Source organism: Salvelinus fontinalis, chromosome 18 (assembly GCF_029448725.1).
Source record: "Salvelinus fontinalis isolate EN_2023a chromosome 18, ASM2944872v1, whole genome shotgun sequence".
Lineage (NCBI taxonomy): Eukaryota > Metazoa > Chordata > Actinopteri > Salmoniformes > Salmonidae > Salvelinus > Salvelinus fontinalis.
The window spans coordinates 33,722,403-33,786,334 of NC_074682.1; the positions used below are offsets into that span (position 1 = coordinate 33,722,403).

Here is a 63,932-nt window from a genome sequence, read left to right on the forward strand (position 1 = left end):
CAAATCCCAAAAGAAAGAAATGATCTCACTCCAAAATTTTTTATAGAAAGTTAGCAAAAATAGATAAGATCTTGCTACCATGGAAAGGAAAATACGTGTCTATTTGTGGAAAAATCACCCTGATTAACTCTTTAGTCATATCCCAGTTTACCTATTTGCTTATGGGTTTGCCTACGCCTAGCGACCTGCTTTTTAAATTATATGAGCAAAAAATATTCAATTTTATTTGGAATGGCAAGACAAAATTTAAAAGGCCTATTTATATAATGAACATGAATTCGGGGGGCAGAAATTATTAAATATTAAAGCATTAGACCTCTCACTAAAGGTGTCAGTCATAAAAAAAGTTATACTTAAAACCCGAACTGGTTCTCTATCAAATTAGTAAGAATGTCTCACCCAATGTTCAAGAATTGCCTTTTTCCTATTGAGATTACAACCTCTCACTTTTGTTCATTTGAAAATTAAATAATCTCCAAAATATTGCTATTTCTAAAACAAGCCATAAAGTTGGTTGCAATTTCCATTTAATCCACCAGATTAACCAAAATATTTGTTGTACTATTTATGTTTTAACTCAAATATACTAATTAATAAAAAATTATATATAAAAAAAGGTGTCATCTTTATTTACATTTTTGTCATTTAGCAGACGCTCTTATCCAGAGCGACTTACAGTAGAGTGCATACATTTTACATACTGAGACAAGGATATCCCTACCAGCCAAACCCTCCTTAACCCGGACGACGCTCTGCCAATTGTGCGTCGCCCCACGGACCTCCCGGTTGCGACAGAGCCTGGGCGCGAACCCAGCCCAGCCTGGGCGCGAACCCAGAGACTCTGGTGGCGCAGCTAGCACTGCGATGCAGTGCCCTAGACCACTGTGCCACCCGGGAGGCCATACATATACATGATATCATAAATAGTACAGATGCAGCTAACAAAAATATGGAAATGTCTACTCTACTCAAAATTACAATGAAGTAATTGCAGCATCTGTAACGGCGTTCCTCTCTCTCTTCATAAGAAGAGGAGGAGTAGTGATCGAGCCAAGGCGCAGCGGGTTGTGAATACATGATGAATTTTATTTATAAGACAAAACGAAACAAACTATACTTGAATAAACTAACAAAATAACAAAACGAAAATAGACAGACTTAGTACGACGAACTGACATAACACACGCAGAGCGAACGAACAAGTACTTACTACAAAAACGCACGAACAAACCGAAACAATCCCGTATGGTGTAACATCAACACAGACACAGGAGACAATCACCCACAAACAAACAGTGAGAACACCCTACCTAAATATGACTCTTAATTAGAGGAGAACGCAAAACACCTGCCTCTAATTAAGAGCCATACCAGGCAACCAAAACCAACATAGAAACAGATAACATAGACTGCCCACCCAAAACACATGCCCTGACCTAAACACATACAAAAAACAACATAAAACAGGTCAGGACAGTTACAGAACCCCCCCCTCAAGGTGCGAACGCCGGGCGCACCAGCACAAAGTCCAGGGGAGGGTCTGGGTGGGCAGTTGACCACGGTGGTGGCTCCGGCTCTGGACGCTGTCCCCACATCACCATAGTCACCCCCCGCTTCTGTCTACCCCTCCCAATGACCACCCTAAAACTCACATCCCCTAAATAAACGGCCAGCACCAGGAGAAGGGGCAGCACCGGGACAAGGGGCAGCACCGGGACAAGGGGCGGCACCGGGACAAGGGGCGGCACCGGGACAAGGGGCGGCACCGGGACAAGGGGCGGCACCGGGACAAGGGGCGGCACCGGGACAAGGGGCGGCACCGGGACAAGGGGCGGCACCGGGACAAGGGGCGGCACCGGGACAAGGGGCGGCACCGGGACAAAGGGCGGCACCGGGACAAGGGGCGGCACCGGGACAAGGGGCGGCACCGGGACAAGGGGCGGCACCGGGACAAGGGGCAGGTCCCGGCTGATATACTCTGGCAGGTCCCGGCTGAGGGACTCTGGCAGGTCTATGCAGGCTGACGGCTCTCGACGCTCATGGCGGGCTGACGGCTCTCGACGCTCATGGCGGGCTGACGGCTCTCGACGCTCATGGCGGGCTGACGGCTCTCGACGCTCATGGCGGGCTGACGGCTCTCGACGCTCATGGCGGGCTGACGGCTCTCGACGCTCATGGCGGGCTGACGGCTCTCGACGCTCATGGCGGGCTGACGGCTCTCGACGCTCATGGCGGGCTGACGGCTCTCGACGCTCATGGCGGGCTGACGGCTCTCGACGCTCATGGCGGGCTGACGGCTCTCGACGCTCATGGCGGGCTGACGGCTCTCGACGCTCATGGCGGGCTGACGGCTCTCGACGCTCATGGCGGGCTGACGGCTCTCGACGCTCATGGCGGGCTGACGGCTCTCGACGCTCATGGCGGACTGACGGCTCTCGACGCTCATGGCGGGCTGACGGCTCTCGACGCTCATGGCTCTCTGACGGCTCTCGACGCTCATGGCTCTCTGACGGCTCTCGACGCTCATGGCTCTCTGACGGCTCTCGACGCTCATGGCTCTCTGACGGCTCTCGACGCTCATGGCTCTCTGACGGCTCTCGACGCTCATGGCTCTCTGACGGCTCTCGACGCTCATGGCTCTCTGACGGCTCTGGCTGCTCATGGCTCGCTGGCGGCTCTGGCAGATCCTGTCTGGTTGGCGGCTCTGGCAGATCCTGTCTGGTTGGCGGCTCTGGCAGATCCTGTCTGGTTGGCGGCTCTGGCAGATCCTGTCTGGCGGGCGGCTCTGGCAGATCCTGTCTGGCGGGCGGCTCTGGCAGATCCTGTCTGGCGGGCGGCTCTGGCAGATCCTGTCTGGCGGGCGGCTCTAGCGGATCCTGTCTGGCGGGCGGCTCTAGCGGCTCCTGTCTGGCGGGCGGCTCTAGCGGCTCCTGTCTGGCGGGCGGCTCTAGCGGCTCCTGTCTGGCGGGCGGCTCTAGCGGCTCCTGTCTGGCGGACGGCTCTAGCGGCTCCTGTCTGGCGGACGGCTCTGTAGGCTCATGGCAGACGGGCGGCTTTGCAGGCTCATGGCAGACGGGCGGCTTTGCAGGCTCATGGCAGACGGGCGGCTTTGCAGGCTCATGGCAGACGGATGGCTCAGACGGCGCTGGGGAGACGGATGGCTCAGATGGCGCTGGGGAGACGGATGGCTCAGGTGGCGCTGGGGAGACGGATGGCTCTGGCCGGATACGGCGCACTGTAGACCTGGTGCGTGGTGCCGGAACTGGAGGCACCGGGCTAAGGATAAGCACCTTCCTACTAGTGCGGGGAGCAGGGACAGGGCACACAGTACTCTCAAAGCCCACTCTATAACTGATGCGAGGTACCGGCACTGGTGACACCGGGCTGAGGACAAGCACATCAGGATTAGTAGGGGGAGAAGATACAGTGTGTACAGGGCTCTGGAGACGCACAGGAGGCTTTGTGCGTGGTGCCGGAACTGGAGGCACCGAACTGGATACACGCACTACAGAGAGAGTGCGTGGAGGAGGAACTGGGCTCAGGAGACGCACTGGTAGCCTAGTGCGTAGTGTAGGCACTGTAGGTACTAGGCTGGGGCGGGGAGGTGGCGCCGGAAATACCGGACCGTGGAGGCGTACTGGCACTCTTGAGCATTGAGCCTGCCCAACCTTACCTGGTTGAATGCTCCCGGTCGCCCGACCAGTGCTGGGAGGTGGAATAACCCGCACCGGCCTATGTAGGCGAACCGGGGAAACCATGCGTAAGGCCGGTGCCATGTATGCCGGCCCGAGGAGACGCACTGGAGACCAGACGCGTTGAGCCGGCCTCATGACACCTGGCTCAATACCCAATCTAGCCCTACCAGTGCGGGGAGGTGGAATAACCCGCACTGGGCTATGCACTCGTACAGGAGACACCGTGCGCTCTACTGCGTAACACGGCGCCTGCCCGTACTCCCGCTCTCCACGGTAAGCCTGGGAAGTGGGCGCAGGTCTCCTACCTGCCCTTGGCCCCCTACCTCTTAGCCCCCCCCAAGAAATTTTTGGGTGTTACTTACGGGCTTTTTAGGCTTCCGTGCCAGACACATTCCCTCATAGCTCCGGTTCCTCTCTCCGGTAGCCTCTGCTCTCCTCAGTGCCTCCAGCTGTTCCCATGGGAGGCGATCCCTACCAGCCAGGATCTCCTCCCATGTGTAGCAACCCTTTCCGTCCAATATATCGTCCCATGTCCATTGCTCCTTCTTTTCCTGTCCCTTACTCCATTTACTCCGCTGCTTGGCTCTGGAATGGTGGGTGATTCTGTAACGGCGTTCCTCTCTCTCTTCATAAGAAGAGGAGGAGTAGTGATCGAGCCAAGGCGCAGCGGGTTGTGAATACATGATGAATTTTATTTATAAGACAAAACGAAACAAACTATACTTGAATAAACTAACAAAATAACAAAACGAAAATAGACAGACTTAGTACGACGAACTGACATAACACACGCAGAGCGAACGAACAAGTACTTACTACAAAAACGCACGAACAAACCGAAACAATCCCGTATGGTGTAACATCGACACAGACACAGGAGACAATCACCCACAAACAAACAGTGAGAACACCCTACCTAAATATGACTCTTAATTAGAGGAGAACGCAAAACACCTGCCTCTAATTAAGAGCCATACCAGGCAACCAAAACCAACATAGAAACAGATAACATAGACTGCCCACCCAAAACACATGCCCTGACCTAAACACATACAAAAACAACATAAAACAGGTCAGGACCGTTACAGCATCACCGCAAAAATGGAAGAGGCAAGTGGAAGGGGGAAAAAGTAAGGAACTTGTCTGTCGGCCCTGTATTAAATATTGGTTAACGTAAATTGTGATAAATAAAAAAGTATACCAGTTTCATTTAAGGACCAAAAACTTGACAGCTGTGCCATATAGATTGCAAAATAGTTGGGAAGAGATTTGATGTACTGATTCCATGGCACATGATAAATGAACTGATATGCAAAAGGATGCCGGATTCAAAACGTGACATTTTTTTATTTGGATTATTATGCAAAATTCTTTCATGTTATATTTATGGGGGATATAACCTTCCCAGCTCTGCAGATTTTGCTGTGAAGAGACAGAGTCATTAGATTGTTTATTTTGGTACTGTCCATATGTAGCTTTTTTTTGGTTACAGGTCCAGGAATGGCTGAAGAATAGAAACATTACCTGGAGCTAACTCTGCAGATAGCATTACTGGGAGATTTGAAAAGTCATAGTCAATCGATCAATAATATAATACTTTTAGTAAAAAAATGTATCTTCAATTTACAATCTGTAGAAACTATGAGAATAGAAAGGTTCAGAACTTTTGTGAAACATCACAGCACAGTTGAAAAATATATGGCAAATAGAAATCCAATATGGATGGTGCTAAAAGATAAATGGGAGGGGTTGAATGGAGCTGAAGGGTGGTACTAATAACAAGATAACTAATGTAAACTATACTGTGTCCGTAAAATGTATATAGGTTCAGAACTTTTGTGAAATAGCACAGTTAAAAATATATGGCAAATCGAACTGGATGAACATCAGAAATGATCGAGTCTTGGGTACGACGCTACAAGCTTGGCACACCTGTATTTGGGGAGTTTCTCCCATTCTTCTCTGCAGATTCTCTCAAGCTCTGTCAGGTTGGATGGGGGGCGTTGCTGCACAGCTATTTTCAGGTATCTCCAGAGATGTTTGATCGGGTTCAAGTCCAGGCTCTTGCTGGGCCGCTAAAGGACATTCCCGAAGCTACTCCTGCATTGTCTTGGCTGTGTGCTTCGGGTCATTGTCCTGTGGAAGGTGAACCTTCACCCCAGTCTGAGGTCCTGAGTGCTCCGGAGCAGGTTTTCATCAAGGATCTCTCTGTACTTTGCTCCATTTATCTTTGCCTCCATCCTGACTCGTCTCCCTGCTGCTGAAAAACATCCCACAGCCTGATGCTTCCACCACCATGCTTCACCGTAGGGATGGTGCCAAGTTTTATCTAGATTTGACACTTGGCATTCAGGCCAAAGAATTAATTCTTGGTTCCATCAGACCAGAGAATCTTGTAAGCCTTTAGGTGCCTTTAGGTGCCTTTAGGCAAACTCCAAGTGGGCTGTCATGTGCCTTTTACTGAGGAGTGGCTTCCGCTGGCCCCTCTACCATAAAGGCTTGATTGGTGTTCTGCAGAGATGGTTGTCCTTCTGCAAGGTTCTCCCATCTCCACAAACTCTGTCAGAGTGACCATCAGGTTCTTGGTCACCTCCCTGACCAAGGCCCTTCTCCCACGATTACTCAGTTTGGCTGGGCAGCCAGCTCTAGGAAGAGTCTTGGTGGTTCCAAACATCTTCCATTTAAGAATGATGGAGGCCACTGTGTTCTTGGGGACCTTCAATACCCCAGATCTGTGCCTTGACACAATCCTGTCTCTGAGCTCTACGGACAATTCCTTCGACCTTATGGCTTGGTTTTTGCTCTGACATGCACTGTCAACTTTGGGATTTTTTATAGACAGGTGTGTGCCTTTCCAAATCACGTCCAATCAATTGAATTTACCACAGGTGGACTTCAATCAAGTTGTAGAGATATCTCAAGGATGATCAGTGGAAAAAGGATGCACGTGAGCTCAATTTCGAGTCTCATAGCAAAGGGGCTGAATACTTATGTAAATAAGGTATTTTTACTTTTTATTTGTAATACATTTGCAAAAAAACTAAAAACCTGTTTTTGCTTTGTCATTACGGGGTATTGTGTATAGATTGCTGAGGATTATTTTTTTTTATTTTTTTTAGGTTAAGGCTGTAATGTAACTAAATGTGTAAAAAGTCAAAGGGTCTGAATACTCCTCCTGAAGGCACTGCACCGAATTAGCCTCACACTTAGCATACTCCTAACAGCTATTCTTAGCCCCACAAACACTGTTAACACTTGAGCACACAAAACAAAATATATATAAAAATATTTAATGCACTACTTTTGGTCAAAAGTGGTGCACTATAGAGGGAACAGGGTGCCATGGCTTGCTGTTGATTCAATACACAGGAGTCTCCTGGGTAAAGTAGTGCTTGCTAAAAGTTTTTTTTTGAGTGCTCAATTATTAACAGTGTTTGTGGGGCTTAGAGTATCTGTTAGGAGTAGGCTAAGTGTGGGGCTAATTAGGTGCAGTGTGTTTTTTTCTTAAGTAACTGTTAAGAGTAGGGTAAGAGTGGTGCTAAGAGTTGCCATCACAGCTCCAGTGCTGCTGGGCTCCTAAGGCTCTTACTTTGTGTTTCTTGAGCAGGAGAGCCGAGAGCTTGAGGCTAGTGATGTAGCCTCGGTTGTCTCCCACGATGATGGGTAGAGACAGGGTTAAACTCAACATGAGTCAGCTTGGCCTTCTTCTCTGCCACCACCGGCTGCTGACAGATGGCCTCATATTTGTTGACACTAAGGTCAAATGTGGACCTGATAAAAAGCAAAGGATTGATAGAAATAGTCAGGGAATTGTCATCTTATACAAATGCAAGGGGAATTCATCGGTCAAATCTCGAAAGCAATACAATGTGGGATGATGGAAATCAAAGCCGACACATGATTGACCCTGCTGCTGTTTGGAATGAGTGTTGTAGCTGACAGTTCATACAGTTGTTTATAGAAAAATGAGATATTCTCTTAATAAATGGAGTTGAGCATGTTGTTCGACCCTTACCTACTCCAGCTGGTAACCTCAGTGACAAACCAATTCAGCAAGGCAAGAGAGAGAGAGAGAGAGAAAGATTATCAGTGGGAATGCAACTCGGACCATCTGGTGTGTGTTCCAGTCAGAGTCTACACAACTCTGAGGGTGTGTGCGTGCCTTATTATTCAAGTGACCCTGACAGGAAGAGCTTGCCTTTTCAGTCGATACCCTAGGATCCTGGCATTTAGTATCGCTGCAGATTATTAGGCCAATTACACATACACTCACACACACCCCTTGCGCTTAGTCACCAGAGCCTCGTCAGCCCAGCCGGGCAGCTGCACTATTCCCGGTAGGTTATGCAAAAAACAACAACAACAGCAAACACCATGTCAGTGTAGTGATCATTTTGGTCATTAGCAGCAGTGACAAAGCAAGCAGCCCACACAGCCAGCGGTGACATTCTAAAGGAGGGATGTGGCTGACCTCATGGCTTGCCGTCACTCATGCAAGGAATTGGTCATCTCAATTAGATAATATTGAATTTGTATTTTCTAGATAAATGTGTTGAGAATTAGTCCAGATCTTCTACTGCATCCTGTCATTTTCAGTGAACCATGTCATACCCGGTCCTGGAGGACTGGAGTAAAAGACCCAGTGTTCAGCCATATCAGACAGCACCAGTGTTTTCTCAGTCTGTGTGCAAAGTGAGGGAGCAGATGTTTCATAGCGCTTCGTCACATATACATTGGCTGTCACCTCTTAGCCATATGAAAGTAATTGTTTTAGACATATTTTCGGAATAAATTAAGACAGACAGAAAGAGGACATGCCTTGATCTCTCTGCCTAAATTTGGTGACTTACCTTGCCACCAGTGGTAACTGCAGTGGAGATAGTGGAGGAGCAAAGAGACCATCTCCCACGTCCGCATTCAGGTCAAAAGTGAACTTTGGGGTCCTACAGAGACAGCGTCACTGAAGTAAAAGGACTCGGTAATGGATACAAACACTAACACTATAAAACCAAGATTGCCAGAGAATTTAATGTTAATTTCTCTACCATAAAACGCCTGCAGAATTTGGCAGTAAGTCCAACCGGCCTCACAACTGCAGACTCCCAGTTGGTGGGCCTATGCCCTCTCAGGCCCATCCATGGCTGCACCCCTGCCCAGTCAGGTAAAATCCATAGATTAGGGCCTATTAATTTATTTCAATTGACTGATTTCCTTCTATGAACTGTAACTCAGTAACATCTTTTAAATTGTTGCATTTTGAGTTTTTTTCCCTTCAGTATAAAGTGGATAGACAAATAGCACATGCAGCCAATGAAAGACGTGTGGATTCAAGGGGGTGTGGAGGCAGCTGACAGATTTCAGTAGTTTCTCACAGGCCGCCAGGCTTCAGCCCTGATTATGTAACCTACTTCTGACATTTTGTGACTCAGGCTAGATCATATCTGTGACTTATCACTCATCACTCACAGCTCATTCAGATAGATGGCGTTACAAGGACTTGTATCAAAAGGAGAAAATAGTGCCAACCTAATCAATCCACATGATCCAATTCAAATTGCCATTTAAGTGTGCAGACGGACTACTGTTAAAAAATGAAGAGCTGGTTGAAGTGAATAACTGGCTCCTTTACCATGCCCCCTAAACAATGTAGAATACACAGTATTCATGTTTTTCAGAGGTTTCTGTTGTTTTCAAAGCCCTTTCAACCTGTTTGAAGATGTGATATTATTACTAGGTTTTATGGCAGATTGGGGGTAGGGGCTAAACTAATGATTGTGAAGTGAAACTTACAAGTAGACCAACAGTCTGCCCCAACACAAAAGACCAATGCAGGCATAGTCAATATCTCAGTGGTAACAATCAACACAATGAACACAGTCTTGACAAGACTGAAGTCAGTTGAGAACCAGTTGAAAAGCACTGAACACGTCTGTGTTTTTGATGTGTTCAAGCCATCTGCTGGTAGTTCTGTGTATAGCCATAAACATTGGCTTGATGAGAGAGAGCCAAGCAAAGTTTTCATGGAAAGTTGACTGTAGATACCTGACTTTAGTCAGCAAAGTATTTAATTATAACTGATATAACTATCTAATTGGGTTTGTCAAATTAACTGACAGGCAAATTATATTGAAAGGGGGTGAGGAATGTGATGAATATGGTTGGACATCTTGGAATAATTTTCACAGTTTGTAAAGTAATAGTTGGGTGAAAGATGAAGCAAGATCTAGGGTTCATTTGGACAATGTTGGGCTGTCATCTTAGAATAAAAGGATCCCAGATCTGTTTGTGTTGTCTTGCCAACTCCTATGGTCATCTTCACATGATCTGGGACCAGGTCAGAGCTGCAGGAAATGAAGACCTTGGGGTGGAAGTGGTTCCTCTTAACTGCTTCCACCGCAATGTTGTGGGCATTATAGGTTTCCAGGAACTGGCTGAAGTAGGCCTTGGAGCACTGGAAAAGACACAGCAATATTGTAGATTTATTAGGATCCCCATTAGCCGACGCCAATGGCGACAGCTAGTCTGTCTTACTGGGGTCAACAAAACGAATAAGACATTAGACAAAATAATTTACATACATTTAAATTGGCTCCAATTAGGCGCCGTACACAGGGTATGGAATGGCGTTGCAAAATGGAGTGAGTGATATCCTTCCTTCTTCAATATCCCTTTTACCCTGTACAAATCTCCCACTTTACCACCACCAAAGCACCCCCAGACCATCATTGTCTCCACCATGCTTGACAGATGGTGTCAAGCACTCCTCCAGCATCTTTATATTTTTTCTGCGTCTGCATTTGTGATATGAACACCTCAAACTTAGATTCGTCTGTCCATAACACTTTTTTCCAATCTTCCTCTGTCCAGTGTCTGTGTTGTTTTGCCCATCTTAATCTTTTATTTTTATTGCCCAGTCTGAGATACGTCTTTCTCTTTGCAACTCTGCCTATAGAAGGCCAGCATCCCGGAGTCGCCTCTTCACTGTTGACGTTGAGACTGGTGTTTTGCAGGTACTATTTAATGAAGCTGCCAGCTGAGGACTTGTCAGGTGTCTGTTTCTCAAACTAGACACTAATGTATTTTTCCTCTTGCTCAGTTGTGCACCGGGGCCTCCCACTCCCCTCTTTCGATTCTGGTTACAACCAGTTTGCGCTGTTCTGTGAAGGGAGTAGTACACAGCGTTGTACAAGATCTTCAGTTTCTTGACAATTTCTCTCATGGAATAGCCTTCATTTCTCAGAACAAGAATAGACTGATGAGTTTCAGAAGTTATTTGTTTCTAGCCATTTTGAGCCTGTAATCGAACACACAAATGCTGATCCTCCAGATACTCAACTAGTCTAAAGCAGGCCAGTTTTATTGCTTCTTCAATCAGTACAACAGTTTTCAGCTGTGCTAACAATTGCAAAAGGGTTTTCTAATGATCAATTAGCCTTTTAAAATGATAAACTTGGATTAGCTAACACAACGTGCCATTGGAACACAGTAGTGATGGTTGTTGATAACGGGCCTCTGTACGCCTATGTAGATATTCCATTAAAAATCTGCCGTTTCGAGCTACAATAGTCATTTACAACATTAACAATGTCTACACTGTATTTCTGATCAATTTGATGTTATTTTAATAGACAACAAATGTGATTTTCTTTCAAAAACAAGGACATTTCTAAGTGACCTCAAACTTTTGAATATATATAATAAATAAGAGAGAGAGCAAGAGGAGTCAGTCCTCACATTCACACATAAACCACTTCAGATAGACAATATAGCTGTGAACCAAATGTGCTCTCTCTACTATATTGCAAGCTGCATCATTTGCATTTAAATTAAAGGTATAAATCAAAGTGCAGCCCTGACCTAAATGGCCTGTTGCTCTATAAGGAGATATATAGTGAATAAGTTACAGCAGAAATATTACACTTATCCCAGGGCTAACTGTTTCCCAACAAGAGGTGACATCATACGCACACAGTAACTGTGTTTGTGTGTGCGCGAGTATATGTGTGCGAGTTGGCATGAATCAAAACAATTCAAGGATGTTGCGAAGTCTTAGAAAATATATATGTGACCCGATTCAGGAAACTAGGCGTATGTCGCAAGTCATGACTTCAGAGGAGATCCGATTGAACGTAAAAATGTTTTTTTTTTTTATCAAAATGCGCTTTTTGGCAGAAATGCCTTCTTGAGCATGTGAACTGTCATGTGACTCAACAAACTTTATGCTATCTGTAAGTATGAATAAAGTTATTCAATTACGAGCTTAGTTGGTTTAGCCAAAGAAAAGGAAAGTAACATTTTCCATAAAAACCACAAGAAATCTTTAGTAACGTTCTAAGAATGTTATTTAAAAACATACATTCTGTTCTCAGCATCAACAAAACTCTATCCTCTATCTTGTTAAGTTTGTTCAGGTGTTTTGGCCGCACCCACTAAATGGACACAGCTGATCTTAATTAATGATGGCTGGAGTCTTTGACAATTGTTAGGGCCTTCCTCTGACACCGCCTGATATGGAGGTCCTGGATGGCAGGAAGCTTTGCCCCAGTGCTGTACTGTGCCTTGCGGTCGGAGGCCGAGCAGTTGCCATACCAGGCAGTGATGCAACCAGTCAGGATGCTCTCGATGGTGCAGCTGTAAAACATTTTGAGGATCTGAGGACCCATGCCAAATCTTTTCAGTCTCCATAGGTTTTGTCATTCCCTCTTCACGACTGTCTTGGTGTGCTTGGACCATGATAGTTCGTTGGTGACGTGGACACCAAGGAACTTGAAACTCTAGACCAGCTCCACTTCAGCCACGTTAATGGGGACCTGTTCGGCCCTCCTTTTCCTATAGTCCACAATCAGCTCCTTTGTCTTGCTCACATTGAGGGAGAGGTTGTTGTCCTGGCACCACATTGCCAGGTCTCTGACCTCCTCCCTATAGGCTGTCTCATTGTGATTGGCCATGTCCAATCAATATAATTTACCACAGGTGGACTCCAATCAAGTTGTCGAAACATCTCAAGGATGATAAATGTAAACAGGATGCACCGGAACTCAATTTCGAGTCTCATTGCAAATGTTCTGAATACTTATGTAAATAAGGTATTTTTGTTTTTTATTTTTAATACATTTGCAAACATATCTAAAAACCTGTTTTCGCTTTGTCATTATGGGGTATTTTGTGTATATTGTTGAGAAAAAAATTATAATTTAATCCATTTTAGGAGGCTGCAACATAACAAAATGAGGAAAAAGGGAAGGGGTCTGAATACTTTCCGAATGCACTGTAAATTACAAAGAATGATAGTAAAAAGCTTTGGAACACCTTAAATGAAATTTTCAGCAAAAAGGCAAACTCCGCTCCATCATTCATTGAAATCAGATGGCTCATTCATCACAAAACCCACTGATATTGCCAACTACTTTCATGATTTTTTCATTGGCAAGATTATTTTTTATTTGACCTTCTTACCTTTTATAAAATAAGAACAAATTCTTATTTTCAACGACGGCCTAGGAACACTGGGTTAACTGCCGTGTTCAGGGGCAGAACGCCAGATTTTTTACCTTGTCAGCTCGGGGATTCAATCTTGCAACCTTTCGGTTATCCAACGCTCTAACCACTAGGCTACCTGCCGCCCCTAGCAAAATTATGCATGACATGCCAGCAACAGATGCTGACACTACACATCCATGTATATCTGACCAAATTATGAAAGACAACGTTGTAATTTTGAATTCCGTAAAGTGAGTGTGGAAGAGGTGAAAGAATTATTGTTGTCTATCAACAATGACAAGCCACCGGGGTCTGACAACTTGGGTGGAAAATTACTGAGGACAATAGCGGACGATATTGCCACTCATATTTTCCTTATCTTCATTTTAAGCCAACTAGAAAGTGTGTGCCCTTAGGCCTGTGGAGAAGTAAAAGTTATTCCCCTACCCAAGGATAGTAAAGCCCCTTTTACTGGCTCAAATAGCCGACCAATCAGCCTGTTACCAACCCTTCGTAAACTTTTGGAAAAAATTGTGTTTGACCAGATACAATGCTATTTTACAGTAAACAAATTGACAATATACTTTCAGCACGCTTATAGGGAAGGACATTCAATAAGCACAGCACGTACACAAATGACTGACGATTGGCTGAGAGAAATTGATGATAAAAGATTGTGGGGGCTGTTTTGTTAGACTTCAGTGCGGCTTTTGCATTATTGATCATAGTCTGCTGCTGGAAAAAAGTATGTGTTATGGCCCTGCTATATTGTGGATAAAGAGTTATCTGTCTAACAGAACACAGAGGGTGTTATTTATTTAACCAGGCAAGTTAGTTAAGAACAAATTCTTATTTACAATGACAGCCTACCCCGGACGATGCTGGGTCAATTGTGCGCCACCCTATGGGACTCCCAATCATGGCCGGTTGTGATACAGCCTGGAATCAAACCAGGGTCTGTAGTGACGCCTCTAGTACTGAGATGCAGTGCCTTAGAGAGGGCTCCCGAGTGGTGCAGCGGTCTAACAAAATGGAAGTCCCTCCAACAAAATCCAGGGAGAATCAGGAATTCCCCAGGGCATCTGTCTAGGCCACTTAGTTTTTTCAATCTTTACTAACGACATGCTTTTAGTAAAGCCAGTGTGTCTATGTATGCGGATGACTCAACACTCTACACGTCAGCTAACGCAGCAACTGAAAAGACTGCAACACTTAACAAAGAGATGCAGTTAGTTTCAGAATGGGTGGCAAGGAATAAGTTTGTATTGCATTGTATTTGGGACAAATCCTTCACTAAACCCTAAACCTCAACTAAATATTGTAATGAATAAATGTGGTAATTGAGCAAGTTGAGGAGACTAAACTGCTTGGAGTAATCATGGATAAACTGTTATGGTCAAAACATATTGATACAACAGTAGCTAGGATGGGGAGGTCTGTCCATAATAAAGCGATACTCTGCATTCTTAACAGCACTATCAACAAGGCAGGTCCTACAGGCTCTAGTTTGTCATCATTTCAACCAAAAATCTAAATTAAAGAATAGGACTAAATCAAATCAAACTTTATTCTATTTAAAGTTTTATTGATTTGATTCAGTTCTATTCTTTAACTTAGATTTTTGGTTGAAATGGAGATGTGAATCCAACATGAATTATTCACCGATTTTTGGTTGAGATGGAGATGTGAATCAAGCATATAAATTATTAATTTGTATACAAACTGAAATTAAACTCAGACTAAGTCAGTGGCACAACATATACATTGACAACTAAACCCAATTCCATATCACTTTTGCAACACAGTAAATAGCCTATTAACTTGTCGACAAGTTAACAGATTATATGTTGGATTCATGTCTCAAACTAAACCAAAAATAAAAGCAAAATAATAGGATTACACCAGTGGCTCAAATGAAACTATTCAAGCATAACATTTTTTTCATTTAACTAGGCAAGTAAGTTAAGAACATATTCTTATTTACAATGACGGCCTAGGAACAGTGGGTTAACTGCCTTGTTCAGGTGCAGAACGACAGATTTTTACCTTGTCAGCTCAGGGATTCAATCTAGCAACCTTTCGGTTACTGGCCCAACGCGCTAACCACTAGGCTACCTGCCTAGTGGTTAGAGCATTAGATACATCTCCTTCAAATATTAATATTAGGTTGCATTGTCAACCTAACACAATTCGATAAGACTTTTGTAATACAGTAAATAGCCTAAAGTTAAGGCTATCTTACAAACTCATGTAACAGTTCTTATTCAACCTTAAAATGAGTAAGTCATCAATTGCCACATTTGAGGCCAGCATCCCGGAGTCGCCTCTTCACTGGTGTTTTGCGGGTACTATTTATTGAAGCTGCCAGTTGAGGACTTGTGAGGTGTCTGTTTCTCAAAGTAGACACTCTAATGTACTTGTCCTCTTGCTCAGTTGTGCACCGGGGCCTCCCACTCCTCTTTCTATTCTGGTTAGAGCCAGTTTGCATTGTTCTGTGAAGGGAGTAGTACACAGTGTTGTATGAGATCTTCAGTTTCTCTCATGGAATCGCCTTCATTTCTTAGAACAAGAAGAGACTGACGAGTTTAAGAAGAAAGTTCTTTGGTTCTAGCCATTCTAGCGACAATACACTGTATTTCTGATCAATTTGATGTTATTTTAATGGACAAAAAAATAGCTTTTCTTTCAATAACAAGGACGTTTCTAAGTGACCCCAAACTTTTGAACAGTAGTGTGTGTGTGTTGTTGAATGAGGGCCCGGTTTAACTATGTGTAATCTCCAATTGATTGACTTGGGGTCAACGTTTATTTTTTATGTTAAAGTTAAGAATGGTTGACTTGAGATTTTCCTGGGCTTCCACCAGCATCATCTTCTTCTTGCCTTTGTCGTCGTCGGCCTTCTTCTTGTTATTGTCCTGCTAGAGATCTCCCACTGCAGGAGGAGGAGGTGGGGGGAGGGTATCCTTATTGTATCACTAGCCTTCATAAATGTTTCGGCGCAGCAAACACTGAGCATCAACAATGGCATCATAAAACAAAACAAATCTGTATTTATCACCTGATTGGTAGTAGCTGAGAAGTTTGCACGAGGTGGGGGCTCAGTCTGACATCCTCTTTCTTGACAGGGAGTTCAGTAGATTACTATCTTGATAATCTTTTAAAAACATATTTGCCCTTCCACAGAATTATAGGCAATGTATGTTTCTTGCAGCATAGTCTGCATTTTCCCCTACCCTACTGGTTAGTGATTTTCTGCTCCTTCTTGCCAGCCTTGATTCCACGCTATCAGCTCTCTCCTCTCCCCTGCCCTCCTCCGTGTACCCTGCATCTTCCCCACCTGCAGCCTGAGACAGAGGAAAGATCCACACAACACTTTTCACAAACTTGTCTCTGGCTCTTGTGTGGGTGTTGGCATGCAATTGATTGTACATCTGAAGAGCCACTCAAATTACTGAATGTAGGCTAATTCCCAAACTTCTCGGCATGTTAATAAAGGAAGTGGCTTCCTACTGGAGTCTCAGGTTTTTCATCTCCAGTTTCAGCTACAACCATGGCATTTTCTGGAATAATAATCAACATCTCATGTTTCCATCAAAGCCAAATTGGGATTTATTCAAACATCTGCTCTTGTAAAAGCCAGCATATTTGATTCACACAAAAGTTCCAGAATCACTACTACTCTCAGGGAGGCCCTGTTTAGCTCTCTGTCAAATCAAATTGTATTGGTTACATACACATATTTAGCAGATGCTATTGCAGGTGTTGCGAAAAGCTACAACAGTGCAGTAGTATCAAACAATTCACAATAATACACACAAATCTAAAAGTAAAATAATGGAACTAAGAAATATATAAATATTAGTATAAGCAATATCAGAGTGGCATTGACTAAAAGTAGAATAGAATACAGTATAGAAACTCAGCAAAAAAAGAAACGTTCTCTCATTGTCAACTGCGTTTATTTTCAGCAAACATGTGTAAATATTTGTATGAACATAAGATTCAACAACTGAGACAAAAACGGAACAAGTTCCACAGACATGTGACTAACAGAAAGGGAAAAATGTGTCCCTGAACAAAGGGGGGGGGGGTCAAAATCAAAAGTATCAGTTAGTATCTGGTGTGGCCACCAGCTGCATTAAGTACTGCAGTGCATCTCCTCCTCATGGACTGCACCAGATTTGCCAGTTCTTGCTGTGAGATGTTACCCCACACTTCCACCAAGGCACCTGCAAGTTCCCGGACATTTCTGGGGGGAATGGCCCTAGCCCTCACCCTCCGATCCAACAGGTCCCAGACGTGCTCAATGGGATTGCGATCTGGGCTCTTCGCTGGCCACGGCAGAACACTGACATTACTGTCTTGCAGGAAATCACACACAGAATGAGCGGTATGGCTGGTGGGATTGTCATGCTAGAGGGTCATGTCAGGATAAGCCTGCAGGAAGAGTACCACATGAGGGAGAAGGATGTCTTCCCTGTAACGCACAGCGTTAAGATTGCCTGCAATCACAACAAGCTCAGTCCGATAATGCCGTGACACACCCCCCCGGACCATGACAGACCCTCCACCTCGATCCCGCTCCAGAGTACAGGCCTCGGTGTAATACTCATTCCTTCGATGACAAACCGAATCCGACCATCACCCCTGGTGAGACAAAACTGCGACTCGTCAGTGAAAAGCACTTTTTGCCAGTCCTGTCTGGTCTAGCGACAGTGGGTTTGTGCTCATAGGTGACGTTGTTGCCGGTGATGTCTGGTGAGGACCTGCCTTACAACAGGCCTACAAGCCCTCAGTCCAACTTCTCTCAGCCTATTGTGGACAGTCTGAGCACTGATGGAGGGATTGTGCGTTCCTGGTGTAACTCGGGAAGTTGTTGTTGCGATCCTGTACCTGTCCCGCAGGTGTGATGTTCGGATGTACCGATCCTGTGTAGGTGTTGTTACACGTGGTCTGCCACTGCGAGGATGGTAGACCACCTGTCTTAGGCATCCTGTCTTAGGCGTCTCACAGTACAGACATTGCAATTAATTGCCCTGGCCACATCTGCAGTCCTCATGCCTCCTTGCAGCATGCCTAAGGCACGTTCACGAAGATGAGCAGGGACTCTGGGCATCTTTCTTTTAGTGTTTTTCAGAGTCAGTAGAAAGGCCTCTTTAGTGTCCTAAGTTTTCAAAACTGTGACCTAATTGCCTACCGTCTGTAAGCTGTTAGTGTCTTAACGACCGTTCCACAGGTGCATGTTCATTAACAATGTTTAAACCCTTTACAATGAAGATCTGTGAAGTTATTTGGATTTTTACGAATTATCTTTGAAGGACAGGGTCCTGAAAAAGGTCCGTTTCTTTTTTTTCTGAGTTTACATATGAAATGAATAAAGCAGTAGGTAAACATTTTTAAAGTGACTACGGTTCCATCAATATTTAAATCACCCAGAAAATAAACTTCTCTGTTGATATCACATACATTAACAAGCATTTCACACATATTGTCCAGATACTGACTGTTAGCATTTGGTGATCTATAGAAGCTTCCCACAAGAATGGACTTTAGGTGAGGCAGATGAACCGGTAGCCTTATTACTTCAACAGCTTTACAGGAAAGTGGTTCTGAATATAGACCGCAACACTGCCACTGTTGGCATTTCTGTCTTTTCGGTAGATTTTATAGCCATATATTGCTACCACTGTATCATCAAAGGTATTATCTAAGTACGTTTCATAGATAGTCAGAATATGAATGTAATCTGTTACAAGAAAGTTATTGACTTCACAAGCATTTCTTCTTAGGCTACATATTTTAAAATGGGCTATTTTTAGCACTTTTCTGGGTTGCTTGATTGTTTTTAATGCTTTACTGGGAAGCGATGTCACTGAGTACTGCCACTATATATAGGACCTTCCACCCCCACCTGGGATATGGATGGATGCCTGATGAAAACCTAAGGGTTGAATCGTTGTTAATAAATATCACCTGGGAGCATGAGCAGCAGTGTGCAGAGTTTTCCATTCTGTTTTCCATGGGTTTGTAGTTCTGGGCTGATCCCTCACCTTCCTCATGATCATTGATGCCCCACGAGGTGAGATCTTGCATGGAGCCCCAGACCGAGGGTGATTGACCGCCATCTTGAACTTCTTCCATTTTCTAATAATTGCGCCAACAGTTGTTGCCTTCTCACCAAGCTGCTTGCCTATTGTCCTGTAGCCCATCCCAGCCTTGTGCAGGTCTACAGTTTTATCCCTGATGTCCTTACACAGCTCTCTGTTCTTGGCCATTGTGGAGAGGTTGGAGTCTGTGGACAGGTGTCTTTTATACAGGTAATGCGTTCAAACAGGTGTCTTTTATACAGGTAATGAGTGGAGAACAGGAGGACTTCTTAAAGAAAAACTAACAGGACTGTGAGAGACGGAATTCTTACTGGTTGATAGGTGATCAAATACTTATGTCATGCAATAAAATGCAAATGAATTACTTGAAAATCATACAATGTGATTTTCTGGATTTTTGTTTTAGATTCCGTCTCTCACAGTTGAAGTGTACCTATGACAAAAAATGACAGACTTCTACATGCTTTGTAAGTAGGAAAACCTGCAAAATCGGCAGTGTATCAAATACTTCTTCTCCCCACTGTATATTGGAGCTGATGTGCACGACAAGCTGCACACAGCGGACTTCCTACTAGGGCATACCGCTTCAGTTCTAACAGTGTAACTCTGGTTCATAGGCAAATGATTACTGCATACAATAGCTGAAGGGTCAACAGATAGTCAGTTAGATTGATGTAGTTTCCAGTACAGGACGGTGGAAAGCCGGGAGGGTGGCAAGCGCTACACCGGGACACGGGAGAGTCAAAAAGAGTAAATACAAGTGGAGTTCAAGTTCGTCAGTAGTCCAAAAACATCCAAGGCACAATGTCAAGTGGAAGGTGTAACAGTATAACTTTACGTCCGTCCCCTCGCCCATACCCGGGCTCGAACCAGGGACCCTCTGCACACATCAACACCTGACACCCACGGAGCATCGTTACCCATCGCTCCACAAAAGCCACGGCCCTTGCAGAGCAAGGGGAACCACTACTTCAAGGTTTCAGAGCGAGTGACGTAACCTATTGAAACGCTATTAGCGCACACCACAGCTAACTAGCTAGCCATTTCACATCCGTTACACTCACCCCCCTTTCGACCTCCTCCTTTTCCGCAGCAACCAGTGAACCGGGTCAACAGCATCAATGTAACAGTATAACTTTACGGCGTCCCCTCGCCCCGACCTGGGTGCGAACCAGGGACCCTCTGCACACATCAACAACAGTCACCCACGAAGCATCGTTACCCATCGCTCCACAAAAGCCGCGGCCCTTGCAGAGCAAGGGGAACCACTACTTCAAGGTTTCAGAGCGAGTGACGTAACCGATTGAAACGCTATTAGCGCGCACCACAGCTAACTAGCTAGCCATTTCACATCCGTTACAAAGGCACAATGTCAAGTGGAAGGATGAAAGCAGCAGTAGACAGGTGTCTGATCAGATAATGCCCCAGTGCAGAGTAGGGTGCCCAGGTATATCCAAGTAGGCCTCAAAAGTTTCAGCAGACCTGTTTGTATGTCTCCTTAAAAACTCTGTATGCAATATTGCACTATTGTCCAATGTGTTCACAGCCAGATGAAACCAAGGTAAATGGAGACAAAAAGACCTAAAAATATTTCGTAAGAACGCTCCTGAGAGAAGACAATGATACACATGCATTTGTATTGGAAAATGCTCATATATTTCCATCATGCAAAGTCACTTGAAAATCTTGTTAGTTTGCATTAATATCCATTATATGATGGACCCAAGAAGGGAGAAGTTGTTCACTTAATCATGGATTAGACTGGAGGTTAAACTTCTTCTGGCTGCAAGCCCGACGTCGGTACACTTATGACAACAGCCAGCTCAAGTGCAGGGGGCGAAATTCAAAATATATATATTTTTTAAATATTTAACTTTCACACATTAACACATTAAGTCCAATTACACATTAACACATTAACACATTAAGTCCAATATAGCATATGAAAGGTACACATCTTGTGAATCCAGCCAACATGTCCGATTTTTTAAATGTTTTACAGGGAAGACACAATATGTAAATCTATTAGCTAACCACGTTAGCAAAAGACACCACTTTTTTTACTCCATCAGTTTTTTACTCCATCAGTAGCTATCACAAATTCGACCAAATAAAGATATAAATAGCCACTAACCAAGAAACAACTTCATCAGATGACAGTCTGATAACATATTTATTGTATAGCATATGTTTTGTTAGAAATATTTGCATATTTCAGGTATAAATCATAGTTTACATTGCAGCTACAGTCAGAAATTGCACCGAAAGCAGCCATAATAATTACAGGCACCAACGTCAAATACCTAATCACTCATCATAAAACATTTCTGAAAAATACATAGTGTACAGCAAATGAAAGACAGGCATCTTGTGATTCCAGACAATATTTCCGATTTATTAAGTGTTTTACAGCGAAAAAAACTCTAGCGTTATATTAGCTTAGCACAATAGCCAGAAACACTTGGGCGCCGGCGACTACGACAGATATATGAAATAACATCATAAAATGGGTCTTACTTTTGCTGATCTTTCATCAGAATGTTGGACAAGGTGTCCTTTGTCCAGAACAGTCGTTGTTTGGATTCAGAACGGCAACTTTCCCTCTTCATTTAGCAAGCGTGCTAGCCGGGTGGCACGACACTCTCCATGTCAACAAACGGAAGAGAACGGAACACGGCAAAACTCCCGAAAAATTTTCAAGAATCTGATGAAACTATATTGAAAAAACATACTTTGAGATGATATGGTGACATGTATCAAATAAAATCAAAGCCGGAGATTGTAATTGCCTATAACGGCAGCTAAACAAAAGGCAATCCCACTGTCCAGTTCGCGCTCTTCAGAGTACCGAAAATGGGGGACACGTCATTCCAAGAGTATGTGTTCCATCTCAGACCAAGATAATCACCTCATTTCTTCTCTCACAGCCTCTTGACACCCAGAGGAAGGTGTATGACGTGCATGTATACTAATAGGTATTGTGCCCATTTATAGGCAGGAAGAAGAACAGAGCATTGATTTCAGACTTTCCACTTCCTGGTCAGGAAATGTGCTGCAGAATGAGTTCTGTTTCACTCAGAGAAATAATTCAAAACGGTTTTAGAAACTAGATAGTGTTTTCTATCCAATAGTAATAATAATATGCATATTGTACGAGCAAGAATTGAGAACGAGGCCGTTTGAAATGGACACCTTTTATCTGGCTACTCAATACTGCCCCTTGCAGCCCAAACAGGTTAATGCAATACTTTACCTTGAAGCTGTAACAGACAATATTCTGAGGATCATGTGGGTTGTTTTCAGTCAGGATCATGATGAATTCCTCTTTCAACTCCTGGTTAAGCTACAAACAGCTTCTGAGCATTTGCATAAAACTTGTAAATGAATTAATCCCAACTACACTGTTCATCCTTTTTGATCCAATGGCCTTTTGATAGGTGCCACCTCAAGGCTCCTGACACCAGATCCTAAATGGCACCCTATTCCCTACATAGTGCAATACTTTTTTACCAGGGCTCTCGTCATAAGTAGAGCACTATATACCATGTGTGACGCAACCCAGCTATACTCACCGCTTCAGTGAGATCCAGTTGGTCAGGGGGCTTGATCAGAGTCTTTCCTTGCATCCACTCATCTCCTCCTTTACCCATCTCTGTTCCATCTTCCTCATCCTGGCCAACACAAACAGTAACCACCACACATACCTTATTAGGTTGGTATAGCCATAGAATAATAGCAACATAAGCACATAGGTTTTTGACAAGCTAAATCTGGCTTGCCTAATGCTAATATGGATAGTTAAATGGACATACCTTTTTCTTGCTGACAGCATTGGCAACCTTTGCCGCAGGTGCCTTCGGCTGGGATAGAGCATTTGACTCCTATACAAAACAGACAGATTTCACATAAGTTTGTTTCACATAAGTTTGTTTCACTAGGGATGCATCTCAATAGTCTACAGTCAATCAGTCAGTAGCTTTGTCTGCCTGTCTTCTCTCCTTCATCTGCAATGTTCTGAAAATTAAACTATAGATGACAGCAACCAGGCATTTGCCTCTCACCTGTTCAGTTTCAGGACAGGGGACACGAAGAGGAAGCCACTGTACACTCTTAGAAAAAAAGGTGCTATATAGAACCTAAAAGGGTAGAACCCTTTTGGTTCCAGGTAGAACCTTTTCCACGGAGGTTCTACATGGAACCCAAAAGGGTTCTACCTGGAACCAACATGGGTTCTCCATTGGGACAGCCAAAGAACCCTTTTGGAACCTTTTTTTCTAAGAATGTAGACTATTGAGATGTCATTAATACATTAGTAAGAAAAACAGTCACTCTGCTTATTATTAGCAACGTTACTACAATGTTGCAATCGTGCATGCAGCATGGCGACACCACATTAGCTAAGTTAGTTAGCTAGCTAATAACGTTAACTTTAGAAAACGTTGCCTGCTTGGATTTCAGTCTTGTAAGGTACAGGCATTGTGTTTATAATAGATAAACTATTGATAAGAAATACCGTCTTAACGTATTGATAACGCTATAAAATGTTCTAAAATAGGGGAGAAATTAAAAGTTTTCAAGCTGCTAGTGCAACTCCCTAGCCTGAGTACCAATTTTCTAACATTTTGCATACATCCAAAGAGTAAAATTGATTGAATGATCCATACAAATATACCAGACAAGTGTACTATATAGCGGGGTGGCAGGTAGCCTAGTGGTTAGTGCGTTGAACTAATAACACAAAAGGTTGCAAGATCGAATCCCCGAGCTGACAAGGTAAAAATATGTAGTTCTGCCCCTAAACAAGGCAGTTAACCCGCTGTCATTGAAAATAAGAATTTGTTCTTAACTGACTTGCCTAGTAAAATAGTGTGCCTAGACTACATGTTAGATAATTGGCTGTATATATCAAATAATATAAACCTATATTGTCGACTTTCTTAGATTGATTATTTCATGCATTAACCCATCTTGCCATCACTCGTCCATGATTGGACGGTGGTGTCATGAATAATGTAAATATTTTTCCACACCCGGAAGATGGTATCGACGTATCTCTGTCTGTTTTGGTTGAGTCACCTCGGACCATGCCTTAACTACTGATGCCTTACTGAGTGGCTATAGGCAGAAAACAAACTAGAATCATGCAAACTAACAGATAATTCTTGCGACAAACTAAGGCTTTATTTGATTATTGTTATGCTTACACATGTTTAGATCTTACATCGGTTTGGCGGTGTAACGAACGATTCGTCAAAATGATGGAGGAAGAAATGGATAGGTTCCAAGTACCCCCAGTAACAGAGACACAGCCCTTGGTAAGTGTAATGTGTTGTACCGTTTATTGTTACATTTTAGTGTTCAAATTATGTTGCAATTAAGCCTAGAACTACAATGTAAATGCGTGTACTATTGGTTTGTCGAACATCCTTGTCATACAGATAGCCAGCGATTGGTGGCTTGCTGGGGGTCCCATTCTATATGACAATGTCAATCAATGAACCCATTCTATATGGCAATGTCAATCAATGATCCCATTCTACTTGACAATGTCAATCAATGATTTTATGGAGTCGTCGTTTGCATTGCTTCTGACCGATAACATTTGATTGAATGGACTTCGTCTGGCCATCGTTGACATCGATTAGTCTTTAACTAAACTGGTGACGTGTTATTTATTGTGAATTGGGGAGGGGGAAGATCTCGCTTCGATATGTTGACGGTTGCTGCTGGTCGGGTGAATAGCTGTCTCCAGCTGATGCATAGTCCCAGCCAATGATTTATATATACACTAGATGACAGCGATGTTTTGAAGCCACCGCGCCTCCATCTTCGCAAAAAAATATTCTGGAAGCTTAGAAATGCATTCATAAGTCTACATTTGTTTTTGCCGTTTATTCTATTAGACACCTTAATGCACACCAGTGGCGACCCATCATTCAGGACAGGAGGGGCAGAGCCCCACGTGTTTTTTGTTGTTGCCTGTTTTACATGTTATTTTGGCATTAATACGTGTCACAAATTGTTTGTAAACAATGTAAAAAAAAATATATGTCATTGAGTTAGAGGTCTTGGTGGTTCCAAACTTCTTCCATTTAAGAATGATGGAGGCCACTGTGTTCTTGGGGAACTTCAATGCTGCAGAAATGTTTTGGTACCCTTCCCCAGATCGGTGCCTCGACACAATCCTGTCTCGGAGCTCTACAGACAATTCCTTGAACCTCATGGCTTGGTTTTTGCTCTGACATGCACTGTCAACTGTGGGACCTTATATAGACTAGAGGTCGGCCAATTAATCGGAATGGCCGATTAATTAGGGTCGGCCAATTAATCGGAATGGCCGATTAATTAGGGCCGATTTCAAGTTTTCATAACAATCGGTAATCAGCATTTTTGGACACCGATTATGGCCGATTACATTGCACTCCATGAGGAGACTGCGTGGCAGGCTTGACTACCTGTTACGTGAGTGCAGCAAGGAGCCAAGGTTGCTAGCTAGCATTAAAGTTATCTTTTAAAAAACAATCAATCTTAAAATAATCACTAGTTAACTACACATGGTTGATGATATTACTAGTTTATCTAGCTTGTCCTGTGTTGCATATAATCGACGCGGTGCCTGTTAATTTATCATAGAATCACAGCCTACTTCGCCAAACGGGTGATGATTTAAAAAGCGCATTCGCGAAAAAAAGCACTGCCGTTGCACCAATGTGTACCTAACCATAAACATCAATGCCTTTCTTAAAATCAATACACAAATATATATTTTTAAACCTGCATATTTAGTTAATATTGCCTGCTAACATGAATTTATTTCAACTAGGGAAATTGTGTCACTTCTCTTGCGTTCTGTGCAAGCAGAGTCAGGGTATATGCAGCAGTTTGGGTCGCCTGGCTCGTTGCGGACTGTGTGAAGACCATTTCTTCCTAACAAAGACCGTAATTAATTTGCCAGAATTTTACATAATTATGGCATAACATTGAAGGTTGTGCAATGTAACAGCAATATTTAGACTTAAGGATGCCACCCGTTAGATAAAATACGTAATTGTTCCGTATTTCACTGAAAAAGTAAACGTTTTGTTTTCGAAATTATAGTTTCTGGATTTGACCATATTAATGACCTAAGGCTTGTATTTCTGTGTGTTATTATATTATAATTAAGTGTATGATTTGATAGAGCAGTCTGACTGAGTGGTGGTAGGCAGCAGCAGGCTCGTAAGCATTCATTCAAACAGCACTTTCCTGCATTTGCCAGCAGCTCTTCGCTGTGCTTCAAGCATTGCGCTGTTTATGACTTCAAGCCTATCAACTCCTGAGATTAGGCTGGCAATACTAAAGTATCCATTAGAACATCCAATAGTCAAAGGTATATGAAATACAAATGGTATAGAGAGAAATAGTCCTATAGTAACTACAACCTAAAACTTCTTACCTAGGAATATTGAAGACTCGTGTTAAAAGAAACCACCAGCTTTCATATGTTCTCATGTTCTGAGCAAGGAACTTAAACGTTAGCTTTTTTTACATGGCACATATTGCACTTTTACTTTCTTCTCCAACACTTTGTTTTTGTATTATTTAAACCAAATTGAACATGTTTCATTATTTATTTGAGACTAAATTGATTTTATTGATGTATTATACTAAGTTAAAGTAATTGTCATTATTACAAATATATATATATAAAAATCGGCCGATTAATCGGTATCGGCTTTGTTGGGTCCTCCAATAATCGGTATCGGCGTTGAAAAATCATAATCGGTCGACCTCTACTATAGACAGTTGTGTGCCCTTTCCCAAAAATATATTTAATACATTTAAGAATAAGGCTGTAATGTAACAAAATGTGGAAAAGTTAAAGGGTCTGAATACTTTCCGAATGCACTGTATGTAACTGTAACAATCCCCCCCATCACTAATAACGGATGACAATAATGATGCTGGCATGGATTTACTGCTATTATCTGTTTACTCCTTATTTGTGTGTGTGTGTTGGTGATAAATGAGTGGTATAGCTCAATCATTGACATACGTTTTTTCTCAACCTGCTTCTTTTAAATTCTCAACATTGAAATTGACCTTAAACAAACTGAGATTAAGTCAAAGCCTATTTTTAATATATTTTTATTTAATTTTTAATTTTTAAACCTACTTCTCTGATTATGCTAATATAAATGCCATGTCTGTTACATAGGAGTTGAATGTCATTGCAGACTATCAGAGAGTCAAAGAGCCAGCTGTTCTGTTGTACTGAGAGCTCTGTGCATTCTCATGCTAATCAGTTCATTGTGAATGCTAAAGCACATGAATCAACTCGGCACCTGCTTCTCAAATTTTCAGAAAAATCGACTTCACATGAATAAAAAGAAAAGCTGTCCTGTGTAGATTTATGGCTATGTCCTAGTTGGGCCAACCCTCACTCAAACAGCACTAGAATGATGACATGTAGCCTATAATCCAAATACCACATCCAATTTAACTGACAGGATTTTCTATTTTCTGCCTAACTTTGACCTCTGGAACACCGTAGGCCTACATTTACAAGATCCACCTGATCCTCCATTTTGCTCTAGTATTATTTCCTATGTTTTGCACTGAAAGACATCAGTGTAATTGCTGTAGGCCTAAGTCACAGTGCAGGCCTCACAAAACACTTGAGACAGTACTGGATACAAATTTCCAAGACAGACTCATGGCCTGGTCTCCTGATCAAATCAAATCAAATTTTATTTTATTTGTCACATACACATGGTTAGCAGATGTTAATGCAAGTGTAGTGAAATGCTTGTGCTTCTAGTTCCGACAATGCAGTAAAAACCAACGAGTAATCTAACCTAACAATTCCACAACTACTACCTTATACACACAAGTGTAAAGGGATAAAGAATATGTACATAAAGATATATGAATGAGTGATGGCACAGAACGGCATAGGCAAGATGCAGTAGATGGTATCGAGTACAGTATATACATATACATTATATTAAGTGGAATTGTTTAAAGTGGCTAGTGATACATTTTTGATCAATTTCCATTATTAAAGTGAGCTGGAGTTGAGTCAGTATGTTGGCAGCAGCCACTCGATGTTAGTGGTGGCTGTTTAACAGTCTGATGGCCTTGAGATAGAAGCTGTTTTTCAGTCTCTCGGTCCCTGCTTTGATGCACCTGTACTGACCTCGCCTTCTGGATGATAGCGGGGTGAACAAGCATTGGCTCAGGTGGTTGTTTTCCTTGATGATTTTTTTTGCCTTCCTGTGACATCGGGTGGTGTAGGTGTCCTGGAGGGCAAGTAGTTTGCCACCGGTGATGCGTTGTGCAGACCTCACTACCCTCTGGAGAGCCTTACGGTTATGGGCGGAGCAGTTGCCGTACCAGGCGATGATACAGCCCGACAGGATGCTCTCGATTGTACATGTGTAAAAGTTTGTGTGTTTTTGATGACAAGTCGAATTTCTTCAGCCTCCTGAGGTTGAAGAGGCGCTGCTGCGCCTTCTTCGCTACGCTGTCTGTGTGGGTGGACCAATTCAGTTTGTCCGTGATGTGTACGCTAAGGAACTGAAAACTTACTACCCTCTCCAATACTGTCCCGTCGGTGTGGATAGGGGGGTGCTCCCTCTGCTGTTTCCTGAAGTCCACAATCATCTCCTTTGTTTTGTTGACGTTGAGTGTGAGGTTATTTTCCTGACACCACACCCCGAGGGTCCTCACCTCCTCTCTGTAGGCCGTCTCGTCGTTGTTGGTAATCAATCCTACTACTGTAGTGTCGTCCACAAACTTGATGATTGAGTTGGAGGCGTGCATGACCACGCAGTCATGGGTGAACAGGGAGTACAGGAGAGGGCTCAGAACGCACCCTTGTGGGGCCCCAGTGTTGAGGATCAGCGGGGTGGAGATGTTGTTACCTACCCTCACCACCTGGGGGGCGGCCCGTCAGGAAGTGGGGCGGTAGTCGTTTAGCTCAGTTACCTTAGCTTTCTTGGGAACAGGAACAATGGTGGCCCTCTTGAAGCATGTGGGAACAGCAGACTGGGATAAGGCTTGATTGAATATGTCCGTAAACACACCAGCCAGCTGGTCTGCGCATGCTCTGAGGACGCGGCTGGGAATGCCGTCTGGGCCTGCAGCCTTGCGAGGTTAACACGTTTAAATGTTTTACTCACGTCGGCTGCAGTGAAGGAGAGTCCACAGGTTTTTGTAGCGGGCCGTGTCAGTGGCACTGTATTGTCCTCAAAGCGAGCAAAGAAGTTATTTAGTCTGTCTGGGAGCAAGACATCCTGGTCCGCGATGGGGCTGGTTTTCTTTTTGTAATCCGTGATTGACTGTAGACCCTGCCACATACCTCTGTCTGAGCCGTTGAATTGCAACTCTACTTTGTCTCTATACTGACGCTTAGCTTGTTTGATTGCCTCGCGAAGGGAATAGCTAGACTGTTTGTATTCGGTCATGTTTCCGGTCACCTTGCCCTGGTTAAAAGCAGTGGTTCGCGCGAATGCTGCCATCAATCCACGGTTTCTGGTTTGGGAATGTTTTAATAGTTGCTGTGGGTACGACATCGCCGATACACTTTCTAATGAACTCGCTCACCGAATCAGCGTATTCGTCAATGTTGCTGTTGGACGCAATGCGGAACATATCCCAATCCACATGATCGAAGCAGTCTTGAAGTGTGGAATCAGATTGGACGGACCAGCGTTGAACAGACCTGAGCGCGGGAGCTTCTTGTTTTAATTTCTGTCTGTAGGCTGGAAGCAACCAAATGGAGTCGTGGTCAGCTTTTCCGAAAGGAGGGCGGGGGAGGACCTTATATGCGTCGCGGAAGTTAGAATAACAATGATCCAGGGTTTTACCAGCCCTGGTTGCGCAATCGATATGCTGATAGAATTTAGGGAGTCTTGTTTTCAGATTAGCCTTGTTAAAATCCCCAGCTACAATGAATGCAGCCTCAGGATATGTGGTTTCCAGTTTACATAGAGTCAAATAAAGTTCGTTCAGGGCCATCGATGTGTCTGCTTGGGGGGGAATATATACGGCTGTGATTATAATCGAAGAGAATTCCCTTGGTAGGTAATGCGGTCGACATTTGATTGTGAGGAATTCTAAGTCAGGTGAACAGAAGGACTTGAGTTCCTGTATGTTGTTATGATCACACCACGTCTCGTTAATCATAAGGCATACACTTCCAACAATTAAACAAGTTCAATTCGAGCAAGTCATTTGAAAGAGTAAGAACATTTCAGCGAGACAACTCAAAGGCGAAATCCATTAAACGCCAAGATAATGGAATTCATTGCCCTTGACAATCAACCGTTCTTTGTCAATGATGATGTTGGCCTCGTTGACTGGTCGAGCACCTCGAGCCCCGAAACACACTACTGAGTAGGCCGACAAGAAACAGGGTTTACGTGAAATGTTAGACACAGCTGGACAAGATGGAAACGGACACAGTGACAGTTCACACCGAGGAAGTGAGGCCACGGACAGACAGAGCTAAAACTTCACTGCTTGACATGTATGATGAAATCCTGGTTGAGACTGAACAAATGAACAACGAAACAGCACAGCAAGTAAGTGATGATATTGACCAAATACTTATTTTCATGCAATTCTACTAGGAAGTAGTACCAAAACATTTATTTGCAAATTAGGGTGGAAAATAAGTATTTGGTCAATAACAAAAGTTTATCTCAATACTTTGTTATATACCCTTTGTTGGCAATGACAGAGGTCAAACGTTTTCTGTAAGTCTTCACAAGGTTTTCACACACTGTTGCTGGTATTTTGGCCCATTCCTCCATGCAGATCTCCTCTAGAGCAGTGATGTTTTGGGGCTGTTGCTGGGCAACACGGACTTTCAACTCCCTCCAAAGATTTTCTATGGGGTTGAGATCTGGAGACTGGCTAGGCCACTCCAGGACCTTGAAATGTTTCTTACGAAGCCACTCCTTCGTTGCCCGGGCGGTGTGTTTGGGATCATTGTCATGCTGAAAGACCCAGCCACGTTTCATCTTCAATGCCCTTGCTGATGGAAGGAGGTTTTCACTCAAAATCTCACGATACATGGCCCCATTCATTCTTTCCTTTACAAGGATCAGTCATCCTGGTCCCTTTGCAGAAAAACACCCCCAAAGCATGATGTTTCCACCCCCATGCTTCACAGTAGGTATGGTGTTCTTTGGATGCAACTCAGCATTCTTTGTCCTCCAAACACGACGAGTTGAGTTTTTACCAAAAAGTTATATTTTGGTTTCATCTGACCATATGACATTCTCCCAATCTTCTTCTGGATCATCCAAATGCTCTCTAGCAAACTTCAGACGGGCCTGGACATGTACTGACTTAAGCAGGGAGACACGTCTGGCACTGCAGGATTTGAGTCCCTGGCGGCGTAGTGTGTTACTGGTGGTAGGCTTTGTTACTTTGGTCCCAGCTCTCTGCAGGTCATTCACTAGGTCCCCCCGTGTGGTTCTGGGATTTTTGCTCACCGTTCTTGTGATCATTTTGACCCCACGGGGTGAGATCTTGCGTGGAGCCCCAGATCGAGGGAGATTATCAGTGGTCTTGTATGTCTTCCATTTCCTAATAATTGCTCTCACAGTTGATTTCGTCAAACCAAGCTGCTTACCTATTGCAGATTCAGTCTTCCCAGCCTGGTGCAGGTCTACAATTTTGTTTCTGGTGTCCTTTGACAGCTCTTTGGTCTTGACCATAGTGGAGTTTGGAGTGTGACTGTTTGAGGTTGTGGACAGGTGTCTTTTATACTGAAAACAAGTTCAAACAGGTGTCATTAATACAGGTAACGAGTGGAGGACAGAGGAGCCTCTTAAAGAAGAAGTTACAGGTCTGTGAGAGCCAGAAATCTTGCTTGTTTGTAGGTGACCAAATACTTATTTTCCACCATAATTTGCAAATAAATTCATAAAAAATCCTTCAATGTGATTTTCTGGATTTTCTCTTCTCATTTTGTCTGTCATAGTTGAAGTATACCTATGATGAAAATTACAGGCCTCTCTCATCTTTTTAAGTGGGAGAACTTGCACAATTGGTGGCTGACTAAATACTATTTTGCCCCACTGTACCATTTTGTATCTCTGAGTCTCTACTTTTATCCAATGTAAAAAAAAAACACAATTTTACATTTTGCTACGTAAGACCGATTTGAGCCGGTCGGTCACATATACCCATTAGCAACCACAGCTAATGAAATCACTGTAACCCTTAACAGAAAGTTGCAGTCTGTTTTGAAGTGGGTGGCCAATAATAAACAGGTCCTGAACATGTCTAAAACTAAGAGCATTGTATTTTGTACAAATCATTCCCTAAGCTCCAGACCTCAGCTAAATCTGGTCATGAATGGTGTGCCTGTTGAACAAGTTGATGAGATTAAATTACTTGCTGTTACCTTGCATTGTAAACTGTCATGTCAAAACATATAGATCCAATGGTTGTAAAGATGGGGAGAGGTCTGTCCGTAATAAAGAGATGCTCTGCTTTTTTGACACAACTCTCCAAAAAGCAAGTCCTGCAGGCTCTAGTTTAGTCTAATCTTGATTATTGTCCAGTTGTGTGGTCCAGTGCGGCGAGGAAAGACCTAGTTAAGCTGCAGCTGGCCCAGAACAGAGCGGCACGTCTTGCTCTTCATTGTAATCAGAGGGCTGATATAAATGCTACGCATGCCAGTCTCTTTGCTAAGAGTTGAGGAGAGACTGCTTCTTTTTATAAGAAACATAAGAAACATTCATGTGTTGAAAATCCTAAATTGTTTACACACACACTTACCCCACCAGACATGCCACCAGGGGTCTTTTCACAGTCCCCAGATCCCAAAACAAATTCAAAAATACGTACTGTATTATATAGAGCCAATATTGCATGGGAAAATATTGCATTGAACAGCAAACCTGGTTTTAAAAAACAGATAAAACAACACCTCACTGCACAACGCCTCTCCCCTATTTGACCTAGATAGTTTGTGTGTATGTATTGATGTGTAGGCTACGTGTGCCTTTAAAACATTGTTTGGTGTAGTTCTGTTCTTGAGCTGTTCTTGTTTATTAATTTTACATAAATGTGATATTTCAGTTTATATTTTAATATACATTTGTACAGAAAAAGAAAAACCTATTTAATTATTTTTTATTTTTTTTTATTTTTTTAGTATAAGGCTGTAAAGTAACAAAATTTGGGGTCTGAATACTTTCCGAATGCACTGTATGTCATGTTTGTTGCGGATCCAAGGAAGAGTAGCTTCTGCTTTTGCAACAGCTAATGGGGATCCTAATAATATACCAAAATGTAGGCTATTACTTAATGACATGTCTGTCTACAGTGTAGACTCTACACAGTACCTGTTTAAATGTAATAAACTGTGCTTGTTAAACTGAAGGCAGCAGAATGGGAAAACTGCAAGGGAGGGAGTTGTTTCAGGCTGTGCCGCTTGTTAGTGGTCTGTTGTTTCAACACGTCAGCCAGTTAGTTCCCTGGAGAGAATGCAGCGGTATTTTCAGACTGCCTTGCAGGCCTCGCCCATGTGGGTTCTCCACTCCGGCCTACTTTAGCTGGCTGTAACAGGGCCAGGCTTTTGGTGAACATAATGCAGGGCTCTGTCAGTGGAGTAGGCCGACCAGCCAACCAACCAGACCCTCAACCACCCAGCAGCTCTTGGCTGTGTCCCAAGTGGCACCCTATTATTATTATTACCCTTTATTGTGCACTACTCAAATGTAATTCACTTTTTAGAGAATAGGGTGCCATTTGGGATGCTCTTCCCTCTCTCTTACCACTGGAGCTCCAAAAGGAATACCCCGGGTGACGTCACTCACAGAAAGCCACACTGGCCTACTCCCAGCCCCGCCAGTAGTGTGCTCTGGCAGTGGCAACTGACCTAGCAGAGTCACAGGCAGGCACATATACACGTACACACACTGAACAGTGGCCTCTGTCACCGGCTTTCACCTCACGTGAGCAGAGGCTAACCTAAACAGTAAAATATAACCCCCCCTATTTCCACCTGTTGTTATGTTGCAATGGTTTGCCTGTTTTGGAATTGCAAATAGGGCTGTTGTATATGGAAGCTGATTTGTGCCTTAGGGGTCAAATGTATAACAACCACAGCAAATCTTGAAATTTGAACACATCTAATAGAAAATGTCCTTATCAAACATGGACAAATTATCATCTGTTTTTGTTCTGCAGCAGGACCCAGCAGCATCCGACACCTCTGAGGCCGATTCTGACACTAGAGAAGGTGAAACGGTGGCCATGAACTACAAGCCCTCACCACTGCAAATGAAAATAGGTGAGCCTTATTATAGCATCTCCACCAGACACACACACACACACACACACACACACACACACACACACACACACACACACACACACACACACACACACACACACACGCACGCACGCACACACACACACGCACACACAGACACACACACACACACACACACCTCTCCACTCCTCGCCCCCTACATATGTACAGCATCACTGTGCCTGTGTTTACTAACACATGGTGACCTTCACTAAGACCATCTGTCTATCCGGTTTTAAGTCATTCTGTCAGTCAATATACAGTTTAACAACATACAACCACCAGCTGTAGCATTTGAGTCAATTCATTGCCAGAATCTCGCAGTATCCCTTTTAATTAGTTAATTAAGTAATTCTCTCAGTCAGTAGTTCATCTATTATTTTGCAACAACGCTGTGTTCTTTGAGTGAACACAATAAATATTTCTGATGGGCTAATACAAAACTGGGATTGAACCTTCACAGTTTTGATATTGCTTTTCTTCCTATTAGGCTACATGCAGCACTTCATGCATGAACCATGTAGAAAGGCAGGTTCTGCCAGATGCACTGAAGTGATGAAATTCTTCTTTGCCATGAACTGTATCTCTGTAACATTATTCCTTACCATGTTGTGTGGAATGTTTCGGCATAGAGCTGTCGAAATAGGTTCTGAGTTACTGACTGATAGTGTCATAGTTGAATAGGCCTAATAAAGTTTTAGTGTATTAATCTTCCTGAGCATTGCTATGTTTGTTTGGGGTTTATTGGCCAAAGCCAATACCCAGATTCTGCTGGAGCCACATAAAGGTCCTCTTTGATTGACAGAGTCTAGCAGTGACAGGCTGAATTTACTTTGAAAGAGCGAGGTGACAACTTCCAATCCCGTAACCATATCTCCCTCCCTCTGTCTCTCCTGCACTCAGTTTCTCAGCAGCACTGTGCTTCAGAGATTAAATAAATAAAGTGTCAGGTTTATGGTAATTGGGCATTGCATCACAATCATCTCTTGGCAGCTTGGTTATTCTTTACTGCACTGCAGGGGAATTCCAAGCACACATGCCACAGTGTGGAAGTCAATAGAAGTCAAGCCCAAAGTTTACAATAACTACTGACATGCTCCTCCAGTAGGGCTAGGCTTATATGAGGTATCAATGACCACAGTGTCAGCACAACCAGTGTTGCAGTGCAGTTGCCTACTTATATTGATTTTAGTCATTTTCAGGTAGAAGGTAGTGATAGACCTGAATGCTAACAAATAAATTATAGGCCAACTAAAGCAGGAATGGGCAACTTATTTAATTGTTTTACTCAGTCGGTGACTAACTGTTGCAAGTTAGAATTTGGTTGTGCGTCAGCAGTTTTTCCTCATGTTATGTCAGTCATTGATAGCCACTCAATTATCCCATGTCAGCTTAACCATTTTAGTTTGGTAAGTTAGTCTAGCAGACAGCTGTCTAAATTTAGTAATCATAGCCGAATTACCAGCCGAGAGGCCCCCATTGATTTTGAGCCAGTCTCAAAATGTGTATAATTGCAGGAAATTTGCTGTAAAACAGTTAATTTTGCTGTCCCCATGGGAAAATGAATAGAATTGCATGAATTGCAGACCCGTGAGCAACTGCGGTCCCTCATGATGAGTTCAGATTTTGTGGCCCCCACCCCCATCAAAGTTGCCCATCCCTGCACTACATGAATAAAAGCAGATGAACAAGCAAATAAATGGAATACATTGTGGAAAAGGGTAGTAGTATTTCACCTGATACAGATCGAAGAAGGGGGATGGGGTTTACAGTCATCGTTTTAAGTCAGATAGTAAAATGATTCGGTCTACACTGAAACTGGAGGATCTGAGTTGAGTACTGTGTTTTGAGCAGGAATGACTCCCCGGATGACAATGGGGTGACAGTTTAATTCATATATATGATGGAATCTCCTGTGATTGGCAGAGAAACAGAGAGAGCTGGCCAGGAAGGGATCAGTAAAGAATAGCCCTGTCAACCACCAACCTAAGAAGAACAACAGCATGGCCAGAACACGGTAACAATAAAGATCACACTATTGGTTTCCTATGCTTTTAACATGCTCTTTTTATTACACTGCTCAAAAAAATAAAGGGAACACTTAAACAACACAATGTAACTCCAAGTCAATCACACTTCTGTGAAATCAAACTGTCCACTTAGGAAGCAACACTGATTGACAATAAATTTCACATGCTGTTGTGCAAATGGAATAGACAAAAGGTGGAAATTATAGGCAATTAGCAAGACACCCCCAAAAAAGGAGTGATTCTGCAGGTGGTGATCACAGACCACTTCTCAGTTCCTATGCTTCCTGGCTGATGTTTTGGTCACTTTTGAATGCTGGCGGTGCTCTCACTCTAGTGGTAGCATGAGACGGAGTCTACAACCCACACAAGTGGCTCAGGTAGTGCAGTTCATCCAGGATGGCACATCAATGCGAGCTGTGGCAAAAAGGTTTGCTGTGTCTGTCAGCGTAGTGTCCAGAGCATGGAGGCGCTACCAGGAGACAGGCCAGTACATCAGGAGACGTGGAGGAGGCCGTAGGAGGGCAACAACCCAGCAGCAGGACCGCTACCTCCGCCTTTGTGCAAGGAGGTGCACTGCCAGCGCCCTGCAAAATGACCTCCAGCAGGCCACAAATGTGCATGTGTCTGCTCAAACGGTCAGAAACAGACTCCATGAGGGTGGTATGAGGGCCCGACGTCCACAGGTGGGGGTTGTGCTTACAGCCCAACACCGTGCAGGACGTTTGGCATTTGCCAGAGAACACCAAGATTGGCAAATTCGCCACTGGCGCCCTGTGCTCTTCACAGATGAAAGCAGGTTCACACTGAGCACATGAGCACATGTGACAGAGTCTGGAGACGCCGTGGAGAACGTTCTGCTGCCTGCAACATCCTCCAGCATGACCGGTTTGGTGATGGGTCAGTCATGGTGTGGGGTGGCATTTCTTTGTGGGGCCGCACAGCCCTCCATGTGCTCGCCAGAGGTAGCCTGACTGCCAATAGTTACCGAGATGAGATCCTCAGACCCCTTGTGAGACCATATGCTGACACATGCACATTTGTGGCCTGCTGGAGGTCATTTTGCAGGGCTCTGGCAGTGCACCTCCTTGCACAAAGGCGGAGGTAGCGGTCCTGCTGCTGGGTTGTTGCCCTCCTACGGCCTCCTCCACGTCTCCCGATGTACTGGCCTGTCTCCTGGTAGCGCCTCCATGCTCTGGACACTACGCTGACAGACACAGCAAACCTTTTTGCCACAGCTCGCATTGATGTGCCATCCTGGATGAACTGCACTACCTGAGCCACTTGTGTGGGTTGTAGAATCCGTCTCATGCTACCATTAGAGTGAGAGCACCGCCAGCATTCAAAAGTGACCAAAACATCAGCCAGGAAGCATAGGAACTGACAAGTGGTCTGTGGTCACCACCTGCAGAATCACTCCTTTTTTGGGGGTGTCTTGCTAATTGCCTATAATTTCCACCTTTTGTCTATTCCATTTGCACAACAGCATGTGAAATTTATTTTCAATCAGTGTTGCTTCCTAAGTGGACAGTTTGATTTCACAGAAGTGTGATTGACTTGGAGTTACATTGTGTTGTTTAAGTGTTCCCTTTATTTTTTTGAGCAGTGTATTTGTACCGAAGTCACTTCAAGGCAGCTTGGTGCTTGGTTGACTTCTTTTGTAACATTTTGTACAGTCCCTTCAATATGAAATTCTATAACAAGTTAGAGAAAGGTTTGTCTGTAAACTATTACACAGAGAAAGAACAGTCATTCAAATAATTTCTACACCAACCCTGCAAGGGGTCAGCCAACCAGTGTTTATGATGCCAGTTAACATTTAAAACACAAAACCTAAACCATTAATATTAAAACAGGGACTTTAGAAATGGTATCCTTGTGGATTGTGAATGCTAAATTCAGACTCACTTTAGTTGAAAAACCTTGGGCCTGGTTCAGTCAAACCCACTAACAGGGGCCCTTTCCCTTTGTCTGTAATTCTAGTCCCTGGGTGGATTATCAGATATGGTAGAGCAGCTCCCCCTAAACCCAGAGCCCCAGTTTACAGGCAGCAGCCACATTAGCCTGGAGGCCAGAGATTACCCCAAAGCGCACTAACCAGGCTAGGAGAGTGCTAACCCCTGCTGTGGCTGACTAGGACAGTTGCTGCTGCTGAGGTTGAGGCTGATTCATGGTATTTATGATATCACAGTTTTGTCCCAGATTTAGCCACGTGTCTATTGTATTCAATAGATCGGAAGAGGAAACCAGAATATCATAATTTTGGCGCCACAGTAACTGGAATTTAGCTAAGATTTGACTTTGAGGAGTACCCCCATTTATCTTCTGCTAAATTTGATTACAGGGTTGGTGGCTCTCACCTCCTCTTCACACACCTCCTATGTTTTATGCTTCTAATCTCCAAGTCTTTCTTCTCTCATCTTCTTTAGTTTGGTGGTGCCAAACAAAGGCTACTCCTCTTTAGACCAGACCAGCCCGGATGAGAAGCCCCTGGTAACGCTGGACACAGACAGGTAACAGTGAATGTAATGTAACTCTGGGATTTAAACAAGGTGAGAAAAACAATCCTTATTGAAACCCATCTCACATCTTGCTAATGTCTTGGGCTACTTTCTCTAAAACTGGCGTCCAACAGCCCTGTTCCAGAGATCCACTGTGAGCCTTCAGCCTTTTAAAGCGCGGTCACAATGCATGGGGAACTACTTTCCTGAATTCAATACAGCCTGAAAGAGTAGCCCCTGCCAGAAAAAAAGAGTGACACGACTCGAGAAAAGTTTGAGCCTCTCTCTTAGCAGGCAGAGGCATTCCCAAATGAGGGAAAAATCTTCTCCCAGTGTGCCGGATTAGAGGGCTTCTGATTTGGACCGCCGGGAAAAGTGGCTCAGGGTCCTCCCTCCTGTGCTCCCAGTGCTCCCTGCACAGTGTAGTAGTGTGTGAGACAGATGGTCTGTGTCCCAAATGGCACCCTATTCCCTTAATAGTGCATTACTTTTGATTAGGGCCCTTGTCAAAAGTAGTGCACTATAAAGGGAATAGGGTGCCATTTGGGATGCATTCATGGGTCCCCCACCCTGTGTTGTTGTTTTCCATCATGTTCTCAGCCGATGGGATCTCCTTTACTGATATCAGCGCTATGGCACCCATTCAAATGATAATGTCATGCTCTCTCTCTCTCGCTCTCTCACAGAGACACTTGTTTGTCTCCCTTATTCCAGCTATGCATGCACACTCACTCCCTCAATTATTCTCTTTCTGTTGTTCTCTCTTTGTCTCTCTTACACACACTCGCACTCAATTTCACTCTCATTGTTGTTCTCGGTCTCCTCTCTCACACACACTTTTGTATTATGTCATGTGCCCTTACTCGAACGCAAACTAAGAAACACGTAAACACATGCATTAATACATGAAAGTGCACACAGTACATGTTTGTGTTGATGTTGTTGTCTTGAGTTTGGGCGTGTCTGATAGAGTTCAGCGTCATTAAGAATGCTGATCCTGACTCATTACTGGAGTCAGGATCAGCAGAAGGTTTCAGATTGTCTTTGCTGGTTGTCTCTGCTAGAATAAATTAATCCTTCTGAAATGTCAGTCTTTATGGTACCTTATTATCTACTGGGGAGATGCCTGGAGATATAAAATAACATAGCACTGCATTTTGATTTTCATAAATCTTTCTGGGAGAGAAACACTGAACACTCAACAATTTCCAAAGTATCCATCATCGTAAATAATAATTTGTTCTTAACTGACTTGCCTAGTTAAATAAAGGTTAAATTAAAGTATCCCAAAATGAGTTGAGACTTCTCTATTTGTCTAGAAATTAAGCTCCATAGCACAATATTGTATAATTTACAGATGTTTGACTTCTTTTACTGTTGCTATCAATCTTGTTTCTGTTGCCCCCTGGTGTTAAGGATTTCCAGGAACCTGTTTATTCATCTTTTCTTGTTTCAGTGATGATGACTTTGACATGTCCAGATACTCTTCGTCTGGATACTCCTCAGCCGAGGTGAGATGTCTGAGGGACCAGGTATCTATGCACTACATACAGCTAATGTCACCTCAACCCTCTTATACGCTGTCATATGCACTACATAACCTGTCATGACACTGTCCTGCTTATGTTAATTCCCATGGCCTTTATCCTGTAACCTGAATCTCATCTCTGACCACCATTCACTTTTGTCAATTTATAACTAAGGAGTTTCTATCAGTCATGATTTATCCATACATTACATTTTACATTTACATTTTAGTCATTTAGCAGATGCTCTTATCCAGAGCGACTTACAGTAGAGTGCATACATTTTATTACCTTTTTTTTTTTTTACATTTCACATACTGAGACAAGGATATCCCTACCGGCCAAACCCTCCCTAACCCGGACGACGCTATGCCAATTGTGCGTCGCCCCACGGACTTCCCGGTTGCGTCCGGCTGCGACAGAGCCTGGGCGCAAACCCAGCCCAGCCTGGGAGCGAATCCAGAGACTCTGGTGGCGCAGCTAGCACTGCGATGCAGTGCCCTAGACCACTGCGCCACCCGGGAGGTGGTGCAGTTACAATTACAATCAGCACTTGCTGACATCAATAATGCTTCATCACCATTCATTTCTATTCATGTATTCGTCTATATGTGTTTGTCTATTGATGTGTTTTAGTTGTCATTTTCTCCCTATTGTCTCACTACAGTTTAATCTTTTGACACCATTACTTGGTGTTAGGTGTACGACTATACAACGACTAGCACAACCAATAGCATTTTTAAAGTTCCGTATGTTGTACCTAAAACATGTACGATTTCAACTCAATAATGAGATGTGTGGTTCTTATTACTATGATTGTGAAATTATCATGTTTTTTTCCTCTGTCCCCTGCAGCAGATCAACCAGGATCTCAACATCCAGCTTCTGAAGGACGGTTACCGGCTGGACGAAATCCCTGACGACGAGGATCTGGATCTGATCCCGCCCAAATCAGTCAACCACACGTGCATATGCTGCCAAGCCACCACCTCCTCAGCCTGCCAGATCCAATAGCCCCTCCCACAATATACGCCATGACTCCGCCCTCTGCAGTGAGCTCACCTCACCACTGGGGTGGCGACAGGGAGACAGAATGCCCTGATCGGAGGGGGAGAAAAACAGAAGAATAGGTCTATTGGAATTAGTGTGGATATGAAAAGGGTGAAAATGCACAAAATATGTACTCCTATGGTAGGACATGTGCGTACATTTATTTGTTACGTTCCAGTGAGGTACTAGTTTTTTTTTGTCTGAGTAGTATTCTTGGAATAAAACACAAGGATAAAAGAAGGACTCAAGAAGGCAGTGTTTCCAAGATTGCGTGTTGTGGAATAGATCTTCGCCTTTGCATGTCTTCCTGAAAGTCTTTGTTTCTGTTACGGTACGTATGGAGGGATTAACAGCCAATGTACTGTGAGCATGGAAAAATAACAAACATTTGATTGAACAGAATGAATAGTTGTCTGTGTGTATCATGTCCAAAATAAAACATGTTCAGTATTACAACATTTAAAAGATTTAAGGAAATACAGCTACATACATAAACACCATGGAATCACAAATGTCTGGTAAATGCACTACATGGCCAAAAGTATATGGACACGCCTTCAAATTAGTTGATTTGGCTATTTCAGCCAAACCCGTTGCTGACAGATGTATAAAATTGAGCACACAGCCATGCAATCTCCATAGACAAACATTTGCAGTAGAATGGCCTTACTGAAGAGCTTAGTGACTTTCAACGTGGCACCATCATAGGATGCCACCTTTCCAACAAGTCAGTTCGTCAAATTTCTGCCCTGCTAGAGCTGCCCCGGTCAGCCGTTATTGTGAAGTAGAAACATCTAGGAGCAACAACGGCTCAGCTGTGAAGTGGTAGGCCACCAGCTCACAGAACGGGACCGCCAAGTACTGAAGGACGTAGCTTGTAAAAATCATCTGTCCTTGGTTGCAACACTAACTACCGTGTTCCAAACTGCCTTTAGAAGCAACAGCACAAGAACTGTTCGTTGGGAGCTTCATGAAATGGTTTTCCATGGCCTCACACATGCCTAAAATCACCATGCGCAATGCCAAGTGTCGGCTGGAGTGGTGTTAAGCTCGCCGCCATTGGACTCTGGAGCTGTGGAAATGCATTCTCTGGAGCGATTAATCACGCTTCACCATCTGGCAGTCCGACGGACGAATCTGGTTTTGGTGGATGCCAGGAGAAAGCTACCTGCCCGAATGCATAGTGCCAACTGTAAAGTTTGGTGGGTGAGGAATAATGGTCTGTGGCTGTTTTTCCATGGTTTGTGCAAGGGCCCTTAGTTCCAGTGAAGGAAAATCTTAACTCTACAGCATATAATGGCATTCTAGACGATTCTGTGCTTCCAACTTTGTGGTAACAGTTTGGGGAAGGCCCTTTCCAGGGCTTAGTGCACAAAGCAAGGTCCATACAGAAATGGTTTGTCGAGATTGGTGTGGAACTTGCCTGCACAGAGCCCTGACCTCAACCCCATCAAACATCTTTGGGATGAATTTGAACGCCGACTGCAAGCCAGGCCTAATCGCCCAACATCAGTGCCCGACCTCACTAACGCTCTTGTGGTGGAATGGAAGCAAGTCCCTGCAGCAATGTTCCAACATCTAGTGGAAAGCCTTCACAGGAGAGTGGAGGCTGTTATAGCAGCAAAGGGGGGACCAACTCCATATTAATGGCCATGATTTTGGGATGAGATGTTCGACGAGTGGGTGTCCACATACTTTTGTAGTGTATATATTTTAGGTTTCCAATTCCAAGGACCTCACTAGTTGAAATGCAAAGCGAGTTTTGATTTGAGGGGATTTGCAGTTGTCTTACTTCTATCCTCTTTCATTCTTTCCCTGTTGTCGTGATACGTGTTTAATCCCCTAGAGTTGATGTCCGCACCCCTGCGGAAATCTAATTAACATAATAAAAACATCCCCATCAAAATCTCTGTTTTACATGAAGGTGAGGTGTGTCACATACAGAGACATCACAATAACTATTCTTATCTACGACTTTGGTATATAGCATCCTCACCAATACAGTAACTGTGGGGTTAGGCTCTCTTAACTTGACCCAATGCAACCGTCGCCTGGTCCCAGATCTGTTTGTGCTGTCTTGACAAACTCCAGTATGGTCAGCGAAAGACAGCACAAACTGATATTAGACCAGGCTACTGCATCCTTACTCTCTAGTGCCCATTCGCTAGGGTCATTTACTTATGCAGTACTTAACTTGGAGAAAAGCGTGAGAGTTGAAAGTGCATAGGTCACATATAGCCTGGTTTCAGATCTGTTTGTGCTGTCTTGCACATTGTTTGGCATGACAATGACCATAGGAGTTGGCAAGACGGCACAAACTTATCTGGGACCACGCTAGTGAAGCCAGTGTGTATTTAGTGCCATTCTACTAATGTCCACATGAAAATTATTTGATCTTATCTAGTGGATATTTCTATAACTCTTAAAAGGTTTCAGTTACCCCTCAAAAATAGTTGTGTATTAGGTCTTCCTGCTCATACTTGTACTCATTGTTCATTTCAGTTTATGCTGTCTTCACTTGTCTACTATTGTACTTCTGATCTTGGGATATTTTCCTTTTTGCGTGTGTGTAAATTGCTATGAACAGTTGAATGAAAATTGATTATTATTATTACACATAGGTAAGAAAAGCAAATTTTCCAATGTGCTCAATAGGATTAACGTGCTAACACAATCATGTGCTAACGAGTACTGTACCTGCCATACTGTAATACCATTTACTAGTCCTGACACCCAGTGGGTGTGGGTACTGTAGTTTAACTGTGCCAAAGGCACATTCCTTTCCTGGTATGATGGTGTAAAATACATAATTCTTAATGAAGCCATCCATTATGGCTGTTAACAAGAGATGGTGTTAAATTAATATATCAATATACCAGTTGAAATGGAGAATGTGTCCTTTATTCTTACTTCTGGAGCAGGGATGATACCAGCAAACTTGTACTAATGATAGTGGTTGGGCAGCGTGTCCACCTTTACACACAGCAGCCCATGTTCTCTAGGCTATAGTGCTTCCAGAAGTAGGCTGTAGTGCCACCTTGTGCTTCTCTCACTGCCACCGACACAGTCACGAGCCATTCATAGGAGTCTGTGCAACGACACATGCACAGTACACACGGTACACAAACACAGCGTGCACTGTAAAATGTTTCACATTAAGAATTGCAACTTGTTGAAAGGGAATGTCTAACAATCCAAGACTGTGTATAGCATACTGTATGTAAAGAAAGGGATGGAAGATGTAAGGATGTTCTTTACTATACTGCTTTGGGTGCTTGGTTATCCAATGCATTCCACTGTAGTGCGATGAATGATATGAGGAAGGGTTGACTCCAGTGTGAATCCACTCAAATGATGGACAATTCAAGTGCAAACAGGTCAATCCAAAACAATGAAAATACCTGCTGTTTTGTGATGGTGCAAAACAGGGAACACTGTGTTCAGTAGGCACGAAATGGAAAAACGCTTTGTCTACATCATTCAAGATAACATCATCCTAATGGCAAATGCAATGGGAATGTATACCTGCTTTGGCTGAGACCTAAGCGTTAGTTTCCCCTGTCATTGAACTGAGTGCATACTCCATCTCACCCCTGAGTTAACTAAAGTAGAGTATGCCTTAAGTAAGATATTTATTGCCAGTGGTATGTTTTAATTTATTTGAAAAAATGGGTATGCATTTTAACATGGACACAGAGGGCAACACTTTTACATCTGTGAAACTGCACCGGAATATTACAGTACTCACAATATTTTGAGTTTAGTGCCGTTTTGTGGATGTATAAGGTTGTCCATAGTCTATTTTTATTCAGACACTTATTATGATTGCAAAGAAGATGTGATCAATTTCAGTATGTAACAATGTTATTGTTCTGTGTAGTGTATCATGTCTACTGTCTAAATATCAGAGGTCTGAATTAAAAGATGTGATGCAAGTTCCAGGAAAAATATGCACATCCAATGGTCAGGTGCTGTCTGGAAAAAAACGAAACTAAATAAAATAAAACAATGTCAGCAACTCTGTAATGCATGTTGTCTTTTGCTCTGTCCAAAAATAATTCCATCTTTGAAAAAACTGATGTATACTTTGCACTTGGTGAGAGTTTCTGATAAAAAAAATGTTGAGAGCAAATTGTAAGCTATTGCCCAATGACCAAGGGCGTGTACAGTAATTACCTACACCAGTGAAAGGGGGTGTGACAGTGACTATGGGCCAGGTCAGAAGGGTGGGGGGAGGGACGAGGGAAGAGGGGGTGATTAGCCTGACTTTATCCCCAGAGACAGATGATGGACAGCGGCTCGTGTGACAGGACAGTTCGGGATATCATCAGGACGTGGAGCCATGTTCATGAGAATGTTGTTCTGAGTGGCTGCACTACTCCTGCTGTGTGTTCAGTTACTGCATGCCTACACGTTGCCTGCTGTATCCTCCTATGAGTTCACTGCCTATAGGATGCAGCAGTACAACGTACAGCAGGAAAAACATGGTAGGGTCACTTGGCCAGAGTTATTTATTATCTGCACCAGTGTAAAGTTTACACCCGTTATTTTATTATTTCAAACAATTTTAGTGCAGCTCCGCAGTTAAGTTTAGGCCTGTGTTTTGACCTGTGACCTCTGTGTTGGGCTGTGGAGGTTGTTGCGGTGCCACAGTGCAGGCGGAGGCCCGCTCAGCAGACGAACCGGTGTTAGCACGACGCTGTGTCGTCATGAAGCTGCCGGACTTCACCATGAAGCAAAAGCTGGGGGTGCTGAGGCAGAGTGCTGCCGCTGTACTCCTCCTGCTCCCCAAAAAACATGTCCACCATCCCCCAGGATATCATACAGGTAGGTTAGACTTTATATCAGGGTTTGGGGTCCGTTCTGTTTTAATATCCATCACTTGGGAGTATACAACAATCTTCGGGTTTATGCCATCGTCTGTTTCTCTACCCGGCACCTGACAAGTTCTTCTGGATGTGTGGCACATTACGCCAATATAACGTTAACCCTTTGCGTCTATACAGAGCTTCATGTTTAGTGAGAGCGAAGCGCTGCTGCAGTCTACCATCATTCCTGTGTATGCGAGAATGGAGGACGAGCAGCTCCTCTATATGTCCGAAGAGGTCAAGCACGCTGCAGCCACCCGCACCTCCTCTATACTGGTCCGAGTTGAAAGGAGGAGGGTCTGGAGAGTAGGTTTGGAGAGGGGGGCGAGGAAAGAAAGGGGTAGAAACTGACAAAGGAGAAGAGGGAGGAGGAGGAGTGCATATAGCGCAATGTAAAATGAGATTTGAATAGTCATACATTTAATTGGTTCAGCATCTTTCATACATCACAGCTTGAATTGTTCTCTCTCCCTCTCTCTTTTACTGAATTTCTCATTCTGTCTTCTTGACAGTGTACCGTAGTATGGTCACAGCCACCCTATTTCAGATTCTAGTGAGCAACACCAAGCCCATCAAGCCGATCACTGACAACACAATCATCACTCTGGAGGTGAGTATGTCTCTCCAACCCTGTCTATGACCAAGGACATCAGCTAATTGTTATGGCATATTATGCATGCATGAATCATGCAATTTGGTTTCAAAAGGATAATTGGATGTGAAATACTGTATTAGGCCTACTGGTCCCAACATAGCCATGTCAGACTTGTGTACAGATTGTGATTGGTCACTGTGCCTTCAGGGTGTACTTCCTGGTGCTGGAAAGGATGTGCCCACCATAGTAATCTCGTCCCACTGTGACTCATACGGTCTTACACCAGTAAGTCAACATCACACTGTGTATACACTAGTGAAATATACATTTATTCACATTGTGTGTGTGTGTGTGTGTGTGTGTGTGTGTGTGTGTGTGTGTGTGTGTGTGTGTGTGTGTGTGTGTGTGTGTGTGTGTGTGTGTGTGTGTGTGAAACAGTGGCTGTCATGGAGCAGACTCCAACGGTAGCGGAGTGACCGTCCTGCTTGAGCTGGTCCGTCTCTTCCAGAAACTTTACAACAACCACCACAGCCAGCCTCCCTGAGTTACACACACACAGTATCTTTTAGTTGTTTTTTTTTACAGATCATCAATGAGTAATTGTAGCTCAGTTTGTAGAACATGACGCTTGCAATGCCAGGATAGTGGGTTCAATTCACCGAACCACCCATATGTAAAATGCATGCACGCATAACTTTAAGTTGATTTGGACAAAAGTATCTGCTAAATGGCATATATTATTATTATTTATATTATATATTATCACTATTTATAGATCATACGAAAAGTATGAATCACATATCATATATTACATTTGTATTACGTATCAAATATCATCAAATTTCATAAATAGGCCTTAGGACCTTATATAATCAAAAATGTTAGTCAGGTTTTCAGGGTATGTTTGGGCATTTGAAATGACACTCGTTTTCTTTTATTTCTCGATACCATCTTCTTTTTCCCCTGACTGGCAGTGGGAAGTATAACTTCCTGTGTACCAAGAGGTTAATAGAGAAGAATATGGAGCATACCAATGAGTTGCTGGTTCACCTGATCTTCTTACAGATATGGTGTCAAGACCAGAACTATCGAGACCTAGACCAAGACCAACCATCCCAAGTCAGAAACATAAAGTATCCTTACCCTAAAAACTTTAGTCACTACATGTCCACCTAGCTTCTACAGTAGGGAGGTAGCCCCCTAACACTTGTCTTGTGTCATACCTACTTAACCACATTCTTATATCATCATGCAGACTAGTCTAGACAGTGGGAGCTGTTAAATGTCAACATACATCAAAAGGTACAGTACCAGTCAAAAGTTTGGACACACCTACTCATTCCAGGGTTTTTCTTTATTTGTACAATTTTCTACATTGTAGAATAATAATGAAGACATCAAAACTATGCAATAACACATATGGAATCATGTAGTAACCAAACAAGTGTTAAACAAATCAAAATATATTTTATATTTGAGATTCTTCATAGCCACCCTTTGCCTTGATGACAGCTCTGCACACTCTTGGCATTCTCTCAACCAGCTTCACCTGGAATGCTTTTCCAACAGTTTTGAACACAATTGCATTTTATCAATGGCAATTTGAATTGCACAGAGATACCGTGACAAGATCCTGAGGCCTGTTGTCATTCCATTCATCCGCCGCCATCACCTCATGTTTCATGATAATGCACGGCCCCATGACGCAACTTTTTTTTAAAGGTATCTGTGACCAACATATGCATATCTGTATTCCCAGTCATGTGAAATCCATATATTAGGGCCTAATTTATTTCCATTGACTGATTTCCTTATATGAACTGTAGCTCAGTAAAATCTTTGAAATTGTTGCATTTATAGTTTTGTTCTGGACTTTCTGCACCAAAATCTGATTTTAGTTTGGCACCCTGAGGTTTTAAGAATTCTGACAAATCAGTACGTTTAATCACGCTGAGGATTTTGGGCAATTCATTTTTGTCAATTATTATTTTACATATTTTGTTTATTGTTTTTGAAATTGTCTTTGACTTCAGTAACCTATTAGTTCTATCATTTAAGGACTCATGGAAGTTGTGTTTATGATGAGATAAAATCGTTTCCAATAAACAACCCTCTTATTTAATTAGCAATTACATCTACTTTATTTTTCAACCTTTCACACAATAGGTTTTGCATGTCAGCGTTTGAGGCTCTACAACAAAAACATCTGGTGGATGAGACTGGAATACTGAAGTAGTAGGAGTAGAACCTTCATAAATCACTGCTATGACGTGGAACCAAAATCGGCATCAGGTAATGCTGTAAACAGTATACAAACGAACCACTGACTTGTAAGAACAGTAGTAGACTGTATGCTGGTATTTAGTAGATCCAACAGAGGGAGCCAAAGACTAAATATAAATCAGTTATTTTTACACTACCTTGTCCCCTTACCCTTTCGACCTAGGCCTTCTCTTGGAAAATCCATGTAGCGGTACATATCTGAAGTCAGCAAGATATGTTTATATACCTGGTTTCTGAAGCTCAGATCAGTTACCAACCGAATGTTAAGTAAATAAACTAGCAGACAGTGTCCAAATACTAGTACATGATTTTCCTAAATAATTTTTTTTCAAGTGATGTTTGGGATGATAAGTGGAAATATTTTGCATTGGTTAAGTCTGAACTCACATGACAATGGCTTGTGCACGAGACCAAGAAATTAACACTAGTCTTCTAGGGGGAAACAAGTTTTGGAGTAGAATATGAGAAGTCATGGAATTTGTATTGATTGACACGTAGAAGACCATTTAAGAGAACACCATGTTCTCTCTTCTGACATAGTCATATTTTTTCACTATTGAAACGGCACATATTCCTCATTTAATTCCATTGAGGTTATGTCAAGGGCAGGCAATATTGCTATCACACAGTGTAGTTTCAGAGTAATATTCCACAAAATACAATATTTGCGTTTCAGACAGGGAACAACAAGAGGTTGATGTTCTTTACTTTTCTTTAAGTGACAAGAAATGTTTTATATGGCTTTATGTTGGCAGGATATCCATGTTTTTGGGATTTGTGGTTCAATGATTGTTAATTATCGTGATATCCATGGCGCCAGTCCACACAGGAAGTGTGGGAGAGAGACCGAGAGAGAGGAAATATAACAAATAGTTGGCCGTAAAACTCTCCCCATAGACTATCAATGTCACTGATAAATGACTAAATATATGTATTGATTATAATATTTGCTCAAAAACATGTCTCACAAAAAAAATAAATAAACAGAACTAAATAAATAGCCCTGAAACAAGAGCCCCAAAGTACAACTTATGACCAGGAGATTATCCCTCCTTTTTCCCTGTTACAACCAGTATACTCTGTATCCATGAAACAACTAGTATGCTCTGTATCCATGTTACAACCAGTATACTCTGTATCCATGAAACAACTAGTATGCTCTGCATCCATGTTACAACCAGTATACTCTGTATCCATGTTACAACTAGTATGCTCTGTATCCATGAAACAACTAGTATGCTCTGTATCCATGTTACAACCAGTATACTCTGTATCCATGAAACAACTAGTATGCTCTGCATCCATGTTACAACCAGTATGCTCTGTATCCATGAAACAACTAGTATGCTCTGTATCCATGTTACAACCAGTATGCTCTGTATCCATGTTACAACCAGTATACTCTGTATCCATGAAACAACTAGTATGCTCTGTATCCATGAAACAACTAGTATGCTCTGTATCCATGTTACAACCAGTATACTCTGTATCCATGAAACAACCAGTATGCTCTGTATCCATGTTACAACCAGTATACTCTGTATCCATGAAACAACTAGTATGCTCTGCATCCATGTTACAACCAGTATGCTCTGTATCCATGAAACAACTAGTATGCTCTGTATCCATGTTACAACCAGTATACTCTGTATACATGAAACAACTAGTATGCTCTGCATCCATGTTACAACCAGTATACTCTGTATCCATGAAACAACTAGTATGCTCTGTATCCATGTTACAACCAGTATTCTCTGTATCCATGTTACAACCAGTATACTCTGTATCCATGAAACAACTAGTATGCTCTGTATCCATGTTACAACCAGTATTCTCTGTATCCATGTTACAACCAGTATGCTCTGTATCCATGTTACAACCAGTATGCTCTGTATCCATGAAACAACTAGTATGCTCTGTATCCATGAAACAACTAGTATGCTCTGTATCCATGTTACAACCAGTATACTCTGTATCCATGAAACAACTAGTATGCTCTGTATCCATGAAACAACTAGTATGCTCTGCATCCATGTTACAACCAGTATACTCTGTATCCATGAAACAACTAGTATGCTCTGTATCCATGAAACAACTAGTATGCTCTGTATCCATGAAACAACTAGTATGCTCTGTATCCATGAAACAACTAGTATCCTCTGTATCCATGAAACAACTAGTATGCTCTGCATCCATGTTACAACCAGTATACTCTGTATCCATGAAACAACTAGTATGCTCTGTATCCATGAAACAACTAGTATGCTCTGTATCCATGAAACAACTAGTATTCTCTGTATCCATGTTACAACCAGTATGCTTTGTATCCATGTTACAACCAGTATGCTCTGTATCCATGAAACAACTAGTATGCTCTGCATCCATGTTACAACCAGTATACTCTGTATCCATGAAACAACTAGTATGCTCTGTATCCATGTTACAACTAGTATGCTCTGTATCCATGTTACAACCATTATACTCTGTATCCATGAAACAACTAGTATGCTCTGTATCCATGTTACAACCAGTATGCTCTGTATCCATGAAACAACTAGTATGCTCTGTATCCATGAAACAACTAGTATGCTCTGTATCCATGAAACAACTAGTATGCTCTGTATCCATGTTACAACCAGTATACTCTGTATCCATGAAACAACTAGTATGCTCTGTATCCATGTTACAACCAGTATACTCTGTATCCATGAAACAACTAGTATTCTCTGTATCCATGTTACAACCAGTATGCTCTGTATCCATGTTACAACCAGTATACTCTGTATCCATGAAACAACTAGTATGCTCTGTATCCATGTTACAACCAGTATGCTCTGTATCCATGTTACAACCAGTATGCTCTGTATCCATGTTACAACCAGTATGCTCTGTATCCATGAAACAACTAGTATGCTCTGTATCCATGTTACAACCAGTATACTCTGTATCCATGATCCATGAAACAACTAGTATGCTCTGTATCCATGAAACAACTAGTATGCTCTGTATCCATGTTACAACCAGTATGCTCTGTATCCATGTTACAACCAGTATACTCTGTATCCATGAAACAACTAGTATGCTCTGTATCCATGAAACAACTAGTATGCTCTGCATCCATGTTACAACCAGTATGCTCTGTATCCATGAAACAACTAGTATGCTCTGTATCCATGAAACAACTAGTATCCTCTGTATCCATGTTACAACCAGTATGCTCTGTATCCATGAAACAACTAGTATGCTCTGTATCCATGTTACAACCAGTATGCTCTGTATCCATGAAACAACTAGTATGCTCTGTATCCATGTTACAACCAGTATACTCTGTATCCATGAAACAACTAGTATGCTCTGTATCCATGAAACAACTAGTATGCTCTGTATCCATGAAACAACTAGTATGCTCTGTATCCATGTTACAACCAGTATACTCTGTATCCATGAAACAACTAGTATACTCTGTATCCATGTTACAACCAGTATACTCTGTATCCATGAAACAACTAGTATGCTCTGTATCCATGAAACAACTAGTATGCTCTGTATCCATGTTACAACCAGTATACTCTGTATCCATGAAACAACTAGTATGCTCTGTATCCATGAAACAACTAGTATGCTCTGTATCCATGTTACAACCAGTATGCTCTGTATCAATCAAATGTATTTATAAAGCCCTTCTCACATCAGCTGATGTCACAAAGTGCTGTACAGAAACCTAGCCTAAAACTCCAAACAGCAAGCAAGCAAGTGTAGAAGCACAGTGGCTAGGAAAAACTCCCTAGAAAGACAGGAACCTAGGAAGAAACCTAGAGAGGAACCAGGCTATGAGGGGTGGCCAGTCCTCTTCTGGCTGTGCCGGGTGGAGATTATAACAGAACATGGCCAAGATGTTCAAATGTTCATAGATGACCAGCAGGGCAGAGAGAGCATATTTAAATTCACACAGGACACCGGATAAGATGTATCCATGTTACAACCAGTCTGCTCTTCTGGACAATCTTGCCAAAACGATAGGGGAGGAAGTTACCTTTTCAGAGGCTGAGGAGCACGATCATTACTCATCTTTTTTGTCTTGAAAAAAAAAACTGTCATTACCCTGCATTTTCTGGGTTTAATCTCATTCTTTCCATTGTATCCTGCCACAGTTGGCTGCTCACTCTTCTGCTGGCTGCCAACTTTCCGTAATTAACTCCCTCTCTCTCCTCTCTGTCCTGCTCTCTCACACTCTTGCTGTCTTTCTTGCTTCTTTCTCCCTCTTTCTCTCTTGCTCTCTCTTTCTCCCACACTCCCTCTCCCTCTTTCCTCTCCCATTCCCACTCTCCCTCTCTGCTAGCTGTTCACCAGAAAGCAGGGCCGGCAAATGTAAAACTCTCTGGGGGATTTGGACAGTATACATATGACACATCTGGAGGACGGCAGATTCTTGACACGTTACAAGAAGCAGCCTCGCGACTGGCGCAAGAGTGTTCATCTTCCTGTATCCCCCGGGACCTCCCCTCTCCTCTCCCTCTTGTTCACTTTTTCCATTCTGTCCTCTACTTTCTGTTGTTTTGTTGTCTGTGCTCCGCAGGCAGCATGTTAGTCGACTGACTCTGACTGAGTCGCCCAAACTCTCCAGTTGATTATCAGATGACTGACGTTTCTCACTGAGGTTGGATCTAATAAACTCTATATGATGATTGCAGAACAGTACAGTACGTACAGTACACATAGTACAGTAAAAACATGTCAGATTTTTTTGTTAATTACAGTGTGAGTTGTACACAACCATTACATCAGTCACAGATGATGTGTAATGACACCAATGTTTCATTCAATTTAGCATCTTGGTTTAATAACTCCGCCTAAATTAATGAAATTACATGATTCTGTGTGTGTATGCTTGTGCATGTGTGTGTTCGTCAGGGGTTGTGCACTGCAGAGCAATGCATTCCTTCCATTACCCAGACCAAATCAATGCACTGAGCTCAAAGCCAATAAGCACATTGCTCCATCCCCTCCTCCTTCTCCCTCTCTGGCTGCGCTGTTCTATGACAGGAGGGGAAGAGTGGAAAGAGCTGACCCAACCCTGTCAGGGCAGTCCCTGATGCAGCGCTGGCCCCCTGCCTGGCCTGCTGCTCATGGAGTGCCACACACACACAGTGGCTGTTTCAACACATGTGACCCAGTCTCCAATAACGTGGGCACACTCACACAGACATGCATGCACACACAGACTATTTAAAGTTCTACTGTTTATCATTGCTGTGAAATGTGTTGATTTTGGCACCTTATGTGAAAATGTATTTAAAATTGCTGAGGTTTGTCAACAGTGTAAAGAGCAATTTAGAAAGTGTACATTTGTATATGACTGTAACGATGTGCGCCAAGAGTCGGGAAGCAAGTTCATGGAGTGAGTGTTTTAATAAATAAAGGCAACTAAATACAAAACAAGAAACACAAACAACGCACAGACATGACAGTGGAACAGAAAGAAGCAACAATGACGACTGGGGAAGAAACCAAAGGGAGTGACATATAAAGGGCAGGTAATCAAGGAGGTGATGGAGTCCAGGTGAGTGTCATGCGCGTAACGCTGGTGACAGATGTGCGCCATAACGAGCAGCCTGGTGACCTAGAGGCCGGAGACGTGACAATCACTGAGGTAAAACAAGTGAGGCATTCTTCTGAATAGAAAACTGAGTTAGAAGAAGCTAGTCAAAATAGTTCAATGACCCTTGGGTAACAGGACGTGAAATGTAGGCCTATAACCATTTGCATTTGAGTGATGAAATAACTTGTATCAATGCTTTGGGGGATTTGACATCTAAAATTTGCACTTTCAAAATGTTTCTTTCAGTGCTGCTACAGTGGGTGGTCACCATATCTCCTCATTTTTAACTATACAGTAATGCTGATTTTACTTTATATCTATAGGTATTGTGAGCCACCCAATCTAGAAAGAAATTAATCTCAACAAACCCTCTATAAATCAGTTTATATGTTGATCCAATCTTTGTGGAATGGCACAACACTAACAATCAATGTTGCCATAACATGAGGCCATTGCTATTACTAGATTCAGAATCCTCTTTTAGCATGTTGTTCCTGGAGTGGCTGGAGTGGTGTAAAGCACGCTGCCATTAGACTCTGGAGCAGTGGAGAACACGTTCTCTCGAGTGATGAATCACGCTTCACCATCTGGCAATCCGATGGACGAATCTGGGTTTAGCAGATGCCAGGAAAACACTACCTGCCAAAATGCATAATGCCAACTGTAAAGTTTGGTGGAGGAGGAATAATGGTCTGGAGCTGTTTTTCATGGTTCGGGTTAAGCCCCTTAGTTCCAGTGAGGAACTAAGGGGAACATCTTAACTCTACAGCATACAATGACATTCAAGATGATTCTGTGCTTGCAAGTTTGTGGCAACAATTTGGGGAAGGCCCTTTTCTGTTTCATTATGACAATGCCCTGTGCACAAAGTGAGGTCCATACAGAAATGGTTTGTTGATATTGCTTCTACACCGTGCTTCTACACCTGCCTTGCTTGCTGTTTGGAGTTTTAGGCTGGGTTTCTGTACAGCACTTCGAGATATTAGCTGATGTACGAAGGGCTATATAAAATAAACTTGATTGATATTGGTGTGGAAGAATTTGACTTGCCTGCACAGAGCCCTGACCTCAACCCCATCGAACACTTTTGGGATGAATTGGAACGCCGACTGCGAGCCAGGCCTAATGTCCTAACATCAGTGCCCGACCTCACTAATGCTCTTGTGGCGGAATAGAAGCAAGTCTCCGCAGCAAAGTTCCAACAGCTAGTGGAAAGCCTTCCCAGAAGAGTGGAGTCTGTTATAGAAACAAAGGGGGGACCATTAATCAGTGGCGACCCGTCATTCAGGGCAGGTGGGGTAGAGCCACCTGTTTAGCTAAATCAATTCTATACAGTACCAGTCAAAAGTTTGGACACACCTACTCATTCAAGGGTTTTTCAGATTAAAAAAAAACTATTTTCTACATTATAGAATAATAGTGAAGACATCAAAACTATGAAATAACACGTATGGAATCATATAGTAACCAAAAAGTGTTAAACAAATCAAAATATATTTTATATTTGTCACGAATACTACCGAAGGTGGCTCCCCTTCCCGTTCGGGTGGCGCTCGGCGGTCGTCGTCGCCGGTCTACTAGCTGCCACCGATCCCTTTTTCCTTTTCGTTTATGTTTGTCTAATTGTTTTCACCTGTTCCTTGTTGGGGTGTTGGGAGGTGTACTATTTAGGTTCGTTTCGCCCGCTAGTGTTTGTGCGGGCTTATTGGTTGTCATGTTACGTCGGAGGTGGATTATTGATTTGGGGTTTTCGCTGTCCAGTTTATTTCACAGTGGTCTTTGGGTTGTGTTTGCGCCTGTGTTTTGGCGTCACCCTTTTTGTACCTGTTCCTGTTTGACTGTGGACATTAAAGCGTTTTTTCCCTTGAAACTTCTGCTCTCTGCGCCTGACTCTAAACCCATCATTCTCCTGACGTTTACAGAAGCCCGCACCACCCCGATGGAGTCAGCAGGAGCAGCGACCACCCCTCTCCCCACAATGGAGGAGAGAGTCCTGCATCATACGTCCATCCTCCATCGCATTGGTTCAGCAATGGATCAGATGATGGAGAGGATGGACCGTTGGGAGAGGAGTGGTCTCCCTAATACCCCACCTACCCTCCCACCAGCAACTTTACCATCTCCTCCAGCGGGAGCCAGTTCCAGCGTCCTGCGCATCACGCCTCCGAGGGAGTACGATGGAGCAGCGGCCGGGTGCCAGGGATTTCTACTCCAACTTGAACTCTACCTGGCCACCATTCGGCCTGCTCCCTCGGACGAAGAGAGCGTGAGTGTCCTCATTTCCTGCCTGTCGGGTAGGGCCCTGGAGTGGGCCAAGGCCGTATGGAATGGACCCGACTCAGTGAGGGGTCACTACCTGGAGTTCACCCGCCGTTTCCGGGCTGTGTTTGATCATCCCCCGGATGGACGAGCGGCGGGTGAGAGGTTGTTCCATCTCCGGCAGGGGACGAGGAGCGCGCAGGATTTGGCATTGGACTTCCGTACCTTGGCTGCTGGAGCAGGGTGGAACGACAGGGCCCTGATAGACCATTACAGGTGTAGCCTAAGGGAGGACGTCCGCAGAGAGCTGGCTTGTCGGGACGCTACGCTCAGCTTGGATGAGCTGATTGACATGTCAATCCGACTAGACCATCTGCTGGCTGCTCGCGGACGTTCTTAAAGGGTCCTGTCAGTTCCACCTCCTGCCCCCCCCCCCCCCCCCGCTCCCATTCCTATGGAGCTAGGAGGGGCTGGTTCTAGGAAGACCGGAGGAGGAGGCTCCTCCTGTACCTATTGTGGCCGGAGAGGGCACACTTCCGGTCGGTGCTGGAGGAGTCCATCTGGGAGTCGAGAGGGCAGGCAGAACACTCCTCGGTCACCCCAGGTGAGTCAGCACCACACTCTCCCAGAGCTTCCTGTTGGTCACATGTTTTTGTTAATCTATTTTCTAAGGTTTTTCCCATCTCTCCAGCATAAGGCGCTAGTTGATTCAGGCGCAGCGGGGAATTTTATTGATCGCGGACTCGCCCAGAGGTTGAGGATTCCGTTAGTCAAGGTAGACCCCCCTTTCCCCGTGCACTCTTTAGATAGTCGACCACTAGGGTCAGGGCTGGTCAGGGAGGCCACGATACCTTTGGAGATGATGACGCAGGGAAATCAGAAGGAACGGATTAGTCTGTTCCTTATTGATTCACCTGTGTTTCCGGTGGTGTTAGGGATTCCCTGGCTGGCTATTCACAATCCTACTATTTCGTGGAAACAGGGAGCTCTACAGGGGTGGTCTGATGAGTGTTCAGGCAGGTGTTTAGGAGTTTCCATCGGTGCGACAACGGTGGAGAGTTCAGACCAGGTTTCCACCGTGCGCATTCCTGCTGAGTATGCCGATTTGGCTATCGCCTTCAGTAAGAGGAAGGCGACCCTATTACCTCCCCATCGACAGGGGGATTGCGTGATAATCCTCCAGGTAAACGCTGCACTCCCCAGGAGTCACGTGTATCCGTTGTCCCAGGAGGAGACGTTGGCTATGGAGACATACATCACGGAGGCTCTGTGACAGGGGTACATTCGGCCCTCCATGTCACCCGTCTCCTCGAGTTTCTTTTTTGTGAAGAAAAAGGAGGGTGGTTTGCGTCCGTGTATTGATTATCGAGGTCTAAATTCCATCACTGTGGGTTTTAGTTACCCACTACCTCTCATCGCTACGGCGGTGGAATCATTTCACGGGGCGCGATTCTTCACAAAATTGGACCTCAGGAGCGCGTATAATCTGGTGCGTATTCGGGAGGGAGATGAGTGAAAAACTGCGTTTAGTACCACGTCTGGCCATTATGAGTACCTCGTCATGCCGTACGGGTTGAAGAATGCTCCAGCCACCTTTCAATCCTTCGTTGATGAGATTCTCAGAGACCTGCACGGACAGGGTGTAGTGGTGTATATTGATGACATCTTGATCTACTCCGCTACTCTGGTGCGCAAGGTTCTTGGGCGACTGCTGGAGCATGACCTGTATGTGAAGGCAGAGAAATGTGAGTTTTCCAAACAGGCCGTTTCCTTCCTGGGTTATCGCATTTCCACCTCGGGGATGGTAATGGAGGATGACCGCGTAAAAGCCGTGCGTAATTGGCCGACTCCGACCACTGTAAAGGAGGTGCAGCGGTTCTTAGGGTTTGCCAATTACTACCGGAGGTTTATCCGGGGTTTTGGTCAGGTGGCGGCCCCTATTACCTCACTGCTGAAGGGGGGCCCGGTGCGCTTTCAGTGGTCCGCAGAGGCGGAGGGAGCTTTCCGTCATTTGAAGGCGCTGTTCACCGACGCGCCAGTGTTGGCGCATCCTGACCCCTCTTTGGCGTTCATAGTTGAGGTGGACGCATCCGAGGCAGGGGTTGGGGCTGTGCTCTCCCAGCGCTCGGGTACGTCCCCGAAGCTCCGCCCCTGTGCTTTTTTTTCGAAGAAGCTCGGGCCAGCGGAGCGGAATTATGATGTGGGGATAGGGAGTTGTTGGCCATGGTTAAAGCTCTGAAGGTGTGGAGACACTGGCTTGAGGGGGCTAAGCACCCTTTTCTCATCTGGACCGACCACCAAAATCTGGAGTATATCCGATCAGCTAGGAGACTGAATCCTCGTCAGGCAAGGTGGGCCATGTTCTTTACTCGATTTCGGTTTACGATTTCGTATCGACCAGGTTCCCTTAATACTAAGGCCGACGCGCTGTCCCGACTATACGACACTGATGACCGGTCCATCGATCCTACTCCCATCATTCCGGCGGCCAAGCTGGTAGCACCGGTAGTATGGGAGGTGGACACGGACATCGAGCGGGCACTAAGGGCGGAACCTGCGCCTCCACAGTGCCCGGAGGGTCGTAGGTATGTGCTGCTCGCTGTTCGTGATCAATTGATTCGATGGGCTCATAGTCTACCCTCGTCAGGTCACCCGGGTATTTTAAGGACAGTGTGAAGTCTTAGAGGGAAGTACTGGTGGCCTACCTTGGTGAGAGACGTGCGATTCTATGTCTCCTCCTGTTCGGTTTGCGCTCAGAGTAAGGCTCCTAGACATTTGCCACGAGGGAAATTACAACCCCTCCCCGTTCCACAACGGCCGTGGTCCCATCTATCGGTGGATTTTCTTACTGATCTTCCCTTGTCTCAGGAGAACACGACGATCCTGGTCGTTGTGGATCGGTTCTCTAAGTCCTGCCGTCTTATCCCGTTGCCCGGTCTCCCTACGGCCCTGCAGACTGCGGAGGCACTATTTACCCATGTCTTCCGGCACTACGGGGTGCCCGAGGATATCGTTTCTGATCTGGGTCCCCAGTTCACTTCCAGAGTATGGAAGGTGTTTATGGAGCATCTGGGGGTCTCGGTCAGCCTGACCTCGGGGTATCACCCGGAGAGTAATGGGCAGGTGGAGAGAGTGAACCAGGAGGTGGGTAGGTTTCTGCGGTCGTATTGCCAGGACCGGCCAGGGGAGTGGTCAAGATACATCCCCTGGGCAGAGATTTCCCAGAACTCACTAAGCCACTCCTCTACCAACATGTCACCATTTGAGTGTGTGTTGGGGTACCAGCCGGTTCTGGCACCATGGCATCAGAGTCAGACCGAGGCTCCTGCGGTGGAGGAGTGGGTGCAGCGCTCTAAGGAGACCTGGAGAGCCGTCCAGGAGTCTCTGCGTCAGGCGAGTGGACGGCAGAAGAAGAGCGCTGACCGTCACCGCAGTGAGGCCCCCGTGTTTGCACCGGGGGACAGGGTCTGGCTCTCGACCCAAAACCTGCCCCTCCGCCTGCCCTGCCGGAAGCTGGGTCCGCAGTGTGTAGGGCCATTTAAAGTCCTGAGGAGAATAAATGAGGTGTGTTATCGATTGTTACTTCCTTCGTATTATCGTATTAACCCCTCGTTTCATGTGTCTCTCCTCAGGCCGGTGGTAGCTGGTCCCATGCAGGAAGGTGAGGTTCCGGAGGTCCCTCCGCCCCCTCTGGACATAGAGGGGTCCCCGGCGTACACGATACGGTCCATTCTGGACTCCAGACGCCGGGTGAGGGGCCTGCAGTACCTCGTGGACTGGGAGGGGTACGGGCCGGAGGAGAGGTGCTGGGTCCCGGTGGGGGATATATTGGATCCAAGTCTACTAAGGGAATTCCATCGCCTCCATCCGGATTGCCTTGCACCTCGCCCCCGGGGTCGTCCCCGAGGCCGGTGTCGGCGCGCTGCGGGGGCCGCGCGTCAGGAGGGGGGTACTGTCACGAATACTACCGAAGCTGGCTCCCCTTCCCGTTCGGGTGGCGCTCGGCGGTCGTCGTCGCCGGTCTACTAGCTGCCACCGATCCCTTTTTCCTTTTCGTTTATGTTTGTCTAATTGTTTTCACCTGTTCCTTGTTGGGGTGTTGGGAAGTGTACTATTTAGGTTTGTTTCGCCCGCTAGTGTTTGTGCGGGCTTATTGGTTGTCATGTTACGTCGGAGGTGGATTATTGATTTGGGGTTTTCGCTGTCCAGTTTATTTCACAGTGGTCTTTGGGTTGTGTTTGCGCCTGTGTTTTGGCGTCACCCTTTTTGTACCTGTTCCTGTTTGACTGTGGACATTAAAGCGTTTTTTCCCTTGAAACTTCTGCTCTCTGCGCCTGACTCTACACCCATCATTCTCCTGACGTTACAATATTTGAGATTCTTCAAAATGGCCATCCTTTGCTTTGATGATAGCTTTGCACACTCTTGGCATTCTCTCAACCAGCTTCATGAGGTAGTCAGCTGGAATGCACTTCAATTAACAGGTGTGCCTTGTTAATTTGTGGAATTTATTTTCTTCTTAATGCATTTGAGCCAATCAGTTGTGTTGTGACAAGGTAGGGGTGGTGTACAGAAGATAGTCCTATTTGGTAAAAGACCAAGTCCATATTATGGCAAGAACAGCTCAAATAAGCAAAGAGAAATGACCGTCTGTCACTACTTTAAGACATGAAGGTCAGTCAATCCAGAAAATTTCAAGAACTTTTAAAATTCCTTCAAGTACAGTCGCAAAAACCATCAAATGTTATCATGAAACTGGCTCTCTGAGGACCGCCACAGGAAAGGAAGACCAAGAGTTACCTCTGCTGCAGAGGATAAGTTCATTAGAGTTAACTGCACCATCGGATTGCAGCCCAAATAAATGCTTCACAGAGTTCAAGTAACAGATACATCTCAACATCAACTGTTCAGAGGAGACTGTGTGAATCAGACCTTCATGGTCAAATTGCTGCAAGAAACCACTAATAAAGGACACCAATAAGAAGAATAGACTTGCTTGGGCCAAGAAACACAAGCAATGGACATTAGACTGGTGGAAATCTGTCCTTTGGTCTGTTGAGTCCAAATTTGAGATTTTTGGTTCTGCAGCGATACGCCATCCCATCTGGTTTGCACTTAGTGGGACTATCATTTGTTTTTTAACAGGACAATGACCCAACACACCTCCAGGCTGTGTGTAACCAATGGGAAATGGCTGGCTAGTTAGCGGTGGTGCGCGCTAATAACATTTCAATCGGTGACATCACTCGCTCTGAGACCTTGAAGTAGTTGTTCCCCTTGCCCTGGCGCGATGGGTAACGATGCTTCGAGGGTGGCTGATGTTGATGTGTGCAGAGGGTCCCTGGTTCGGGGCGAGGAGAGGGACGGAAGCTATACTGTTACACGTGTAAGGGCTATTTGACCAAGAAGGAGAGTGATGGAGTGCTGCATCAGATGACCTGGCCTCCACAATCACCCGACCTCAACCCAATTGAGATGGTTTGGGATGAGTTGGACCGCAGAGAGAAGGAAAAGCAGCCAACAAGTGTCTCAGCATATGTGGGAACTCCTTCAAGACTGTTGGAAAAGCATTCCTCATGAAGCTGGCTGAGAGAATGCCAAGAGTGTGCAAAGCTGTCATCAAGGCAAAGGGTGGCTACTTGGAAGAATATAAAATCTAAAATATATTTTGATTTGTTTAACACTTTTTTTGGTTACTACATGATTCCATATGTGTGATTTCATAGTTGTTATGTCTTCACTATTATTCTACAAATAGTAAAAATAAAGAAAAATCCTTAAATGAAGAGACTTATATCTCTGTCCAAACTTTTGACTGGAACTGTATATATAAATATATATATATTTAAATACCTGTTTTGCATGCTATTTTGGCATTAATAAGTGTCACATATCAGTTTGCAAACAATGTAAAAAAAACTACTATTTTTTGCTTTATTGAGTAAGGCAACTCCAAAATGCAGGTGTTACAGCCTAGCTCAGTGCTTTCTGTAGTGGTGGGGCAGCCAGTCGAAAAAACAGAGCATAGGGGTTGGTATTCTTTAGTTGCGCCGTGATTGTCTCAGTGTTCTGTCACTTATGGGGACACTACATCACAGCAAAATCTACAGGGAGAGCTAGAAAATTCAAGCCCCTTGGGTGCTGCCATAGATTTACATTAGAGGTGCCCATCCAAGAAGTCTCAAGGTCATTGGCCACAGATAAAATAACATCAAATCACGTTATATCTCCCGTAGCTTTGATTGGATTGATCATGTCAGCATCATACTAGCAATCTAGACAAGCAGTCATCAACATTAATCATGACGACAATCTACTGGCAGAAATCACTAACGTCATGATTCAACATTGTTTTTTTTCTGAGTTCCCAGTTGTCTTGAATGCACCATAAATACAGAGAATGCCAGACGTTAATGACACAATTTGATGACAACATTTTGCCACAAGAAGGACCGCCATGCCACCTTCCTGTTCAAGTGAGCACAGCACAACAAGATGAGTCCAAAAAATATATTGTACGCTGCTGCATAAATGATGCCAGGGAGATACGTATACTGTAGCTAAGAAAGTAATACTAAGTTTATGTTGTGTAGTAAGCTGCTAGTAGCCCATGTTTTAGAGAA

General features: G+C 43.9%; 1 protein-coding gene and 1 pseudogene across 3 annotated transcripts; both read left to right on the plus strand.

Moving 5' to 3' along the window:
* Positions 1 to 7,229: 7,229 nt before the first annotated feature.
* LOC129815344 (protein FAM219A-like) lies at positions 7,230 to 45,731 on the plus strand. 3 transcript variants are annotated; one of them, XM_055869071.1, is made up of 6 exons: positions 7,230 to 10,705; positions 34,478 to 34,580; positions 36,528 to 36,618; positions 39,058 to 39,141; positions 40,586 to 40,661; positions 41,511 to 45,731. In XM_055869071.1, exons 2-6 carry the CDS (start codon positions 34,544 to 34,546, stop codon positions 41,667 to 41,669), a joined length of 447 nt encoding a protein of 148 aa, XP_055725046.1. In that variant the 5' UTR covers positions 7,230 to 10,705; positions 34,478 to 34,543; the 3' UTR covers positions 41,670 to 45,731. The 3 variants fall into 3 exon arrangements, with proteins under 3 accessions (XP_055725046.1, XP_055725043.1, XP_055725044.1); XM_055869068.1 differs by lacking the exon at positions 7,230 to 10,705 and adding an exon at positions 24,119 to 24,597; XM_055869069.1 differs by lacking the exon at positions 7,230 to 10,705 and adding an exon at positions 24,121 to 24,597 and having other exon boundaries at positions 40,586 to 40,640.
* A 316-nt stretch (positions 45,732 to 46,047) lies between these two features.
* Positions 46,048 to 49,126, plus strand: LOC129815343 (BOS complex subunit ncln-like; annotated as a pseudogene).
* Positions 49,127 to 63,932: the final 14,806 nt, after the last annotated feature.

Excerpts from the sequence above, each read along its gene's own strand:
- LOC129815344 (XM_055869068.1), top strand. The coding sequence starts at position 24,538 with ATGATGGAGGAAGAAATGGATAGGTTCCAAGTACCCCCAGTAACAGAG. Across the intron at positions 39,142-40,585 it reads GTAACGCTGGACACAGACAG|TGATGATGACTTTGACATGT; the intron begins GTAACAGTGAAT and ends TTCTTGTTTCAG. Across the intron at positions 40,662-41,510 it reads TGAGATGTCTGAGGGACCAG|CAGATCAACCAGGATCTCAA; the intron begins GTATCTATGCAC and ends TGTCCCCTGCAG.